The sequence below is a fragment of the Cucumis melo genome, chromosome 8 (genome assembly GCF_025177605.1).
Source record: "Cucumis melo cultivar AY chromosome 8, USDA_Cmelo_AY_1.0, whole genome shotgun sequence".
NCBI classification, from domain to species: Eukaryota; Viridiplantae; Streptophyta; class Magnoliopsida; order Cucurbitales; family Cucurbitaceae; genus Cucumis; species Cucumis melo.
Window position 1 is genome coordinate 19,786,730 of NC_066864.1, and position 72,089 is coordinate 19,858,818.

General features: G+C 33.7%; 2 protein-coding genes across 2 annotated transcripts; one reads left to right on the top strand and one right to left on the bottom strand.

Annotated features, from left to right (window-relative positions):
• Positions 1-389: 389 nt before the first annotated feature.
• On the bottom strand, positions 390-41,599 carry LOC103486130 (rRNA biogenesis protein RRP5). The gene is made up of 40 exons (XM_008443986.3): positions 41,255-41,599; positions 40,722-40,927; positions 40,198-40,338; positions 39,920-40,093; positions 39,524-39,623; positions 37,833-37,951; positions 37,495-37,617; positions 36,843-36,914; positions 35,764-35,856; positions 34,222-34,335; positions 34,018-34,140; positions 33,218-33,403; positions 32,714-32,788; positions 24,251-24,387; positions 20,890-21,024; positions 20,165-20,310; positions 19,989-20,054; positions 17,743-17,849; positions 17,556-17,636; positions 17,396-17,470; positions 17,200-17,301; positions 16,073-16,229; positions 15,488-15,636; positions 15,142-15,225; positions 14,912-15,012; positions 14,351-14,504; positions 14,076-14,150; positions 13,858-14,005; positions 12,583-13,228; positions 11,527-11,584; positions 9,278-9,423; positions 9,017-9,200; positions 7,131-7,229; positions 6,374-6,759; positions 6,128-6,298; positions 1,870-1,966; positions 1,602-1,757; positions 1,258-1,488; positions 1,088-1,171; positions 390-825 (listed from the first exon to the last, which is right to left on the bottom strand). Exons 1-40 carry the CDS (start codon positions 41,400-41,402, stop codon positions 718-720), a joined length of 5,757 nt encoding a protein of 1,918 aa, XP_008442208.2. The 5' UTR covers positions 41,403-41,599; the 3' UTR covers positions 390-717.
• A 23,883-nt stretch (positions 41,600-65,482) lies between these two features.
• Positions 65,483-68,370, top strand: LOC127150525 (uncharacterized). The gene is made up of 4 exons (XM_051088395.1): positions 65,483-66,007; positions 66,082-66,189; positions 67,723-67,797; positions 67,996-68,370. The coding sequence occupies exons 1-4, from the start codon at positions 65,874-65,876 to the stop codon at positions 68,228-68,230; spliced, it is 552 nt and encodes a 183-aa protein (XP_050944352.1). The 5' UTR covers positions 65,483-65,873; the 3' UTR covers positions 68,231-68,370.
• Positions 68,371-72,089: the final 3,719 nt, after the last annotated feature.

Genomic DNA, 72,089 nt, shown 5'->3' on the forward strand with positions numbered 1-72,089 from the left:
TTCTGTTATCCATTTTTGGGAATGCCCCTTGGCAATGTCCTCAAGGTTCAATAGTTTTCTTTAACATCGTGTTTGGAAAGTCATCAAGAGCAAAATCCCTAGATAAAAGTTGAGAAGATTTCTAATAACTTTTTAAGTAATATAACTACTCTTTGAAGGACGCTAGTTCTGAGTGAATCACTTAAAAACATTTTCCAAACTCAAAGACTAAAGCCTCCAAACTTAAAAAATGTGTACGAGGACAAACAACATATGCCATATTTCAAATACGTCTAATAATATTGACCAATTATCCATAGAAAGTTATGTTTACAACAAATTGGGGGGAAAAAGGTTGAACAAATAAGGTAAGCGAGCAAGTTAGAATATTTTTTAACCACAAACTGCAATGGGGGGTTTTCAGGCTTCTTATATCATACCACCTTAGAATAAATAAAATACATGAAATATTCACCTACAATCAAATTGTGACCTAGCTTCTTATATAATTGTCAGAGAAACTGATGATACAAAATTGAAATGAGGGAGAACAAACACCAACTTTCTCTGATCATTATCTCTCACTAAGAACTTGAAGGAAATTACTCGTACAAAGCTACAAACCTCTCCACTGTCACACCTAACAAAAATGTGGGAGGTTGTCGAGTTCTTAGTTTAATGACACTGGCTAGTAGCTCGCTCTGAAATTGTATCAACGTTCACTCTAGCTGTACTTCATTAGGCTAACGTATTCTCGACGTACTCCAATGCCTTCTGTTTCACTGATTCAATTCGTTCTTCATCACCAGCAGACTTTTCGAATTCCAAATATTTTTTAAATAAGAACTGCAAACCCAGAAGATTCAAAAGCTCAGTCAAAACAAAATATGGTTTATATCTAACATTGGTCTCTTGAAATGGTTTTACAATATTGGGCTTCTAAAATTTTCGTTTTACTCATCCTCTAAAAAGTGAATATTTTAATCAGTTGTCTTACTCAGAAACCTTTTGAAAATTCAGATACCAAAATAATTACTTTCAAAAAGAAAAAAAATTAAAAATTCAGACTGAGATAGTACATAGTAAAGGAGTAAGGCATCACACGCACCTTCATCTTCTTGGGAGCAAGAGATAAACTAGTTGCCCTTTCAAAAAGGGCACGAATCATATCTTTATCACCAAGACGAATTTCCTGAGAAGATTGGTAGATAACGATATGAGAAATTGACCCATCATTTTGAGAATATAAAAACATCATATTCAGTTAAAATAATTTACTTGATCAAGATAGATGCTCCACAAGTCAGTTCTCTTTGGATACTCTCGAAGAATTCCTTCAAACATTGACCGACCTCGATCTGCCACCCCACATTTGAATTCAAGGATAGCTGTTTGTGAGATAAATTTAATGTGCTTACGCTTTGGAAGGCAAAGAAGGGCACGGTTCACAATTGATTGAATTTCATCTTGTTTCTTCTTTAGCAAATTTTCCATCCGCCTCAACCAAACCTGAAAAGTCGTGGAAAAAACAAACAGTGCTCTTCATATTTGTCAGCAAATTTTACAATATCGGGAAACCCTGGAACATATTTAACCCTACTCTTTGATTAATAGTAAAGTACCTTGCAGGAATGCTTGAACCTCTTTATCATTTTGTCCAGGAGCTCATCAGCCAACTTATCTTGCTTCGTTCTCTCATACATACCCAGCAATGCTAAATGAACCTTCTTGGGATCATTGCACTGCAACGCTCGTTGAAAGATTTTAGTCACAGCATCCTGTAGAAAAAATAAAATAAAATACCAAAGCTTTAGTACGAGGAGACACATCAAAGTAATCAAACAATTGGGTTATCTGTCTAATGTAAAAGTTGTTAATTCTTTCTATTACCTCTTTAGGATTTCCATATTCATTTTCAAGATTGAAGTAAGCCAACCAGACATTGAGCTTTTCATTCTCTTCCCGAATATTGATTGTCCTCAAAGCCCTTCAAAAACAACCGAACAATCAGTATTAATATTTAATAATCCTGTAGACAAAAACAGCCACTAGAATCATAATAATCCGCAAGTAAAACACTAAAAAAAGACTAATATACACTTGAATGCAATTAACAAGAAATCTGCATTTGCGCATAGAGATGTCCACAGGGACGGGGCTGTCCCCATCCCTGCAAAATTCCCCACAGAGAAAATTCCTCATTTCTACTCTTTTAGTTATTAATTTCGTAAGATTTTCTTCTCAACCTTATAAAATTTTATATTACTAAATGGATCATTTTTAATACACTTTTATTATTAAAAATAAATTTATAAAATTTCCTAATAAAACATAAAATTTTATATTAAAAAATAATTCAAAAATTTAATCCTATAATTTTCTTAAATTAAAATATAAATATTAAGTTTAAACTAGGAAAAGTTAAACTTAAAAACATCCCTTCCTTTTTATATCCATGAGTGTCCAAACCAGCTTACGCACACCTCGTCTAATCTTACGAGACAAGTCAGATCCTACAACATTTGAGTGTCAAAGAAATTTGTAGGAAATTAATTCCTAGGTAGGTGGCCACCATGGATTGAACTCATGACCTCTTGGTTAGTTATTGAGACTATGTCTTCCTTTTTACCACGAGGCAAGCCCATGATGATTAAAAATGTCCCTTTACTCTTTGGACTTTCAATATATGTAAATAATTGTGTTAGAATGCTTCATCTAATCAATGCAAATTACATGCTAATCAATGTAAATAATTGGCATTTATATCACAAGAAAATTATTACAGTTATGTAATCCATAGATTAATGCTTCAACTCTTCAAGGTTTTTATGTGTTCTAAACAGATTATATTTTTACTTATTTTCTTTTCCATGCCATCTCTTCTTCTATAAATCATTTCATCTTTTTTCCATATTTCTTGTGACTCTTTATCTTATCAATTTTCTTGCTTCATAATTTATTTGTGCTTGCTAAAAAAAAAGTGACTTATCGTCTTTTTATGATTTTTCATATTCTATGTCACTTGTTTAAGGTGTTAAAGAAAAAACAAAGTTTATCAAGCAAGTATTGAAGCATCGTGATTTGTATCCTACAAATTCATATTTTCAACTCTATGTCATTCTCATCTTGCATTCAAACCTTTTCTTTCGTTCTCGTATATATATATATTTTACTCTGAACTCCTCATTACTCATTTGCTTCTTAAAAGTTTACTCCATTACCTAGCCACACCTGTTTTCTACATTTCAGTGAGATTTTGGTGACTTTCTACCTTCTAGCCAAATTGGCATCGTTCTTGTATGATTCTCATAAGAATACTATAAGGCTTGCTGAAGTTTGAGATATTTCTAGTCTTAGGAGTAAACCTATAAATTTAGTGGTGCAAACACGAGCGACCTTTCATCTTCTAGAGTAATCACGTAAGGTACTGCTGGTGAGGTCCATTTTTTTCTTTACTTTGTTTTTCTATTGTAGGATGGACAATCAAAATGATGAAGTACGATTAAGAGAGGCACAACAAAGAGTTATTGCACGAACGATTAGTAGCATGGAAACATTGACAAATCATTTGGATAGGGTAAAGATTGAAAATCAAGCAAGAGAAAGAATGTCACCTCGCACAGCTTGTGGTAATTAACCATAATGACAACCAATATGAGGGTAATGGTTTTGATGGTTTAGATGATGACCAAGTTATATTACTGGGGGAGCCAAGACGTGTTGGACATGGAGAGAGGAAGAGGTCATAGGAGAGCTTACCAAAACGTCCAGAAGAGCTCAACAAGAAGCATCTTAGGTTCATCGTAACATGGGAGCCATCAAATTTAAAATTTCAAAGTTCTTTGGAAAAACTAACCTAGAGGAGTACAGTGGGAAAAAGAGGTGGAGAATGTGTTCGCTTGCCATAATTTTAGCGACGAGCAGAAGGTTAGATTTTGTGTTGCCAAATTGAAGGATTACGCTTAAACTTGGTAAGACAAATTAATGTCTAGAAGGAGAAGAAATCTTGAAGCACCAATTAATTCATGGTATGAATTCAAAGAGTCTATGAGGAAGCGATTTGTTCAAAATCATTTCCAAGAAGACATGGTACAAAAGCTTCAAGCATTGAGGCAAGACAACAAGTCAATCAAAGACTACTACAACGAGATAGACACTTTGATGGATCACCTTGATCTTGATGAGGAAATGGATTCTCATGGCAGGGTTTTTGAATGGCCTCAACAAGTGACAAAGTTGATTTGCAGCCGTATTTTGACATAGAGGAAATGTTGCATCTTGCCATCAAAGTGCAAAAACAATTGAGTACCAAAAGAACAAAGTACAATTCTTCTAAACCTTCTTCCTTCAACTCATCATGGAAAAAGGAGAATAAAAGTGAATTTAGAAGTAAAGATAAGTTTGTGAATGGAAGTTTTAAACAAAAAGGTGAGTCTTCTATGAAAGAAAAGTCCAAATTTGAAGAGTCTAAGGAGAGAAATAGAGATATTAAGTGCTGGAAACTTCAAGGGTTAGGTCATGTCGCTAGAGATTGTACAAATAAAAGGACAACGGCCATTCAAAGTGCTAAGGTAGTAACTGAGGGAGAGGAAAGTGAAAATGAAGAGGGTAAGAAAGAAATTGTTGAAGAGGCTAGTGATGGAAGTTTCGAAGAACGAATAGTTGGAGATGTATTGGTAACTTAAAAGTGCTTTAAATGCTCAAATTAAAGAAGATCTAGTTGAGAAGCAAAACAAAACATTGTTTCATACTCAATGCCATGTGAATGGAAAGGCATGTTGTGTAATCATTGATGGTGGGAGTTGTACTAATGTTGTTAGTACATTACTTGTCAAAAGATTGGGTTTGTCAACAACACATCCTAGACCTTACAGACTACAATGGTTGAACGATGGTGGGAAAGTGCGAGTGAATAGACAATGTCTTCTGACTTTTCCAATTGGAAAATGCAATACTAGCATCTTAAGTAATGTTGCACCTATGCACGTGAGAGAATTTTGTTGGAAAGGCCATGGCAATTTGATAGAGAAGCAAGCTATTCATAATGGTTACCTTAACCACTTAAGTTCACCAAAGATGGTAGAAAAATCGTTCTTCCTTTGTCCACTAGTGAGGAGCAATGCAAGTTAGAGAAAATGAGAGTGCAAGTTGAAAAAAAATGAGAAAGGAGAAAAAAAATACTTTTGAGTGGAAAAAGCAAACGTGAAAATAATTTTCTTGATGATAATGCAAACTCTCCACAATCTAATGGATCAAACTAGATTGAAAGTCCTAATACATTCTAACACAAGAATACAAAGAAAAGCATGAAGCTTAAGAGATAACACTATGAGAAATTTCATTCAAATTCAAGTTATGTTCAAAATGTGGAAACTACAACCCTTTCTTACTAATTAAAATTGTTATATGAAAGGACACAACATTGAATTTTGTGCCCATTCAACTACTATAATAAATAAAAATATAGAACATTAAATAAGCATATAAAGTATTAAATATGTGAATAAATCTGAATTTCTAGATTCATTATGACTTTTGGGTGTTCAAATGACTTTAGAAGTTCTAAGTGTTTGCAACTCTTCAAGTTTATTGGGAAGTTGTTAGGTACTAGATATTTAGTATGATGTCGGTTAAGGGGTATAAGGGTAATTGGATAGCTAGGAAGTTACTAGTAGTTATTGTCTTAGGGTGGTTACTAGTAGTTATTGTGCAAGTATGGTTACTGGGGTGGTTACAACTTGTTATAAATAGAAGGAGGGTAAGGGGTAGGGCGGCCTTCTGTGGAGTGGTCTAGGGCTTGAGTGAGAGTACTCAAGAAGGTGGTTCCAAGTGCCTTATACTTGGGTTTATCTTGTATTTTCTTATATTTGCATTATAATAAATTCAGATCTTGTTCTTGTTAGGAAGTATCCTAACAGAAGCTTAGTTTGAAAGCAACTCATTCTATGCTTTAATTAATCAACGCCAATTATTTGCTTATCAATCTCTTCGTACATATGATGTTATAAAACAAATTCATCAAATGTATGAGCGAAATAGAAGTGACCAAAATGTCAATAGATGAAGGAAACTACTCAATGTTGATGAAAGACTACATGCTTCATTTTTCATACTCTTAACTCAAAAGTTACAGTTAGTTCAGTAGTACCTCTCAGCTATTGAACGGGCTTTCTCTGCGTCTGCCTTAAAGAAATCCATATACTTAATCCAAACAAAACTACTATTAGGAGAGCTTCGAACCAATTTTTCAAATTCATCAACAGTAGTTGGTGAACTATTCTGCAACAGTCTTTCCTCAGCGGCCCTCACTTCCTTTTCCCTAAAAAACAGGTTGAAAAATAAGAAACCAGCCCGAGTGATGAAAACACGTTTTAGACTATGAAAAGCACGTTACCTTTCTTCTTTAGCCTTTTTCTTCTCTCGTCTATCATTCTTTTCCTTAGAGTCTTTGCCACTAGTCAGCTCTTTATTTTCAGACTGCAAAGTAACCATGTCAGTTTCATCTATATCATCAAGAGTGACCTCAAGTGAGGGAACCAAAGCTCTTGATTCTGCCAGCCTAAGTGGCTGTTCTGGTTCAACATTGTTGAAGTCATCATCCATATCCTTGAACTTGGTTGAACTGCTGTCTGGATCCATTGACAATCTAGCCTCACCAATGAAACTGTCACCATCAGCCGCATCTTCATGCTCTTCTTCCATATTTGTACAAAGTTCACTTCTTTCTCCAATGTAAGACCTCTTCATTCCCAGAGCAATACGATGCCTTTTTTCATCCACCTTGAGAAAAACAATAACTATTAGAAATCATAAAACACAATAATTCATTGCAAGAGCAACAAAGATTGGAAGTGGTTATTAAAAGTTGGAAAAACATTTACGATAGAAATTAAGGCAAATTATGATCATAGTTTAAACATTACAGATAAAGTGTTGCTTCAACCATAAATGACCTATACTAACGCAAGCCCAATGAACAAAAATCACAAACTCCAATTTTGAGCCAGCAAGAACTTAGCTCAACTTACTCCGAAAAGAAAAAAAGAAAAAGAAAAAGAAAAAGAACTTCCCACCCAAAATTTCTACTAAAAGAAGACTCCAGTTTTGTAAAATGCATACTTTGATACGAAGCATACTTTGACATCATGTACCTTTAATACTTTTGCTTTCACCGTGTCCCCGGCATGGTATCTGAAGTCTAGGTTCTCAATAGAATTGTCGGAAACTTCTGATATATGACATAGGCCAACCTACAAAATGAGCATAGTTAGGTAAAAGTATACCCATTACATGACACAGCCCAACCTATAAAACGAACATAGTTAATAATATACCCATTTAATAATTCATTTGAAATCAACATTCATCAGTGCATACCTAACTAATAATGTTATAACTGTCAAGTAAGACTTTCATGACATAGATGTTGATGCCATTGAAATTGAAAAAGACATTGAGACGTAATAACCCAACTGTTTGTGCAAATGAAAATATAAGAGATGATTTGCCAATTGGCAATTGCAAATTTCCTTCTGGGAGAAAGAAAAGCACATAGGAAATGATTTGCCAATTGCAAAAATTAGAAATTAGTTTTATATTGACAATTACATAGTTTAAACAACAAAGATGAAAGAACCACCTCAGCAATTAGAGGGACGTATCAAGCGCATATTATGTTATTATAGCGAGTTTGGAGCACAGTGTTATAGTCTGGACTTTAGAGTATAGATTATTATAGTCCAAATTATATCTATCTGTAAAATAAATATTGGTTATCCTAGATTATGTCTACTTTTTGCATTATTATTTTTTGTCATAAATATATTTAGTACATGAAATGTCATCTTTGGAAAACATAACTCCAATTATACCTTCTACCCATTTATACAAATTGGTTTATTACTGGATGCACATGTTATAAAATTTTATAATATAACCTCTTCCATAGAAATGGACATGTGATTTTATTAAATCTTATTAATTACATTATTCATTTAATAAATTTAATAATACCTATATATGATATTTAGACTTTAATAGGTTTTGAAATAAAATTTCATAAATTTTTTTCACTTTAACTAATTTGAAAAATATCGTGGTTTTATCAAAATATGTTAAACTAGTATTTTAATCTTGAATAGAGTTGCTGGAAAATTATAATTTCTTTTACAAATTATATTTGAGGAATAAAAAAATCATAAAGTTTTGAATTTTTATTATTATATTCACCTAAACGATAATTCTAGGTCTTTGAGCTAGTTAAATTGACCAACGAAAAAAAATGACAAATGTTATTAAACTGAATAAGGGATTTCCACACATATACTTAATTATATATATATATATAGACACACATGCATATGTATTAATACAACAAGATGCACGTATGTGAAGTTTCTTTGATATATATACTAACAAGCACTATTCCTCCAAATGAAGGAAACATAAATCTTAAACCATGAAGGGAGAAAGATAATTTTAAAAAGATAACCTAATAACAATAATAAGTTAGGAAAATAATAATTTAGGAAAAACCTCAAAAAGAAAAAAAAATGAGATATTGTACTTTAAAAAATACTATTATAATTTAACTAAAAGTTTGTTTGGAACGACCTAGAAAAAGGATTTCTAAAAATTTATTTTTATTTAAACACCTTTGATAAAAACTTCTTAAAAAAACACAAATGAGTTCTAGAACTTTTTTTAAAAAGTATTTGTATATACAAGTTTGTTTCAAGATTGATCGACGGCGATCAGAGGCTAGAATTGGTTGTTGGAAGTTCGCCAGTGGAGTCACCGAAGGTGGTGGTCGGACATTGACCGACGACGATCACCAGAGGTGGTGTCCAAAAGTTAGTTGACGAACTTCCCAACCCTTGAAACAAATACCTCTTAGGGTTGAAGAATAGTAAGAGCACATGGGTTATTTTACATCCTAATCTTAATCCCCAAAAACAAGGAGTGACGGTTATAGCCCATTCCACTCCTAGCCCCAAACATGCTAATGTTTAGTCAACTTAAAAAAGTAAATCCTCACCACATCCGTATTATCAATGCTGATGAATAGACCAAATGATTCCACCCGCTTAATCCGTCCAGATATTATATCTCCAGCAGAAAAACTTCTTAAGTCGTTATTACTTTCTCTCAATCCACCAGTTTCAGTCACAGACTTCAGGGTGACTTCAACTCTCTTTGACAAGGGCTCGACGGATAATATCCTGTATTATGGCTTCTTAGTTTTCTCTCAAAGACTAAAACCATAAGAACATGAAACAATAATAGAAACTTGTTTTACCTTCCACGAACAAGTTTCCCTGTGGGGAACTCTTTTTCAGGATTATCAATATATCCATCGGATAGATTAGACAGGAGAATTTTTGCCTCCAAGCCCCGTGATAGCAAAATGAAGCATCCTTTGGGCGATACATTTTTCACATAACCCTATCAAATCATGCACAGAACAGGAAGCTTAGGCAATATTCCACAAGTATAAAGGAAATTACTGTCTCAAAACTTATTCAGGATCCAATGTTGTATTTTAAGAAATCATTTTCTCTATATCATATTATCATCTTTCAGCAAAGGCTCCATATTTATATGCTTTATAAACACCCAAAAACCCAAAAAAAAAAAAGTAAAAAAAGGACAAGAACAGCTAAGCCAAGTATTTTTAATATAATCAAAATCATTGAAGGAAATATAGATGACACAGTAACAACAGCTAAAGTGAGAAGGGGGATGAAAAAAAGATAAAAAAACGCACATAGACAAGATGGCCAAACTTCCAGCCCAAGACTCCAACTAATAGTAATATTTAAACTATAAATGAGTAACAATAAATATTTATAATAGATTGTCATAGTGAATGTAGTAGTTAGCCACTACCTTGATTGGTCCAAATTTTGTAATTATTTTTCTTTTACAAGTAATCTTGTAATCAATTATTGAGAATGGCTACACCACGTACCTTGTACGAGGAAAACAATATTAGAAAAAAGAACCCACTATAAACCGAATCAAATGCCACTTCAGAACTCAGAAACAAAAGAGGGCCCCCTACGAACTCTAAATACTTACAAGAAAAAAAAAACAGAGGTAAGAAATGTCTAGGTAAATTTGAGAGGATAAAGGTACTGATGTATTACAATACATTCAACTAAGGTCTTCTTAGATAGAAGACAGGCCTATTAAAAATAAGGAAAGAGAACAACAATAATATGATAGAACCCAAACATACTGAAAGATAAGCAATAACTAAATTACAAAATAAAGCAAGTGTTAGAAGTACTTGGATCTTCCCTTTCTTGGAAGGAAACTAGTTGTCGCTGTCCATGTAAATGACACTATCCTTGCAAGAAACAATGAAATTGACACAAAAGACTAAAAAAAATACTCTTTATTATATGATATCATGGCCTAATGCACAGAAACATGAACTCTTCTCCTCATACTCTGAACAAAATTCCTCTCCTTCATATTGATAAGGCCTCCTTTTAAAAGGGAAAAGTGGGCACTCTAACCATGAACCTATATAGCATTCTTTAAGTAGTATGGCTTGAGCGAAACTATTAGAAAAGAATGCTAAACCCAGCCTATAAAATTTAATCGGTAAAGTTCAAAAATTAATTGTTTTAGTATTTACCATAATTGCGTTGTAAACATTCACCCTCGTTTTCTCCCTTTTTGGCTGGTAAGAAATCAACTCTAATTATTATCATTGAATCCCCCTGATTTTTAGCAATAACCCTGATGTTTCTTTAAAGTTCTTTAACATTTCTTTAGCTAATTCTTGAATATCTTGAGTTATCATTCTTGTATTTTAGATTAGTTACTCTTAGTTAATTCTTGTATCGTGAGTTAGTTCTAAAATAAACTAACTCAAATCCTAAAAATTTAGTTCTAAAATAATTAACTTCAACAACTTTGGAAAGTTTTAGGCTTTCCCTCTCATTAATAAAATACATAAGCATTATTCAGTAAAATTTCCTAAAGTTTCTGCATTACTGCATCAGAAACCCAATCTACTCCGTCTAAAATTCACCTTGACTCAACACCCTCTTTTACTCCAATAACCGTGACAGCATGTTAATCCATGTATTCAAAGTAATCATCTATCAACTAAATAATTGAACATAAAACGACCATGAGGAATGACATGGCTATTTTTCTCCTGTTTGGACTAAAATTTACATTTTGAAATCTTAATACCAATTAGAACACTCTAAAAGTTCGAACCAACTGCAGATTTATGCTCAAAACCAAAACTATATCAATACAATAACTCAATATCACTTGCTAAATCCTAAATCTACAACATAATAGACATTATCCATTCTGAAAGAAAGTCTAGTACAACTCCAGAAGAAGAAAGATAAAAACCACAGCACGTGGGGGAGTAATGTTTAATCCCATCTTTAATAAAATATAGGGAAAACATATTCCCAAGTCAAAAACAACCCAATGAACAAAAGAAGTACAGGTGTATGAAATATAAGAAGAAGCCAACTTGATGTTGAAAGTTGAGCATAATTATAATAACTATACCTGGACCTCCATATGAGAATGAATATCTTCTATCTTCACTCGTCCAGAAGCAATGTTTCTGGGCAAAAAAAAGGTTTATGATATATGGAGTAAGGGAACAAAGAATGTTAATTGCTGACTGATAAGAGCAGTTCAAGTTTAACAGCATAAACCAAACTAAATCTTGTATGATTTTAAAGCAACTAAATAGATGTATAAAAATAGTACAAAAAAGCTAGCTTGCCACATACATGAATAGAAATTATCAGAGTCAAAAAAGAAAACATTCTGTGACCATATTCATGGTATAACTATGTCTTTACATAAACAAGAGAGTTTTGGATTGAATTGGTATTCCCACCCAATAGCCCATGTGTCAAAAAATGAATCGTGGAACCAAGGTACTTTGGTTAACAAACTACCTCAATAAGGTAAGAAATCCAAAAGAATATCATGTTCTATGCCCTCTGGTGATGGTATTAAATATGAATCCACGTAATAAACAAAATGGAAAACATAACAAAATAGCACATATATCAAAATAAATGCAACAGTTTATTTTGCATGCTTCGATTTCTGTTTTCCAACTACCTAAGTATTTCAGACGATAAAACATCCTAAGACAATAAATGCCATGACCAATGACAGTGATGGATGACCCTAAAAATGATGAACAAACAACCAAATAAACAACACATAGGTAGGTATTAAATTATTAATTCAAGAAATCTTTGAGCTTTCTTGTATACATAGATACATACATGTACGTATGTGAGTGTATACATATATATATATATATATATATATATATATATATATATATATATATATATCCAAGTTACAACCGTTTCCAGCATTTCATCATGATGCAATAAGATGGAAGCCAAAAGAGAAAACAATTGAACAAGCTATCCAGTATAATTTTGTTGTCAACACAAAAGAAATCCCTTGAAATTGATTAAGAAGAGTTAAATAAATAAACGCAAATTAGCAGATCTGTTTATCAAAAATATACTTCAGGAAGATATCCAATATAATTTTGTTGCCAGCACAAAAGAATACTAAACCAGGACTTACTCATGGTTGTTGCATTCAACATTTTTCTGACATAGGATGCCAGCTGAAGACCGCAGTGACAAATCAATGTGTGTTGTACCTTTGACTGCATGGGTAATTTCTATAACCTTGCACTTGACAAATTGTCCTTCTTTATATCCACACAATGGATCAGGCACCAAATGATCTGTAAGTTCTGTATAGTGAACCCTGCCAAACAAATGGGGACCAATTTGCACGAGCAGTCCACCAACGCCTGGAAGTATTTTTGATATTCTTCCCCCAACAATATCTCCTTCATTTAAATGACATATAATTTTCTTGCAAACATCAGTTGGCAAATTACTAATTTTCAAATTTTCTTGGTCACTTTTTCCAGACGGGATGGCAGATAAATGATGCAAAACCAACCGTAAGATTTTTTTCTCGCCAATAATGTTAGATATGTATCCAGAAACAGCCCTTCCAACATAGAAGCGCTTGGAGAACTCCTGAAGCTCAATAGGCTCTGAAGAACTATCGAGAATAAATAGTTGGGCAGTCACTTGCCGAGTAACAGCTAACCATGCCCAGTCACCATTTACATTGCTTACATAAGCAGTGACACGTTGTCCAATTGAAAACCCCAAATCTTCATTTACAATCTCACCTCCCACGCCACTGAAATCTGGTTTTAGACCATACATTAGACACTACACTGACAATTTTACTCAAGTATACTAGTTATATGATAGTAACTAAACCAGCCAATATATCACTATTCATCAACAAAAATTGACAAAAACAAAACAACAAAAACAAAAAACACATAAAATCATAACCATAAAAGTACCCAAGCTTGGCCACAAAATCAAACCCCTCCCCATTAGTAAATTCATAGCCTAAACAACCAATTGGAAGGCATTTCTATAATGCAGGCCTTGGGTGGTGTAAATATTTTTATTCCTCGTTCACAAATCATAGAATAAATATTCAATATTTCTTTTTGTAATCCAGATATTGGTGTTCACCCTTTTTTGAATATGAAATATCCGTTTCTTAACAATTTAAAATAAATAAAGCAATAAGATGCCCGTGTAGCTAAAGAAATATCTAACACAATCAGCAGGTCCAGTCAACAAAAATAACATCGCATACACAAGAAATGCACCAACTATTTGAATTTAGGGTTCTATTGGATGAAATTAAAAGTTTATGGTTGAAACCGACTCCATGCCTTGAAGTAAAGTTCAAAAACATCAATCAATACCAAAAGAATTTTATCAAAGAAATATATTATAGACTTATTTGCTTTACCTTTAAGAACTTCAGGTTTTACAGACAACTCCCATAGATAGCCCTTCCCTTTATTAGCTGAATGATCAACAACCCTTGCAACTACGGTTTGCCCAACCCTAAAGTTACTAAATGGAGCTTCTGAAGCTTCATCAGGCGTATTGCTAACCTGCACAAAACTGGTCAAGCTTGTTGAACATGATAATCGGACTGGTTGCAAGATAAATTTGTAAATTTACCTCTGTCACATGAATTCGACCACGTAATCCAACTCCAAATTTCAATCTCATTTCAAGGGGTTGAACATCAATGATCTGGAAGCCATTGCATCAAATAAGAATTCTATATACAATTTCCATGGTAGCAACAAATGTAAAACAAAAAACGTGATCTCGATGCAAGCGTTCCTAATAAGAGAAATGAGAATGAGGTCCTAATGGCTCAACTACTAAGAGAACTGAGAATGAAGTCCTAAAAGCTCAACCAACATAAAGACTCGAGGAAAAACACCTACCTCTGCATGAACCAGAGATCCCACTTCACATGAAGAGTTCTTCCTAGACCGTTTTGAACCAGGTGTAACAATGGTTTCACTTATTGACTTCAGAAGCAGTAGCAGTCTCCCAAAAGTTGAAGGACATGGAAGAGCCACAACCGTGGCAACGACGCTGCTTTGATTTCATGCACAAACCACTTGTAAAATTAGAAAGATACAAGTCCAAGGGTAAAGAAAGCCAAAAAAATAAATCTGAAAGAAGTAAACAAGCCAAGCAGCAGAGTAAAACCCGAATGCCAGGAAAAGCACCAGGTTACCTAGTATATGCCTTGTCATGCAAATAATGAATATTTTAGCTAGCCCCGTAATAGCACAGCCCCAATAACTAGACCATAATAAAACTTAGTGCCAGGAAAAAGAAACCGGTGTCCCACAGACTCCTAACACCCCAAACTAAGGAAAATATGACAAAAAAAATGTCTGCAGTTTCAAGGAAGGATGAAGATGAAAAGCAGAAAACAGGGAGCCTTTTGCTTGTTCATTTTTTTTGGCACTGATAGGTAAGATGCTGTTTTTCACCTTTGTCCAACTGTAAATTGCTTCTGATGGATCCTTTGGGTATTGTAATCATACATTGATGCATAACCAATAGCATAACCAAACTCTGGCAGTGAAAGGACCTATAATGAAGTAAAATAGAAATCAGAAAAGGATTGAAATGTGAAACAACACACAAATATAATATCCTCCTCTTTTTTCACAAAAAAAAGAGAAGTAAAGAAGACTAAACAATAACATCAAAAACATACCAGATAGTTCTCCTTCACAGCTTCCACTACAGTATGCACAGCCTGATTCATCTCTAAGTGCGTCAATGCCTCTGCCATCCTTTTCTGTTGCCAAAGTACATATAGATGTATAAATCAATAAATCATAACGTCAGATCTGAGAGAGATATTATCATCTCTGATGATGATAACAGTATCAACGACAGGAAGATAATTAAAATTTGAACAGCTCAAAAACACCAAATAAATATCGGTTAAAATCAAAACAAGGTGTGTCTAGATTATCTCACTTATCAGAAGCAGAATAGAAACGGCATACATACATACACATAGAGAGAGAGAGAGAGAACTGAATATTAGACTTCACCTTCCTATTAGTTTGTCGGCTAGAACTTTTTCCCATCCATTTACCAACTAATTCAGGTTTTAAGGATAAATCAACAAGCCGTTCAGTTTTAGAGACATCAAGAACGGCAGCCTGAATGGTAGAACCCGTTTCCACTGTGGACCCACTCACTGCACAGATTATATCACATGGTTACAAGCAGTTTTCTATTGAAATCAGTTGGATAATAAAAATAGGTTAAAATATCATTTTGATCCCTATGCTTTAGAGTTTGGTCAATCTTAGTCTCTGTACTTTTAAATGTTCAATTTTAGTCCCTAGATTTTCAATAAATCTTAAATTTAGTCCCTTCAACTAGTTTATTGTAGTTTCTTTCATCACATTTTATTTTGTATTAGAATTTTCACTATAAATTTTAAAATATATTCACAAACTGTTTCTTTTCATAAAATTTATTACAATTATTTAATCTATTTCAATAAATATTAATGTTGAGGGACTCAATTTAAGATTTACTTAAAGTACAAGGACTAAAACTGAACACATTTTCAAAGTATAGGAACCAAAATGGTATTTTAACCATAAAAATAATACGATAGAACTTACATCCATGTAGTGCAATAAAACCAAAAACGTCATGGTATTTTTCAAAGCTAATAGTAACTCCAATATCCTTGACCTCTTGAACTTCTCCCTCAACCACACTACCAATTGCAAATCCTTCTGCCCAGTTTGATTCATCCAATGATTGGAGCTTTGCAATCTGTACAGAATCATGTCAATTCAAAGCATTCAAAGTATAATCAAAATTAGCTGATATACATAGTAAGATTAGAGAATATGTGGTCTGAAAGGTCTTGAAAGATCAACTTCATGTGACTAGTTCACTTTTTTTCTTTTTCTTGTTTGAAAGATAACCCAGCTTTCATCAAGAAAGAAGGAAAGAACACAAGAACAAGACCAAAAAATAAAAAGCCAAGTTTCCATAGGGGGATCCAATCAAACAATAAAAAATAATAAAACCTACCAAGTAATTACAAAAATATTTAACCACCAAGAAATATGAAACCTAACAAGGGACCAAACATCCACCAACGTCCTCTTAACCCTCTAAACAGTAATATTTCTCACACTCAAAGACCCTACAAAACAACATCCCACCCACAGCGACAAAAAAAAGACAAACAGAAAGTCCGTAAAAGAGTAAATAAAGAAGGAATTTCTCAATCATGGAGCCACTATCCCCCAGGCATGGAAGGTGAAAACCGCCTCAAAGAGAAACCTCAAAAAATCATGTAATTTGTTTGCAGTTTAAGACAAGTAAAAAAGGAAGCAGGGAACTCTTTTTATTTAAAAAGAATCTACAAGTTCTTTACACCAAAAACAAAATAAAAATATTATAGCCATAGAGAAAAATTGAATCCTTTAAAATCAATATGAAGAAACAATATCATTTTTAAGAAAACCATGAAAATATTGATAAAAAGTAAAGAATATCTAAGAAATTAAAAGTTAGCAAGACATATGTGCATATCCACCCCTTCTAACCTATTAATAACCAATTCTAATTTTTTACTTTTCTTGGAATATTTCACGGCATCAACATTTCAAAGATATTTATTTTGACACTACCAAAAGTTTGACCCTTCAACTTTTCTATCAATATTAACATTTTACTCTTACAATAGATGATAGTAATTTGTCAACATATGCCCCACCCACCAAATCTGTACCTTCTCTTCTGTAGAAAAGAATTCCTGAATAAAGGAAGCATCGGTTGAAAAGCAAGTAGACTGCTTCAAAGAAAGTGTGATTCTACCTGTTTCACCACTAACCTGAATTATCAAAATACAATTACATATCAGTTCAGAACCAAATATCCTTCTACTTTAAAACTGTGCATACTCTTCCTAAAAACAGGTCACTGACATCAACTATTTTACTGCGAACAGATTGTCCAATGTAATATGCTTCACGTAGATCCAATTTTTGGTCTTCCATAGCCTGAAGCATAAGAATGCATAGATGAGATTCGGAATTAATACAATTCTAATAATACAGAAAAAGATCTTCTGAAGAAACCTGTTACCTTATTTCGTGGAGAAAAGCCAGTTAAACGTCCTAGGAAGCGAACAAAACAACCTACTTCTATTATATTACAAATGAATCCCTGGAAGAGAAATCAGATTGACGGAATGAATTGAGGTACAGAGCAAGAGAAATCACATTAAGACACATTGATGTTTGACCTATACTTGCATATAACGGCCACTTACATGGATAATAGAATCTGGATGTACATGGCTCGAATCAGATGGAAGCATATGAGCCAATTTGATTAGAGATTGTTTTGCAGAGAGGATTAAACTTTCACCTTCAATATCTGAAAATAGTGGGAGAAGAATTACCAAAGCATAACATCAAAATCATGAATGAATTTACAGACGAAGTAGTGCCACAGAAAGAAAAGTTAGGTGTTATACGGAAAGCACAAAAGAAAACAAAAAAACAATGGTACAGTCCTAACAATATTTCAAAAAGTTCCAGATACTCGTAAAATCATAGGCAGCAACAAGTGCTGTCCACCTTTTCACAAAATAAAGCAAAACAGAACCAACTTAATTGAGCATTTCAAATCCCCCAACAACTTTACCGATAAACTCAATTCTTTTTTTAATACAATAAATGTATTATAAATTATATAATATTACAAAATAATAATTATATAAATATTGTAGGTTAAATTGTAAATTTGGTCTCTATAGTTTAAAAAGATAGAATTTAGTCCCTATGGTTTATATTTAGAATTTAGTCCCTTTGGTTTATATTTAGAACTTAGTCCCTTTGGTTTGATAAAATCATAGAAAATGTCATGTTTGTAGAGACTATTTAGGAAGGTTTTTCAAACCATAAAGACCATATATGAGGTCCTATTCTATAGAGACTAAATTCTTACTTTCTCCAAACCATAAGGACTAGATTTGCAATTTAACCATTTTTATAAAATATAGACTATATTCATAGATAAATTAATAATAGCTTATCGTCAACTAAATCTTAATGAATAAGTAAGTCTAATTTTATGATTTATAAATATATAGTATCAAACACGATTCAACATTTTTCTGATTTATAAATATCTATCAAACAAAATTTAACATTTTCTTAAATTAGAATACAATTTCTAAATTTGTCACCAAACACACATCTGAAAACATAAAATACAACTTTGTTTTCATTGAATCCCTTGTTTAAAAAAATTCTATTTTCAAATTATCTACCAAACAAACCCTAAATTATTGATAGTTACAATGCATGCATTTATATGCACGGTGAAAATCAAGTTAAATTACAAATCTACTCCTTATGGTTTGAAGCAAGTTAGAATTTAGTCCCCCTAGTTTTCAAAGTTAGAACTTATTCCTTATGATTGGATAAAATCTCATAAATAGCCCGTTAGTTTGATAAAATCCTCATATATAGTCCATACCATAGGAACCGTTTACGAGAGTCTTATCAAAACCATAAACGAGTAATTTATAGCTGTCTCCAAAATATATAGTCCAAATTTGCAATTTAACCCCGAGAATAATATGCTAACAAGCACAAAAATGAACACGTGACACATACATCAATTCCTAAAAAAGTGGAATGCGACAACAGGAGACACAACAGTTCCTTTATTTAAAATATTTGTATTTTGCCAAATTTTAAATATTTAATTAATTTAAGACTTCAAAGTAGATTTGGTATCTAAATTTTATAGTTAAACAAGTGATGGCGAGAGATTTTGAACTTTTAACCTTTAGGTCGAGGGAAAGCATATGTGTTAACTAGTTGACTTATGCCTAGATCGGCACTTGGAATCATAGAAACTTTTGTTCGGATAGCATTTTCACGACCGATCACAAAGTAAAAGACCACCTCACATTTCCAATCACAAAAAAACAATAATAATAATAATAAATTAAAATAGAACTAATAGATTTTTCCAACTAATCCTAATCCAATCACCAACTACTACTAATCATGTCACTTTTCCATGAGGCAACTGGTCAACTAACTTCATCAACTACTTACATCATTTCTTAAAAGCTAAGAAACTAAAAATGTCTCCTTTGAAAGTTCAAGGACCAAATAGGCACCTAAAAACCCCTACTTCAAACCTCAAACTAGAAACATAGTTGCCTGTAATCATAATAATTATTGAAATGAACAACATAATAGTAATTATAGTTAGAAACTCAAATTTTTAAATTATATAGACGGTTGTTTATAGTTTTGATTCTAGAGTTTCTAATTCTATAATTTATATATTCTGCCGATATCAATATTTAAAACCTTGCCTATCTGTAACTACCCAATACCAAATACATTACCATAGGTCCATAACTAACCAACTACAAATAACCTAGTGCTTTCAATACTTCCCTAGTAATATTCTTAAGAGAAGATATTGAATTTTTCAAAATAAGAAACTTTAAACTTGAATTTGCAAAATAATGTGAAATAATAAAGTTACCTAGTACAAGGAGTTGATCAAATTGATATCCAGGCTTCAACACGGCCTTCATCAAAGAAGCGTGCGCTGCAAGTAAGTGTCACTAATTAGAAAAATAAAAATAAGTAAATATAACATATATACATCCACAAGAAAGGGAAAATGCACATTCATGTATGTTAAAGGTAAATATATACCCTGATGATCTGACAGATGTTCTGTGGATATTCTTCCCCTTGAATAACCGGTTCTATTTATATACAATGTTACATGGGTCTCAGTTATTTCATCAACCACACCCGTTACAATACAACCCAAGTCAACCTTTGTGTCTTCAGAAACCCTGTAATTGAGTTCTCCAATGATAATGACACTGGTCAGAACTTATATTGCATGTAGTTACCAATTCTTCATTTCTTATTTCTAAAAAAGAAAAATAAAATCATAAGAAATGTTAATTTTTTCCTTTCTCAAAATAGCCAAGGACCGGAGTCGATCCATTTTGCTTTTCCCATTTCATAGTAATTCCTACAAACAAATCAGTTATTTTTCATCCCTTTTTAAAGGATACACAACTTTTCATCACGAAAATGGAAAGAGAGTAATGCTCTAAATACTTAGTAATCAAACAAAATAGAGGAAATAAATAACCTCAGGACCCAGTAAGGACCTTGCCTATCTGAGATGGGTACTTCACTAACCTACTTCTATTTTCTGACAAGAAACCAAAACTTCGTAGAAACGAGCATTCCAACTGACACCGTAAACAGTACATAATCACAAGAATTAACAAAAGAATTACTCATTCATTTACCCTACTTGGATACTTCTAGAATTTCAGAAGGCATATTTATAATATTAGTTCCACACGTAGAAATGAAATGATCACACTTATCTGAGTATGAGGTAAATAGAATCAAACCTTGCAGGCTTCATTACAAAACTAAGGCTAATTCGCTTGGAGGAGGGAGTAGAGCTTGTTATTCTACATTTGATAACTTGCCCAATATGATACGTTGAACTTGGATCAGAACCAGGTTCTATTCCCAGCTCAAATCTGAACAATAACAGGAAAATTAGCTTTACAGTAACAGGCAAATAATAATTAACTTCCACAAATAGCATAGTCAAACTAGCAGTATACATGAATTTGCTACACAAGAATGCAGCAAAATCAACAGCATAAGCAACCGTCACTCCTCACTATAAATTCATGCAATTTCATTGAAAATGAAGTTAATAAAAAAAAAAAAAAGAAAAAAAAAGAGCAGATACAAACCTAACGTGAAAACAACAATAATCATACACCTAGGATTTTGAGTCGGTTGAGATAAAGAATAGGATTGACATATAATTTCTGCCTCAAGGCAAATGAAAATTTGGAACAAAGAAGACAAGTAGAGTAAAAGTCAAAATAGCCATATCTGAAATCAAAATATTTATTTTCTTTTTTCTAGAACAATTTTCATTTGAGAAAAAATCAAGAAATACAAAGCCGTACAAAAAATCAGGCCCACAAAAGGGAGCACCCTAGAAGAAGAATCCCCAATCTAATAAAACAAGGCTAAAGAATAATTACTAAAAGAACTTGTCACATATGCCCAAAGAGATGTGTTAAAATTAACCAAGAACCAAACAATGAAACGTTCCCTCTCCACCCCTAAAAAAATCCTTCTATTTCTCTCAACCCAAGACGGCCCACAACAACGTGCACACACCAACCTTCCAAAAAACCCCAATCTACCTCTAGGTGGGGATGGAAGAACTCCTCAATCTAAACACTAAAGTCCCTCGCTATGTAGCCCCAAAGAAAAGTTGTGGGCTTGAAATATTTGAAAGGCCCAACAAGTGGAAATTAATTTTAATTGGAGAGGAAACAACAATGCAAGAGCTTGAACACAAAACCTCCATTGACCACCTGCTCTAATACCATCTTAAGTCACCAATTCACCCAAAAGCTTAAACTAGTGGTTGAAGTCAAATTTAATCATATATCACTAACCGTTTCAAACCAATTGCATAAAGACAAGTGCAATTCCAGAATAAGTGATCCAAGTATTTCCCACCCCAAACAAAGAATACAGCAAAAGGCCAAACACCATGGACATCTTCCTTAAAAGCCTATATGAGGTATTAACTCAAATAAAAAACTTCACCTTTGGCTTTGGGACTTTCACCTTCCAACTTGTCATTTCTCTAAAGGGAGACTCTAGTGAGTATCGAGAAAAAGATTACAAGAAATCCATCATAGGGGTTACGACTCTGACAACGAAAATCCTTTCTCCCTTGCCTAGCCACAACATCCTCCAACAAACAAAGGAGGGACCACAACCTCGTATAAAATATAAATATTAATACACATACACCTCCATGTAATCTAAAATATTATTACTGCATAATATATTTTTAAGATGGATAACTGCTTATTTACTTATACACGTCGGCCAAAAAAGAGTACCCTTTCTCTTAGGTCTAAACTCAAACTCTGTCATCAAAGATATGAGTTGAGACATGTGGTATTTTTCGTATCAAACAATAGACGATACAACCCAAATAAGAGAGTTATTGAGACTACTCATATAGGGAAAATGATATAAACGGAAACATAACTCTGTTTGTCCTCTTTGTTTGAAGGCCAACGAGACTCTACTCCATCTCCTTTTTCTATGCCCATTCTCTTTCTTCTGCTGGAATAGAATCTTCTCCATTTTCATTATTGCTTGGGTTTTTATGGCACCCTTTGTTCCTCGGTTCTTCAACTTCTGAAGGGTCCACTGCTTCCCTAAGAATCGTAGACTAATATGGTTAAATTTATCAAAAGTTCTCTCTGAACTGTGGTTTGGGAGAAACCAGAGGATTTTTCACGATAAGGAAAAACCTAGTCCAGAAATTCTTCTCTCTGCAGAGTGAAACATGGCAGCTTGGAGTTTCTTGAACAAGGATTCTGGGGCTTACACCATTCAAGATATTTGCATCAATTGGGCAATTTTCTTCTCCCAACCAACCCTTTAATCTTTGTTTTGACAAGCCTTTTTGGAGCTTCTTTTCTATTCTGTTTTTGGATTTCTCAGCAGCTGTTTTGTTTGGCACAGCTATTTCGTCACTGGTGTTGTTATTGTATTGCCTCTAATTTTCGCATTTTCTCTCTCTCGACCCTATGTAGTTGTGCTGGACTCAATTGTGTATTATCTAGCACATCGTCTGTTTTGGTCAGTGTTATAATTGGGATATGAAGTTTTTGTGATAAGGGGGTGTCAACCTAGTTGAGATGCCCGGGTGCACCTTCTGATCCCCTTGCTTTTTGTTCTTTAGGTTGTTTTATTACGCTCAATGTATACATCTCTTGTACTTTGAGTTTATATTTAATAAAGAAGTTTGTCTTCGTTGCAAAAATAACAGCCAACAGGCGAGTGGTGGAGAGAACCCCTCGCCAAACAACTAATACAATAGACTAAGAATCATGGAGAGTTCTTGAAGTCGAAGTATTATTCAAGTTGACGGAAAATGATAACAATGCCCCTTTAAATAGGCCTAGAAGGGAAAGGCTTGTTCACACCTAACTAGCCATTCCTAACCTCTTTTTTGTTTTTTCTTTTTTTTTTATATCAATAGTGTCCGGAGCAGTATTGAGATTGTCTCCTTTTTTACCACTAGGTCAAACCCATATGGTTAACATAATACTAATCTCTTTAGATAAACCCCAAGAGTAAGGGCATGTTCACACCTATTCTAAAACAAAATTAGGAATTGAAGTATTTAATAAACGGAAAATAATAGAATACCAATACAAATTATAAGAAATACAATCAGCCTAAATACTTAGGAATTACCCAAAAGGCCCCTACATGACACCCACTTATCCTCTCAAAAATATGCTTCCTTCCCATCACAATTAATCAGGTAAGAAAGAAAGAGAGCTCATTGGGCATATCTATCCACCAAGTTTTGTGAGTGCTTTTAATCCCACCAGACACCACTCAAAAGGATGACTCAAACTTGATCATAATAATCCTATACCAAAGGGTTCTAGGCTCTAGGAGTAACACCAAAGTAATTTAGCCAACATGATTTTGTTATGAGCCCTTAAATTCTCTACTTCTAACCCAACAAGGTCTACTGGCTTCCCTATCATATTCCAACTCACAATGTGTGAAAAATGAAGTGACAGTGCTTGGTACTACTACAATATTCAAAGAGTACATTATGGAGATACAATATGCAAATCTTGAAAACAGGAAAATTATACTTAGGTCAAACACATAAGATGGTAAGTTCCAACTTGCCTAGGAGCAAAACCTTGAACCCCATTGTAAAACCTGACAAAGCAACCATGTTTTTCAATCTTCGTTATCCAGCCATGGGTCACTAACCCTGCAGTAGCATCAGCATATGAACTAAGAACCTCCAATTTTGATTTTACCTGTAAATTGGCATGTATCAGAATAACCAAGTAGATACTAGTTATGAGTATCTTGAAGGAAAAAGCAGGGTTTTAATGCACGTGCAAGAAAGCAGCTCACGATACTCTTCAATTGCTACAACTACAACCATCAAACTTAAGAAGTTTACATATTGTTCTTTTTCATATTTCTATTGGAGGAAAATTTAAACTAAGAATTCTTTTATAGAATCAACAACTTTTATTGAGAAAAATTAAACAGAGAATAGACAGATGGTTCACAATGCATGATGGCCAAAACATGGAAAAAAGTGTGGAAAGAGAGAAGTCCCTTTAACATGTAAAATAATGAAGCCTACACATTGGAGCCCCCTAAGAATACTAAAAGCAATCCTTGTTCAATATTGAAGGATGAGACAAAAAGTCGGGGCATTTAATGACTGAAAACAAACTAGTTGTTCCGTACTAAAACTGTAAACGAGTAAATAAGAAGCTAATTGATAAGCTATAAGCTGTAATTGATTAATAAAGAGGAACTGTTAGACCCCCAATTATGCACACGCACCAGAGAAGGGGAAAACCAGGAAAGTTGGGGAATGTAGGCACAGAAAGAGTGGTTACGTGAAGTGGGGACCATCCATGGGGGGTTATGAGGGGTTTTGGGAATCATTTGGAGGTGTGAAGAATTTGGGAGCTTCTTGAAGCTTTGGGAGAAGGAGGCGCTCTCAAATCAGCCCTTATCTTGTCACTGGTTCTTTGTTCTTTATTTTCTTCTTCTAATTGCGTTGTTTGGGATTTGTCCTAGAGACTATGTAGTATCCTTTGGAATTGTACCTAGTGAATATCAGTCCGGCAAGTGATTTTTTTTTTTTTTTTTTTTTGAAACGGAGACATACTACTTTATTATTAATAAACAACTCAAAGTACAAGAGATATTCAGTTCAGCGAATGTTTATCCATGTTCTTGTCTTGTTGGGTATTGTTTTCCGAGTGCAGTGACAATGATACCTAACAAATTGGCATCAGAGACATTCTTCATCCAGGGACAAACGATGACATTGAAAGAAACAGAAGATAAGGTGGAAGCCCATGATCAGGATATTGCGAGTCAAAAGGATATGGTTTTTCCAAAGTTACCTTGAGTAGAGATAAGGATGGGACACTGGTAAACGGAGGATCCCAGAGGAAGGAGAAGTATACTGAAGCTGAGGAAGGTGAATCCTCTCAAGTGATACGGGGGAACACAGGAGTAAGTATAAGACTTGAGATACCCATTTTCAAGGGAGATCATCCAGATTTGAGGCTGTATAGGGCGGAACATAATTTTGATATTCACGAGTTAACATAAGAGAAGAAACTCAAGGCTGTTTTGGTGAGGTTTATATGGAAGTCATCAATTGGTATCATTGGACCAATAATCGGAATCCAATTAGATATTGAAGGAACTGAAGAAACACAAGTTTGATCATTATCGCACTATAAAGGAAGGAAATCGGACCAGGCAATTCTTGGCCATAAAGCAAGAAGGATCCTACAAGGAATATCGGAAGTGGTTTGAAAGATACCTTGCCTCGTTGCCAAAGATCCGAAGGAGTGTACATAAGCTAGGTTGGAGGAAAAATATGGACCAACCAAAGTAACCGAGTTGGCAAAAATCAAACTCAATCGATTCAATATGCAAGGGTCAAACCAACCCAAAAATTTCGGGTTGGCCGAGTTGGGTTGGCATGGTGAAAACAATCGCTTACCAAGTCAACACGATAGTTTAGCATGGTTAACAAGATCGTTTAGATTTAAAGCTATTTTCCCATCATTTAAAAAGAACTACATGATCGTGTAAATATGATCTAAACGATGGCTTAACTATCAACATGATCGTTTACATTTGAAGCCCTTTTCACATTGTTTAAAAAGAACTACATGATTGTGTGAATATAATCTAAACGATCCCTTACTAGTCAGCACGATCGTTTAGATTTGAAGCCCTTTTTCCATCGTTTGATCGTGAGGATATGATCTAAACGATCGCTTACCTAGTCAACACAATCATTTAGCATGGCAACACAATCGTTTACATTTGAAGCCGATGGGACCAATGAGTAAATGACAGGTTTTGTATATATATATATGTGATTGACAACAACATTGATTAGTCACTTCGCTTTTGAAGTTCAAAAAGGAACTCAGTCTCGTAACAAGACTATCGTGACTTCACCCACGTAACTTCGAGAGAAGGAATGCCTCCTCCCAAAGGGCATCCAAAAAAGGTCACTTTCATGGCGGATAGAGAAAATCCTCTTGGTCAAGTGGTGGAAAGGAGAAATTACGCAGTTTCCCAAGATGATCTTTTTGATGCCGTGTAAGCAAAGGAAAGGAGAGTGGGAAGAGCCCCTCTCCTTTCAATAGAGTGGCTTCGCTCCTCTCCTTCTGTTTTGAGTCGAGTTCAATGAGCTTCTCAAATTCTTTGATCCTTTCAGTCAAGCGCATTTCTTTAAGAAAAAGAAGAGAAAACAAGTATATATATATATACACACACTATATGCATAACCGAGTTGGGTTGGGTCAACCCTACCATTATTTGCACAACCAGGGACCCAACTCAACTTTTTTTTCTCCAATTTTCTAATCCTACCGAACCCTTACGGTTTGGGTTGGGTAATTCAGGTTAATCGAGTTACCGATTTTTTCGAACACCTCTTGATCTTTGACGCAGTTTGAAAGGGTACATTTATAAATGAATTGGCACCAAAATTAAAGGTTAAAATGGAGAGTAAACATCCGATCGTTTTGGAGCCAGCCATGAGGGAAGTTCAAGCCCTTGATGAAAATTCCTAGGCATTAATGGAGATTGAGGAAGCCAGCGGCATGTACTTTTCGAGGAAGGAGGTGAAATTGAAAGAGCTGGGAAAACCGGGTCATGAGCAGTACGATCGACCCAATACCCTGCGCATCCAAGTACTTGATATATTGGGGGCACGAAAAAGGGACATTCATACCTAACAGAAACATCTATATAACAAACAAACAATTTTATTAATGAACAGACTTGTTTCCTCTTTAAAAACAAAAAACAATAGAAATGAATGTGATCAGTTGGATAGGAAGTTCTCTTTTTTGTAATTACATTCATGTCACTGAAATGATTTGTTTGCTAAAAAAGTCTTCGTTGTAATTTAACACAGGACTTGGAGAATGACTCTCCTCCCTTCCCTCCGTTCGTCCCTGACCATACTTCGACTCCCTTTTTCTCCTCCAGCATTTGTCATCCTTCTTTTCGGTAAGTTCTCTAAAGCCGGAATCTTCTCGTTCATCCCTATTTCAGCAGCAATCTGGTTTTGGTGAAAATGGAAGTAGAAAGATGCAAAGTAGTGAATGCCCCTTACTATATTTTGGTTCGACAAAGATTACTTCCATATAGAAGACATGGAAGCTCGGAAGATCTTGTCATTATTAGACACTCAATTTAAATGGCTCTTGAAGGAAATTTCTGAATTCTTGCGTAGCCCCAAGAATGGTTTTCTTCTTCAAAATGGTTTTGATGATTTTGGAAGTACAAGGCTCTTAAAATTTAGGACAAAAGTACGTTGGGTATGAGGGGTGTAGCTTAAAAGAGGAACAAAAATTTTATCCTTCATCCATATATGTCCGGGTGTCTCTCGACAAGGTTGGAAATCCTTTCACAAAATGCTGGAAATATTCTTGACGAAGCACGATTATTCAAGTTGGTACAGAAATCATCTCCAGACCTCCTTGCAACCCCCTTTTGAGTCATTAAGAGCAAGTTATGCTAAAAAGGTGATGCTTAACGGACCCCATGTTCAAGAATCGTGAAAACGGAGCATTTCTTCCCCTGTTCTGACTTCAAAATTTCAGATTGCAACTCGGCACTAGATCATTAAAAATCCAGAAGTTTTAAAAGACTTCGATAATCTATAGGTAATTTCAAGATTATTTGCATTTGATGATTGGAAGGAAATTAGAAAAACCTTGAAAGATCTTTTTCAATCAAAGATAATTATTAATCCATTGTTTGCAGAGAATGCTTTGATTAAATTGGACGAAGGGTCTCTAGAAGAGTTTGTTGGAAGAGAAGAGGTATAGCAAGTAATGGGTCCTTTTCATTTAAAGTTTGAGAAATGGAGTAAAAGTAAACATAGCAAACCATATGTTATTGAAGGCTATGGAGGATAGATTAAAATAAAAAACCTCCCTCTTGATTATTGGAGCAACCAGACGTTCAAAGTTAGGATATCATTTTGGAGGTCTAGAAAATATTGCTTCTGAAACGTTCAACCTTCTAAATGTTTCTGAAGCAAATATTCAAGTAAAAAGAAATTAATCTCAACATGTTTAGTTCTATCATGTTGAATTGGTTGTTAGCAATACTAATAGCGGCTTTACAAAAAAGTTTCATTGGTGTCTCACAATTCTGATGAAGATCAAATAGGAATTTCTGGAGCCAAATTTCCTCACAAATTCCCAAACTCATAGCTCAATATTCGACCTCAGCACTACTCCTGACCATAACACTTTGTTTCTTACTCCTCCAAGTTACAAGATTTCCTCATACAAAGGTACAATAACCAGAGGTAGACTTCTTATCAACAATAGATCCTGGTCAATCTAAGTCGGTATACGTCTCAATAGTTTTCCTGTCTTTCTGAACATCAATCCTTCACTAGGAGTTGTTTTTAAGTATCTCAATATTCTGTTTACAGCCTCCAATGTGTTCTTCATAGGGAGCATGCATGAACTGACTCACAGTACTCAGAGCAAAGAAAATATTTGGTCGAGTATGGAACAAACCAATCAACTTACCCACGAGGCGTTAATATCGTTCTTTATCAACTAAAACTTTATCATCTGAATTTCCAAGTTTTACGGTTGAATTTAATGGAAGTATCCGCAGGACACCCCAGCATACCTGTCTCGGTCAGCAAATCAATGGTATACTTCCACAGAGATTCGGAGATACCTTATTTAGATCTAGCTACCTCCATTCCAAGGAAATATTTCAGATTTCCCAAGTTTTTGATTTCAAACTCATAACTCATCCTCTATTTCAATTGGATGATTTCAACGTGGTCGTCCCCAGATAGACGATGTCATCAACATAAACAATCAATACTGCAACCTTTCCAGCCTAAGAGACCTTTGTAAACAAAGTAAGGTCGGAATGCCCCTAACTATACCCTAGGAACTTGACAAAGGTAGTAAACCTATCAAACCATGTTATAGGTCACTGTTTCAAACCATACAAAAAATTTGAAGTTTACACACCTAATGACCGAACTGAGCTTCAAACCCTAGGGGAGGTCTATTGTAGACTTTCTCCTCTACCTCTAGGTCTCTATTCACGAATGCATTCTTGACATCTAGCTGATAAAGAGGTCAGTCTTTGTTCACAGAAAGATAACAGGACTCTAACAGTATTTAGTTTGGCAACTGGGGAAAAGTTTCTGAATAATCAACACCATAAATCTGAGTAAACCCTGCAACTAACCTCGTCTTGTGTTTGTCAAAGGTTCCATCCACCGTGTATTTGAGAGTGAATACATATTTGCATCCCACAGTTTTATGTTCCCTATGTAGAGCATAAATCTCCCAAGTCTTGTTCTTCTCAAGGGCCCACATCTCTTCCATGACAGCATTTTTCCACTCAGGACATTCTAAAACAATGTGGATATTTTTTGGTATCACGATAGAGTCAAAACTGGCTGTGAAGGCTCTAAACTGAGGAGATAGGTTCTCATAAAAAACATAATTAGCAATAGAGTGCTTAGTGCAAGACTTGATACCCCTTCCTTAGCGCAATAAGCGAATCAAGAGACGGATTATACTTACTGATATTTTCTAAACGATCCTCCCTAATTTTATTTATAGTAACTCTTGCACTGACCTTATTTTCATCATTACTGCCCTTTCCATCCAGGATGACCTTAGTATCAATATTACCCTGTTCACATATATTTTCAGGAAGTCTCTTGAACTAGTCATTTTCACTTATTTTACTGTCAATATGTGAGTCAATAGAATCAATCATACCTTGATCTCGTGAAAGTTCAAAATCTTGGATTAGATCCAGCTGATTAGCAGGAGATCCAACTTCCTTTCTAAGTTTCCTCCTATAGTAGGTTTTCCAAGGAACTTGGTTCATAGGTAGGACTATGTATTGAGGATCTAGGCTTGGTATGGTAATGACAGTATGACTAGTAGACTCTAAAGGTATCACACAGTTAAAGTTAGACTCTTCACTCTCACTCTCACTCTTCCCCTAAAGAAGGCCAACAAGAAAGAAAGAACTATTCTCAATAAAGGTAAAATCCATGGAGACAAAGTACTTAGGAGCAGACGGATGAAAGCATTTATAGTCTCGTTGATGCAGAGGGTAACCACCAAAAACACATGCCTAAGCACTTTGTCGACCATGTAACTTCCAACACTATTCTTCGGTATCCCATTATCTTTTGCAATGCTCACAGATAGGAATTGGTTTTCCATAGCGCTTGTGGGCTTCGAACTAAAAGCAGAAGAGTCTATAGCTGGAGTTGTCGAAATGCTCATAGCCCTTGTGTGGTCTTCCTCAAAACGGATTTCAAAACAAACTTCCATCAAGGAAAGAATCAGTCTCTAGCCTAGTATATGCCATCGATCTACATCAAACTTAGAATTAAGACCAATAAGAAAGTCATAAATCCTGTCAATCTCTTCAATTCTAGGGTATTGTAAATCATCATTGGGACTGCTCCAGACTAGTTCTCTGCATAGGTTCATTTTCTGCTAGATAAGAGAAAGCTTATTAAAAACAGATGTGAAATACATGGTTTTGCTTGCATGCATGAACATGCTTCCTTAGCATGTATAGGCAAGAGACATTTTGCGTTCGAAGTATAGTGTTAATGTCTAAATCATGGCCCATATATCTTTGGTTGTTGCAGCATACGGTAATGGCTTGTCAATCTAGGGTTCCATAATGTTGATCAATATGGATCTAAGAAGAGAGTCCTCTGCCTTCCGGTGGAGGACGAGGTATATCCCCTGTCAGGAAACCAAATTTATGTCATCCTTCAAGGACCAATTTCACAAATTGAGACCTTGCGAAATAGTTATAGAAATTCAACTTTTTCCCTAAAAAATGATATCTGGTAGATTGTACCACTGTATTAGCCACAGAAGAAGAGGATAAAGTGGGGAACGAAGTTACCGAACACTCTGAGTACATCGATACAGGAGTGTTGGATATTGTCCCTAAGGTAGCCACAATTGCTGCAATCTATTGCTGAAGTCCTTCCAATTACTGCTGAGTTATTCTCGTAGAGGAAGCTTGCACATTAGGGTTGGAATGTGCAAGATTCAATAACTTCAAATGTTGAGTAAATTAGAGGATTCTTAACCTCGAAACAATATCTAAGGTCAATAGGTGGCAAGGCATACAGATTTGACGGTGTGGTCGGTCAGAATTAGGTGACAGAACCCGAATCGAGGCGTAGAGAGCAATATAGGCTGCAGATGAAGAAGAGGGTTGCACAAATGGGATGGTTGAAACTATCTAAAGAGGATGGACCGACGCATGTAGCTCCGACGACGGCACGTGCGGCGAAGCGTGGAGGTCCAACAGCATAGGGGGTTTTGGTAGCACAGACAACAGTGGAATCGACGGAGCTACCTTGGCTGTGTTTTCCTATGTAGTCTAAATACGGCAGGACCATTCATCCTTGGCTGTGCGGATCCAAGCATCGACGACAGCGCTAAAACCGGCGGTTGTCTCCTCTGTTTGATTTCCATCACTAGTTGTGTCGTCTGGGGTTTGGTCAATATCCCGCTCTGAAACCATATTGAAAGTAGAGACAAAGAACACAAGATTTACGTAGAAACTCGAGTACCGGAAGAAAAACCACAATATTTTGTTCTTATTATTTTCTGATAAAAGTACAATAGGTACAGGAGGGGAATAAATAGAAAAAATACAAAGAGATAAAAAAGAAAAAAATATTTAAGGTAAATCCCCCAATGGTCTAAGCTCACTAATCCTAACAGTATGTTCAAGGCGAGCGCCTGGTTGCCTTGAACGTATGCTCAAGGCAACTAAAAGGCATAAAACGTGAGTGTCTTACTAAAGGTGCTCGCCTTGGGTACTTGCAAGGCGTTAAGGCCTTGCCTCGCCCCACCTCGGGCAAGCACACGACTGCACCTTAACAACACAGTATGAAATAAAAAATAAATAAATAAATAAATAAATAACTGAAATGTCATATCTGAAACTCCTGCCAAACTAATAAATAACGAAAAGAACAACTATATTTATCTGATTCAAGGACATATTAAGATAAAGATAAGAGGAACATACAAGTGTCTTCTTGTGTGTAACAGTTATTCTCTTGGACTTGCAACCAAGCACACGGAAAATTAATTCAGCTCCAACCTACATATTGGAATGGGAGCAGAATCTGAGTTTCAAAACCAGGAAGCATTTCATGGAATCATAGGACAACAACAATCGAGATAGCTTCCTATGCAATACAGAACCTTGTCTGCCACATTGACTATCAGAGAAAATAACAGACTTAACACCCTCAATTCTGAAATTTCCATGAGCTATCCTTTTAATAATAAGAAATTACTGCTATTTGCGCCAATTGGATGACTCCTTGTTATCTCGTTTGGCTTGGGACTTCACTGTAAATTCAAACAATCTCCAAAGCAATTTCTAGCCCTATATAAATATAAAACTGAATAACAGATCCCCAGATGATTCCATTTACCCTATACTGATCTTGAAAAGTTATTCTATCTCTCTTTGCCATAGGTAAAAAAATAGATTTTATGGAATGGAACAATGCAAAATAATGACCTTGAATTTTTTTCGAGGCTTAGCAATTTCAAACTCAGACATGTGACTAAGGGGACACAGAGCTTTAAGACCACCAGGAAATTGCACAATAGCACCAAAATCATCGACAACTATAACTTTAGCACGTATCAACGTCCCAGGCTTCACATCTGAGTAGGAAAACACTGGACCTTCAAAGGCACTGGCCTGTTAACATTTAGAACATGTTCTATTATTAAATGAACTCATATCAAACAGGAGCATCAATTTGTAATTCAACCAACAGTGAACTAAGCAAAGAAAAAAAAAGGAATGAAAGAGGAAGAAATAATAGAATGTCTTAGGGCCTGTTTGGTAGGCAATCTGAAAACAAACTTTTGAAAAAAGGGATTCAAAGAAAACGGAATTGTATTACATATTTTTGTTACATGTTTTTAGATATTCGTTTGGTAGATGAACTAAATTTCAGCTTAAACAATTCTTCAAATGAAAATATATGTATAAACTATAAAACTAATTAAAGTTACTCAATAGTCAGTACTAGGTTGAATATAAACTATGACTAATTAATTCATAAACTTGTTTTATGTTCAAAATAATTGAGTTTATAACATGAAATAGTATATTTGTTATTGTTTTTATGTTTTTAATATAATTCGGCACAATAAAAAATTAGGATACATTAAAAAAATTATAGAAGAAATTGGTTTCAAAATTTGCACAGATTGGACCACAAAATCTGGCAATCTGACAGCCTAGTGATTAATGAAAACCATATTAGTGATGCTTCATTTTTCATAAAGTTAATCAGGGAACACAACCTTCAAAGTCCCAATTGCAAATCCTTCCAAATGTCTAAAGCCAAGTATACGAACACGAACACGACTCCCCTCTTTAAACTTCTTTCCGATCTTTTTCACGACCTCTTCAGCCATATCCGATACCTGCGGTCAATATAAATTATATATTGATTAACTAGAAGGCAATAATAGTTATACACAACAAAACCAACTATAGAAACTCACACTAACAAATGTTGGAGTTGACTCCGGAGAAGAAGCTACTTCAAGAAGCAAGCCGGAACCTCTATCAACCCTAACAACTTTTGCAGAATCATAGATATCACCAATTCTCACATGCTACATTGAAAATGAGAAAAAATGAACTCACAAATTTCAGTAGTAAGTAAGAAACTGTGAATTTATATGGTCTAGACAACGCACCTAGAAGTATAAGAACATATATAAAGAAATATGGAAACATTTTGCATGGTTCAAGGTATCGACCACCCAACCTTATACACACATGGCAAAGTGCACAAGGAGAGTAAAGAAACTTTCAAGACAGATCGATGCCGTATGTTTGAATCATGTTAATGATTTTAACAATACTACAATTAAAATTATTTACGGCCAAATCAACAGTGAAGGAACAAAATCATAATTGAACTCTGGGAACTCCTGACAACTGCCAAAAATAACGGCCATATAAACTTGTTGACTAACTCAATTAATCTCCGTAGTGTCTAACTGCAAGTTTCTACAATCTGCACCACTTGGAGAAAAATAAGTCTTTGTTTAATAAAAACAACCAATTTCATTGAGAAAAAATAAGTCAGATCCTAGTTTTTATAGTTTCTGCTATATAATAGGATTTCTACCAAGTTAAATCACCAATGGACTCAAAAGTTAAGCTAATAGGTGAAGGAAATTTTAATATTATATCATTTAACCCTCCCTGCACTTGTGAACTTGAAATATTTAGAGGGCTCAACAAGTGAAAACCAATGTTAGAGGGATTTAAACATGTGATCTCTAGAACTACCTATTTTGGTACCATCTTAAATCATCGATTAACCCAAAAGCTTAAGCCAATGGGTAAAGGTAAATTTAATATTATACCATCTAATACTTCTTTCTTTTTTTTGTGAGAAACAAATAAATAAATATAGAAACAAAAGAATGTGAACAGAGCCTCTAATCCATGTTGATCAACATTCAACGAAAGATAAACAACAGAAAATTCTTTAGTACAATAGACACAATTGTGTACATAGATATTAAAATATATTAGAATGCTTAGACACTAGTTCATTGAAAATGTTGAGTTTTTATTCTAGAAAACTAAAAAAAAAAGAAATCGCGAAGTGAATGAAAAGAAAGATTCAAAAGCGAAGTTACAACATTTCACCTAACTTGAACATCAAAAGAACAACCATGCCAGAAGTTCCAAGAGAGTATAACATCAAGAATGAGGGGAAAATTTGACAAATAACACATTGAATATGAAATTTTTTATGAGAATATACAATGGAACATCACGTTTGTTGGATCTTTAAATTCCCTAGATAATAATATCCTAGATTTTAATATGTAAAAACTTGTGAAACAAACAAATATATTAAATGTATGTCTAAAAACTCATGGCAAAACTCCTTAAACAAATAGACCCTTAGAAATAAACACCCAATAAGAGGCATAAAGCATAACCAAAATTTTAACATCAGTCAACTTCTAGCTCTTACTAATTCACTTATTGATTTTCCAGACATTTTTATAATAACTTACTGGAGGTGCAGCCTTGTTACGAACGAGATGTGGAATCAATGTCAACCCCACAGCTCTAGTTGAAGGATCGATAAATAATATCCGAGCATTCATCTATACAAGAAAAATATATATGTATATATTCATCAATATACGAAAAAAATCAAGAAATAGAACTCAAAGGAAAAACCCTTTTTTAAACAGAAACACAAATTACATAAATGTAATGGAGGAAATAACTAATTTCAACTCAGGAAACAAAAGCATACCATCAATTAGAAATGTGCTTCGAACAGCAGCACATAAGAAAAGACCATTAATGAAGTGGCAGAGGTAATAATATAATCATCAAAGAAAGTATACACACGAAAAAAATATTGAATGAACCAGAAGAGAAAAAAATCCTCCTAAGATATTTATGAAGCCTGTGGCGTGTTAGGACAGGAATGGTCATTTTTGGAGAGATTTTTAACATCTCTTTTCATCCAAAATCCCCCTGATTACCAACTATAGTTACGAAATTATATTAAACATCAAGACTAATGCTCATAGTTACCATCAGGTCAATCAGCCAGACACCAAGACACTGCAACAGAATGTTTTGTATTATTATATAGATCGGATTATATTTTAGAAAGCTGACTCATATAGTTTGACTGCCATCCTGACCATTAGCTTCAATCAGTATACTACTGTTTTATTTTAACCACCTAACCTATAGTAAGCTATTGCTTGGTAAAACACCAAAAGGCAAAGTAATTAATTAAACATTTGGTACAAGACAATTCAGAAACATAATACTATTCAAAACCGTTCTCTAGTCACCTATAAAGCACAGAAGACCTAGTGCTCTCCTATTTCTTGAAAACTAGGCTGGCACTTGACAAACAAATGAATGTTTGGTCAGAAGCACCGTGTAATATATTACATCCCAATTAGACTTTATAATTTTTAAGGAGGAGTTTAACCAGTACAAACATGGATGACTCATGACTTGCATACTTTAAAAATTGGTTTCTAGAGAAAATATATAGCCTGCAGTGCCTTCAAATTGTTGTACTGAACCTACAACAACAAATTAGACAAAATCCAAGATATACCTTCATGTTCTGGTTGTAAGAATCTTTCCAATTTGAAGAATGAAAACTATTTTGCAAGTGAAACATATCAACCTGAAAAAAAAAAAAAAAAGAAAGCAAATGACAACAAAAGCATGTCAAACAAAGCAAAAGAATAATAGTCTTTTTTAAGTTCACAATTATAGAGTGGGGATTTAACATTCAACCTTAGAAAGACGTGGGTGCCTTTACCAATAAACTATACTCAAGTTGCCAAATAATGGTTGAGTTAGGATCATAAATGTTTTTCGTTTGTTTTCTTGTGTAAGATATCAAGATTTCAAAGAGATAAACAAAGGAATATGTAAGGGCACACAAAAGATAAGCCCCAACAAAAAAGAGTACGATCCTAACTACGGAAAATGACTCCAATCCCAGAGAACAAGTCAAGCTCATGGTTAGAAAAAAGGTCTAGTTGCCTTTTCGCCTACAATAAGACATTGAACCTAGTCACCCCCAAATTTCATCACCCAATATGTCGATCCCTCTAAAAACTCTATCATTTCTCTCCATTCATGTCCCACAAAAATTTTATATCATCCCTAAAGGAGGAATCGAAAGAACCTGCTACAACAGGATCCTAAAAGTATCGACATGTTTAAACGTGGTAAAAGGTAGATGAATAAAAACTCACAGTTCCATTAAAATAAGTGAGAAAGGATAGCAAGATCCCATTTTCAAGGGTTGATTGTACTCGTGCGCTAACCATCATGCCAGGGATGAGAAGGTCAATTGAAATACCTTTCAGATCCTTCGCCTGTAACATTTATGAATTAAAATCATAATAATGATGAGCCATAACACTTGATGGAAGGGGAACACCCCTAGAAAAAGAATATGAGAAAAGAAAGTATCACATCAAATGAAGGACACGGATTTTTTTTTTTTTTTTGTGAAAATTGAAAACTAAAGACACATGGATTTTTTTTCTTTTTTTTTTTAAATTGAAAACTAAGGACACATGAATATTACCACACTGCTGGACACAATATCTTGATCAGAACTAAAATAAACCACTTTGCGAGTTTTGTCAATGCTTCTAACAACACATTGAAGAAGTTGTCCAACATGCACTTCATTCCCAGATTGATCTGCAAAATCCAAAACAATGGATGAGAAGCAAAATACAACGACAATTTATAAAAAGTACCTGTGCTGACTGCTGATAATAGTCAAAAATACATATGACAAATGCAATGCAAAACATGATACTTTAACTATGTGATATGCGAAACTTTCATTATTCACTCTTAAGCTATTAGACTTACAATTTTAATCTCAAACTTCTTTTTCTTAAATAGTGGTCAAGATTTGAATCAGAAAGGTAATGCTCTCTCCTCCCTCCTCCTCCTTCCTCACCCCTCTCCGATTAGTCTTCTTTCAACCCCAACCAGACACTTTCCATCATTTAGTTCATCCTGCTCCTATTCTTAGTTCAAATGGAATTTTGCAGTTGTATTCATAATACAGATTTTTGTAAATGGCATGAAGAGAATGGGTTTTTCTTCAAGGACATGTCTCATAAGCAGAAGATGTCCATTCTTTATCGTCTTTACAACTTACTGATGAGCCTTCTACAGAGGATTATTTTGGCAAAGCTTACAACTTTTTATTTCAAGGCGAGGTGGATCAGCAGAGTACACAAACTCAGGAGATGAGTAATTTTGCTATTTCTCCTTCGCAAATTTCATCCAAGTTCTCTTCCAGCTGCAGTTGGGGGAAATCTCTTCGTCCTCTCCTCAAACAAACTTTGTTATTTGAAGCTACTGCTATCTTTTTGGACCTTCATTCCGTTTTTGTAATAGTCGGCTAAATCACTTGGATTATCGTCTAGCAATTAAGAATTCTCTGGCTAATGCATTTTAGACGTTATGGATGGGTTGGCTTTCATATGAGTTCCAAACTCAGAAAATTGAAATCAGTCCTTAAATCTTGGTTTGCTTAAAGAATAATGGAGAAGGCTGGAAAAGATTATTTTATCTAAGCTGGAACTTTTTCATGCTAAAGCTGAAGCTGACACATTATCTTCACTTAACTTGATATCAGTATTGTATTGCAAATAAAGGAGAGATTTTGAATCTGTGTACTTCAAAAGAAAGCAACCTGATTAAAAATTTAGGCTTGACTGGTCGAGATCTCCAGATGAAAATGCCAGCTATATTCTTAGGTTTTTTGGAAACTAAGAAAAGGATGAGCTTGATGACTGAATTGTTTTCCAGCAATGGTGATGTTATCCACGTGCCTTTGCTAGTGTTTTTATTTCTAGGATAGGACTTAGCCCTTTTCTTTTGCTTGCTTCCTTGCTTATATTATAACCCCTACTACCTTGTGAACTGGAGAACCCATTTTCTCACACCGGGTACATGTTTTATCACAAAAATTATTATCATCTTATCATTCACACTCTAGAGAACCTAGAAGATGGCGATGTAGTAGGAGCTAACCACATTGTAGATGGTTGGAATCATGAACGTATGAGATAGAGTTATGTACTTGTGTTAGAACCCATATATTTATATAACGTAATTAAGTATTTTCCATAAAACTATAGGGAGATCAGTATTACTATAATAATGAACAAATCACTTTTGAGGCATCATCTTACCAACAAAAGGACTCTTTTTCTTCAAACACACACACACACATACACAAGGACTTCTTACCAGATTGCTTGGTCTTTGGCAAAAACCCAGTGAAGGAAGTCAAACCAAAATGAAGGATGTAGCCATGATCTTCAATGCTTTTCACATATGATGTCAGAACCTGAAAGATGATTCATTTATATGTACCAATAACAAAATCATATTCACTAAAGGATTAAAACTTGAAGAAAAGTCCAGCAATTGAATGATTCAATATCATTAATGGATGTCATAGAATAGAAAACGAGAAGGATGAGATCTATCCAATATCAATGAACATGATATGGTTTAGACCATAATTGATTTGTGAAGCTCTAAAATACATAACACATGGCATGTAACCAATATTGTCATGCTAAAAAATTAGAAAATACAAATACTGCAAAAGCGAGTAAAAGGATCAAAAAATTTACATACCATTCCTTCTTGAAGAAGATCCAATGTGAAATCTTTGTACAATATAGACAAGCGTAAAGAAAGCCAAATCTTTCTCTTCCCCGATTCTTTCTTGTCATCATCAACTTGTAGCACAACACATGGAACCAGTTGCCCAACATGGAACATGACAGGAAGTAAATCATGCTCTGTATCCTAGTTAGAAAAAGTTTGAATGGCTGAGTATTCAGTCCAACACCATAACATACAATAACATTTTGATGCAATACGACTCCTCAACAAATGTGTGCAAATCCTACCTCAATTTCATTTTGCAAAATTGGATCAAAAGCATCAGCAGCGGACACTAATCCGCGTAGGCCCCCTGGTAGACTAATAACAAGATCCTTCTTATTAACTTCGGCAACAACTCCCCAAAATTTCATTCTTGGATTTATATTCTGAAAATAAAGAATCAAGAATGAACATTAAACATGCACCAATGGAGATTAAAATTACTGCTTCGCCGATTGCTCTCACTCATTCGTTCTAAACTAGCAATAGAAGGAATGACTTTCAAAATATTATTGAGGTTAATGAACATTCTTCTCTTTGAAGTTTGAACAAAAAGAGATAATATCAACTACAAAAATGCATATAGACAAGAGTTATTAAAAACTATAAGTTAGTGGTTCTATAATTAAAGGAAAAAACAAATAAGTATAAAAGCAATAATAAACAAAAGTACCCAGCTCACAAATTATAACTTATGATAATCTGGGGTGCATAAAGACTTTACCCCTCCTTCGATATATATAGCTAACTGAACTGTTAAAGGCCATACCTTTAAAGTAATTTTATTTGCATATTTAGGAAGGTTTCCCACCACACCATTGTTCAACAAGGATTCCAAATCATCCCCATTTGACGGATGCTTTCTTCTCTTCTTTCCCCTTTTTTTTGTCATCTGCAGATCATCATTCTGAAACTCCTTATCTCCTTGGGCACGTACTTTTTCCCCTTTGTTTTGGCTTATATAACCTCCTCCCCCTATAAATGGAAGTAACTTAGTGAGATACATTTTTTTTAGATAAGAAACTTAGTGAGAGACAGTAGAAAAGTACTAAACATAAAACCCGTTAGATTTAAGGGCCTAAATATCATTATGAACAAGTCACATACTTTGTACTCGTTGGATTTTCTTCAAATTGCAATCCTGGTTGAACACAACCAAACGGACAATTCATATTCATTTTAGTTAACTTCCAAACTCAATCATGCTTCCAATAGAACCCCAATGGCATGAGAATGGACAGTTCATATTCACACAAAGCAACTTTCTAAAAGATCAAACAGAAGGACAGAGTCGGAGCCCACCTCTAGGGAAGTCAGGAACGTCATCTTCAATCTGCAGCGATACCGTTTCGGGTTTAGCTGTTTCACTCGTTTTCTTCTTCGACTTGAATGGCTTTTTGGAATGCTTGTTCTTTGAGCCATCCTGTGATTTTCTTGAAGGCGGTGCCATCTTCACAACACAAGAAGAAAGCGGCGGTCGTAGTCAACCGGAGAGAAACGACGGCGTGGCCGACGATACTGAGCCGCCAAAAAGGAGGGGGAGACGGCGTGAAGAAGAAAAGAAGGTGGGAAGTGAGAGAGCCAGCGGAAGATGAAAGGGTTTAGGGGAGGTTTCCTCTTAACTTTTCTTTTTTTTTTCCTCTCTCTTTTTTCCTTAGCAAAGGTATGCTGAGTGTTTTTATTCAAAAATAATAATAAATAAATAATTGCCTAATTCAATTTTAGATTTTGGACATATACCAAAATTTTTTACAATAACCTTAATTTTGTATCAAACAATTTTAAATGAAAATTATTATGTCTGTTTGGCAACTAACATGTAATTGAGCTGAGGAGGTAAAAAAAAAGGGGAAAATTGCCAAAATAGGTTAAATGACTTTTGGGATAACTTTTCAAAATGAAGAGTTTTAGGACAATTTAAGTGTGAATGGACAAAAATGCCCTTCATTAAATTTCTCTTTCTCTTTTCCTTTCTCTCTTCTACGTTCGTTTTTCCTTCTCTCCACGATCGATTTCCCTTCTCTTTCGTGTAGAGTTCCCTTTCCCTTCTCTTTCGCGTAAAACACCTGAAGCTACTCCGGTCATTCGTCGCTTGCCCTTCGTAGGTCGTCCAGTGCATTTCGTCGCTCCTCTTCGAACCATTCAATCAACTTCGAGCGTTTTCTCTTATTTCTGTGAGTTTCATCTCCAACCTATTTTCAATTTATTTGTTGTAAATGTTTGGTTGGGGTATATGTTGCTAGTTTCATCCGTAAATGTATGATTTTTGGAATGGACTTATTTGCTGTAAATTAGTTTAGTCAAAGTTTGGTTGAGGTTCTTAGAAAGTTGAATGGGTAGTGAAAAATGAATTGAACTAGAGGATTTAGTTGGATCAAATAGAGGATGAGTAAGCAATAGGAATAGAAGGAATAGAGGTTTTTTTTTTTTATCTCGCACGTATCTCGCACGCATTTCGCACGTTTCAAACTTTCACTATTTATTTCAAAATGAAATTGGTACACCTCCTAATCCATTTAGAGCGATTATTTGCATGTTTAGTAAGTCTCTTAGGCCCTCATGCTTTATCTCGCATGCATCTCGCACGTATCTCGCACGCATCTCGCATGTTCCAAACTTTCACTATTTATTTCAAAATGAAATTGGTACACCTCCTAATCCATTTAGAGCGATTCTTTGCATGTTTAGTAAGTCTCTTACGCCCTCATGCTTTATCTCGCACACATCTCGCACGTTCCAAACTTTCACTATTTATTTTAAAATCAAATTGGTACACCTCCTAATCCATTTAAAGTTATTTTTTGCATGTTTATTAAGTCTTTTAGGTCATCATGCTTTATCTCGCACGTATCTCGCACGTTCCAAACTTTCACTATTTATTTCAAAATCAAATTGGTACACTTCCTAATCTATTTAGAGTTATTCTTTGCATGTTTAGTAAGTCTCTTAGGCCCTCATGCTTTATCTCGCACACATCTCGCAGTTATTTTTGCTATTTCTTTGCATATCGCAAACATCTCGCACACATCTCGTAGGTTTTTAAGTTCAAATCAATTTTTGCAGCAACTAAAAAACTTAAGGTAGTTTAAGGATGGCACATGTTTGGATTTTAGTGCATTACAGTGGTGCATGGGATGAGGGACGAAGAAAATATGAAGGATGAGCGTTAAAAGGCATTGTTGTCAGTAAAGAAATAACACATAAAGATTTACAGGATGAATTATATGACCTTGCAAAAGTTGACCCTACAAAGTTCGACATAAAGATAAGATAAAAGGGGAAAATCCATTGGAGGTCCCCCTATACCTAGCATTTAAGCCTACAAGAAATCAAACCAAGAAAGTGTTAAACAAAGATTACAATTTAGTATCTGAGAGCAACCAAGTTCAAAATTTAAACCGCCATCCTCCAATTGGAATGGATACATTGCATGACAATGATGTTGATATTTGTGAAGTTTAGGTTGGCTTGTGTGATAACATGATAGAGACCAATTCGGCTATATGGGAATCATATGAGTCATATCATTCAAAAGATGATACTTTTACATAGAAGTCAGTTGAGATGAACAATGAATTGTTTGACATCCCATAACAAAGAGATGCTCCTACAAAAGATTGCAAAGGAAAAGGTAAAGTTGACTATAGTTCCTATAGTCGGAAGTTGAAGACAAAAGGAAGTGGTTGGTCCGAAGAAAGCTCTACAAGCGAGGAGTTGGATGTAGGATAAATATTTTTTTGCAAGAGAGATTTGTCAATGAGATTAAGTGTGTTGGCAATGAAAAAAAATTCTGTTTGTAGTAAAAAAGTCTACAAAAGAGGTTCTTTTTGTTAGATGCATCGATAACAAGTGTGGTTGGAGATTGTGAGCGGTGAGACTGAAGGATTCAAATATATTCAAGATTAAAAAGTATGTCAAAGTTCATTCATGTTCTCTTGAGTTTTTTAATCGTGACCATAGGCAAGCAAAATCTTAGGTTGTTGGAGAATTAATAAAGTCCAAATTCAAGGGAGTCGGTCGTCTATACAAACCACGTGAGATCATAGAAGACATGAGGCAAGACTATGGCATAAGTATGAGTTATGAAAAAGCATGGTGTGCCAGAGAAAATGCATATGAACGAGTGTGAGGGTCTCCTGAAGAGTCATATAATCTTTTACGTAGATATGGTGAAGCACTCAAACTTACAAATCCAGGTACAATATTTCATATGGAACTCGAAGATGATCATTTCTTTAAATATCTTTTTATGGTTGTTGGTCCATGTGTCAGATGATTCTTAAATTGCATTAGACCGGTCATAGTCGTTGATGGAACATTTCTTAAGAACAAATATCGGGGTCAGTTGATAGTGGTCGTTTGCTTAGATGGTAACAATCAGATTTATCCTCTAGCCTTTAGAGTAGTTGATAGAGAAACAGATGACTCAATACAGTGGTTCTTAGAAAAATTGAAAGGTGCAATAGGGGAGGTGCCTAATCTAGGCTTCGTGACAGATCGAAAAACAATCAGTTTTCCCCTCTGCATTCCATGGTCTTTGTGTCCAACATTTGACTCAAAATTTGTATGATAAATATAAGAATGACACGATTGCTACTTTGTTTTACAATGCATCGAGAACATATCGTGAATCAACGTTTCTAGAAGCGTGGAGACATCTTCTTACATTTTCTAATGGTTCAGGAAAATATTTAAATGATGTTGGAATAGCACGGTGGTATCGTTCACTGCCTAGGAAGACGATATAACATGATGACAACAAATATAGCAGAGTCCATGATATCTATATTGAAAGAACCTAGAGATTTGCTTATTGCTTCATTCCTTGAACATGTTCAAGCTTTGCTACAACGTTGGTTTTGGGAGCGTCGAGAAAAAGGCATTAAAGTGACGTCTACATTAACCAAATGGGCAGAGTTAGTTATTCAAAAGAAACAAGAACGAGCTTTGACAATGAAGGTCAACCCAATTGTCTGTTACCAATTTCATGTCAAAGATTTATATAAGGAGGAGGTCATAAATCTTCAGACTCAAGAATGCACTTGCAAGGAGTTTCAAGCTGAGCAACTACCATGCTCACATGTCATTGTTGCAGCACGAGATCACAATATAAATGTTTATAGTTTATGTGCTAATTATTACACTAATAATGTTTGTTGGCTGCATATGCGGAGGCCGTCTACCCAGTTGGGAATCAGTCATATTAGAAGACAAGCGAAGACTACGTACATATGATTGTTTTACCTCCGAAAGTAGTCAAAAGAGTTTGTCGATCGAAGAAAAAGAGGATTCCAAGTGTTGGTGAAGCTCCGAAATTGCATAAGTATGGTCGGTGTAAACAAATAGGTCACAACAGATTAACGTGTACGAATCCAATTTCATATACCGTGAAGTCGAGCATACAAGATTAGAAATTTGTCTACCAATGTACTAATTATTACACTAATTAATGAATATTTGTTAATGATGTGTCCCGACATTCTTACTTTATGTGCTTCCCGATAGATGAAGAAGATGAAAAATAACAACTGGCTTATTCATTTAGGAACACAAAAAACTGGTTTCACAATCGTTTAAAAATAGCTAAACAATTGTTTAAAAATAACTAAACGATCATTTAAAAACAACCAAACGATCGTGTAAAAACAACCAAACAATCATTTGAAAACAACTAAACGATCGGTTAAAAAAAACTAAACGATCGTTTAACGTAACTAAACGATCGTTTAAAATAGCGAAACGATCGTTTAATTTTATTAAATAATCGTTTTTATATTTCATACGACTGTTCGTTTAGTTTTTAATTCTTTAATTTATATATTTTTTAATTATTTTCTACACAGCTGCTTTCATGATCGTTGTTCGAAATCACCAACGGCTGTGTTGAAATAGTATTCCAAATCTTTTTCTGCTCATATATTTAAGTGTGCTGTTGTGTCTGTCCATTCAGCTTTTTTATTGTCTGGTGTCACCAAATGAGTATCAAAAATATGTTGCCAAACAATGCAAGATGTCAACTCCGTGATTGGCTGCATCAACATAAAAGAACGTTGGTTGGCTATTGCAGCTGATATGAGAAAATGCAAGATCTACGTGTTCGATTCAATGCCAAATTATGTTGAGTAGAAACTTGTTGATCAAGCTCTTCAAATGCTTGCACGATGCATCGACTCACTCGCAATTCGAGTGAACCTCCATTCGGAATGATTGACATATAGCCCTTGGTCAGTATGCAGATCGAAGACCATATTACAGAAAGAGCGTTCACTGGATTGTGGCATTTTCTGTTCTAAATTTATTAAATGCGTTATAACTGAAGCTGACCTTGGTTGTCTAACTGTGCCAAACATGAAACTGTTTCGACAACAGTATGGACTGGAACTTTGGGCGAATAAATACTTTGGTAAATAGATATATATTTGGTTCTTGTACTTTTGACTTAATATTTGTATTCGTTTAGATACATATCACAAAACATTCATGTAGAGAAATACTCATCGCGCAAATATCTTTAAGCGATCGTTTAGTAAAGTCTAAACGATCTTCTTAATAAACATAAAAATTATTAAGCGATCGTTTATAGAAACCACACTAATATCTAAAAGAATATTAAGTGATTTCCTAAACATTTAGATGAAGAATATTAAGCGACCGTTTATATGTATCACACTAATGTAAAAGATCGTGCACATATCTTTAAGCGATTGTTTAGTAAAGTCTAAACGATCTTCTTAAAATCATAAAAATTATTAAGCGATTGTTTATAGAAACCACACTAATATCTAAAAGAATATTAAGTGATTTCCTAAACGTTTAGGTGAAGAATATTAAGCGATCGTTTATATGTATCACAATAATGTAAAAGATCGTGCACATATCTTTAAGCGATTGTTTAGTAAAGTCTAAATGATCTTCTTAAAATCATAAAAAATATTAAGCGATCGTTTACCTACAAGTAGTTTTGCAACATAGAGAATAATTAATACTTGTGATTTATGTACATATTTCGCAACATACATGATATATAACTACTAATTGAAATGCCAATTGTGATATACATAATACTTGTGATTTATGTACATATTTCAATACATAGGAGTGTTGGTCCATAATTGAAATGCCAATTGTTTTCTGAAGTACATGTTTTCTTGACATAATGTATCTAAATCAACACCAGCAGCTATATACTCAAAATACTTAATGGTGAATACACCACGATCACTATTATTTCGTTGTAGTGGAATAGAGTCGACAATGACAACTGGCCAAGGTTCCTTGTATGTCGATGATCCACCTCTCCTAGCAAAGAATCCAGTACTACCTAACAAATTTGGCACCAACTCTCAAATGGGCAGTAATATGTTTCTCATCTCTTTGGCAGTTGTAAGTGACGGAAGCGAATCCCATACCTTGACTTGACAACTTACCAAATCCAAGCAAAATAGAACCCAATGGTTGACATGGACATTGAATGGAGAGTAATCGTAATCAACACTTGCCCAAGGATCTTGGAAGTCCTCTTTTGACCCGACAACATAGTCAACCAACCTATACTCTTCCTTCCAATCAAACGGGTGATTCTCTTTAATACATTCTTTGTATTGGGGCCACTTCGCAACTAAAATGCACTGCAAAGAAAAACATACAAATTCAAATATCAAACCGAAAGACAAATATCAAACGCAAATACATACATAAAGTAATGTGACGATTCCAAACCATAAAGATTGTGTCTGCAGTTGTGAAGTTTTAAGCAGAATGTATCCCGACTGCATTATTCTTAAAGTGAATGAAAAGAAAAAGTGCATCCAAATGCTAATAGAAATAAAAGTAAGCACTAAATGTATAGAACCATAACATTAAAAAAAATTATAATGACATAAATAATAAGATAATCCCTTACCTCATCCGCCAACCACCGACGACACATAAACAAGTCTCTGAAAAATATCTTCAATTTTTTCCCATTAAAGGTTTCACGTACCTCATCATCTGTACGCTTGTTTGTAATCCAAGCTCGAAGTCTATCTAAATCGACGTCAAGTATTTTGTGCATGGGATCATAAACAATTGGTTCACACTGAGAGGTAGTGGTGGTTGATGTCATAGACCGCTTAGGTAGAGTTGTGAATAGGGTTGATAGGTAAACACTTGCACGCTTCCTACGGGCGGGCCGAACATGTGGTCGTTCAGTGGGAAATGGTTATATCTCTATGACGTCTGAATCAAAATGAGTACGAAGTTCTTTCCCACTGTCCTCAATTTCAACCTCATCGTCAACGACATCTATTGGCTCCTTTAAACCAATCTCAACTTTCTTCTCCAACACGTTGATTGACTTCTCTAACTCAATATTAAATCTCAACCAAGGAGGTGTACCAACGTGTGAACATCTTCGTCGCCCTATGGAAGCTCATAATGCATTAGTGTGGATAATGATAGAAGTTAAACATCAATATTAGCAAGAACATGGAACCAAACCTTCTTTTTAAGTTCAATGTGTTTCGCCCCATTACTTGTGTCATCATCCTTTGGCATCCTCAACCAATTAGAGGTACCGCCTGTGTCAACATCTTCGGTCTTAGCATTATCCACTTCTTCACTTTCTAGTGTATGATCTACTAAGCCTTCAAAGCCTTTATGGTCTCCTTCATCACCTTATGGAACCTCAAAATGAATTAGTGTGGATAACAATAGAAAGTAAACATCAAGATTAGCGAGAACATGCAACTTAACGTATGAGTAATTACCAAATATGAAACAACCAACATCAATACAATTAACAGTTTGATTCCTAACCTTTCTTTAAAGTCCAATGTGCTTCAATATGGTTGACATCATGCCCTTCAATTCGTCAATATCTGATTTTATACTAGTAAGTTGCCCTTCAACAACCGCTACTCGATCTTGGAGATTCCAAATAGCCTTTTTCATCTTAGACTTCAACTTCTGTTTCTTACTCTTTTTGAAGTCACCTTCATCATTAACAACTTCTCTTCCTCTTTTTGAACCATCATTCTTCGACTGAACAATGGTAGATGGGCAGAGGTTTTCAAAAAGTTCACTTGAAGCAATTTTCAACTGCTCCTCTTGAGGTGTCATCTCAATGACCACCTTAATTATCAACTACAAAGAGAAAAGACAAATGTATTTAGGACAAAGAAATAAGCACAAAATCATGCGATCCTTAAGTTAGTTACTATTGCTTGCTACTTACCATTGGCGAGTCAAACACCTGGCTTATAGTTTGGGACTTTGGTGATTGTTGGCACACCCACCTCAGCATTCGTGGTATGACATCATCGTTTACTTTATCTACACCACATCCAATGATGGTTGGTATAGACTCATATGCCCAAACCTATTCCACATTTGACAAACAAGTTTAGGAAGTGTCACAAGATATATATACATATATAAAAAAGTGCTTTCACAATCGTTTAAATATAACTAAACGATCGTTTAAAAACAACTAAACGATCGTTTAACATAACTAAACGATCGTTTAATTTCAAATGTATGCATAAGTTTTGAAGTAAGAAGTAAGAAGTCACATACCTGTAATGCATGCGAAAATCCATTAATAGTATATTTTTTTTGTCTGTGTTGATTTCTTCTTTCCCTTGGCATATTGCTTGTCCAAGACTCTTTTCAAGGCACTTAGCATGCGTCCAAAAAACAATCCTGCCCCAATCATAATTATTAAATGTATTCCAATCATCAGCAATCTTGAAAAAACCAATGTCGACTTTGGTTTGCCTATCTTTTCCTAACAAAGATAGCTCTATAAAGTAGACTAAAGTTAATTTCACAATATCATCGTCATCACCCTCGTATTCCAAAAATATATCCTCTAAGTCGCTTCCATAAATACACTCATTCTCTTTGAAAAACTTCTCCAATAAACTACTATTCCCAACCAACAGAATAAACTCCTCTTTAGGACCCCATAGACCCGTTATGATGTTAAACTCTCTCCTACCGAAAGTACAAACAACGCCCCTAGTAAGAAACTTATATAATCCTTTCCTTCATCTTCCACCTCCCTTAACAATAAGTAGTGGATGAGTGGCCCATTAAAGACAATATTTAGGTCCAAAAAGTGCCCAACCTTTGTTTTCCTAAATAAGGTTAATTGATCGGGTTTGAGTTTGGCCTTAATATTATGTGTTGTCTTTTCTAAATGAGACAAACAACTTACTAGGGCATAAAAATGATGGGAAGGATTAATCTTGTACAAGGGTCCGTCGGTCGATGTCGATGTCATAATTGAAGCCTGAACAAAAAGGAACAAATTCAGAGTTAAAGAAGGGATTCAAAGAAAAAGGAGCAAAATGCCAACTATATTTAACTTCAATTCATTTCACTACCCATTTAACTTTCTAAGAACCTAAACCAAACTTTGACTAAATTAATTTCTAGCAAATAAGTCGATTCCAAAAAAGCCTAAACCAGACGGATGAAACTCACAACAAATACCTAAACCAAACATTTACAGCAAATAAATTGAAAATGGGTTGAGATAAACCTCACTACAATAAAAGAAAACGCTCAAAGTTGATTGAATGGTTGGAAAAGGAGAAGCGACGAAATGCACTGGAGGATCGACGAACAGTTGGAGTATCTTCGAAGAGCAAAGCGAGAAATTTCAAAAGCCAACAAAAGGAGATTCTTTTTTTACTTCGCGAAAGAGAAGGGAAAGCGAATGTTGGAAGAGGGATAGGAAAAGAGAGAGAGAAATTTAATGAAGGGCATTTTTGTCCATTTACACCTAAATTGTCCTAAAACTCTTCATTTTGAAAAGTTATCCCAAAAGTCATTTAACCTTCCTTTTTTAACCTATTTTTGGCAATTTTCCAAAAAAAAAAAAAGCACCCATCATTGAAATGCACCAACAATTTAAGAGGTTTATCATTTTTATTCACGTCAACTTTTCTAATTAATATATAATAATTAACAACTCAAATAAACTCCCTAAAATAACTATAAACAAACACCTTCTTACTATTTTATTCAGAAATATGATAGACTTTCAAAAGTCTAATTTTTTTCCCTTTCATTTTGAATATCATTATTTTCTTTACCTAAAAAAATGAGTAAATAAAAAATATTTTTTTTTTGTGAAAACGAGGCACAATCGAAATACGTAAATCAAGAAAATTAGACTTTTGAGGTTTATTATTTCTCACCTTGTTATTCGCTTCAACTTTTCTAATTAATATATAATAATTAACAACTCAGCTAAACTCCCCAAAATAACTGTAACCAAACACCTTCTTACTATTTTATTCAGAAATATGATAGACTTTCAAAAGTCTAATTTTTTTTCCTTTGGTTTTGAATATCATTATTTTTTTTACCTAAAAAATGAGTAAATAAAAATTTTTTTTGTCGTGAAAACGAGGCACAATCAGAATAAAATATAATATTAAAATTATAATGTAATAAATAAATAAATAAGAAAATTAGGAAAATCTTAAAATTATTGAATTTCTTCAGTTGCACTAATTTCTTTGGATATCTCTCCAATGTGTGTGTTTTTTACCTAGGACAAAACTTGACACCTTTGGGTTCACCGAAGATCAAATGTGTTCCTATGGGATCACTAGATTACATGTGTTTGATAACACGCCGATTTAGAGGTACTTCTTTACGGGACCCTAATGGGAAGTTAACAGATACCAAGTGGGACTAGTAGTGGGTCTCTTACTGAGTATATGTTTATACTGACCATTTTCTATGTTTAGTATTTCATGTAAAGGTAAGGGTAGAGGAAAGCTGGGGAGCGACAAAAAGGGTCCGTGACATGTCATATGGAGACTCAGTTTTGCTTTCGCGTCTATGTACCAGAGTTTTAGTATTTTGTTTTTAATGAAAATTTAGTTTTCAAGAAAGTGTCTTTTGTTATTTATCCTTTGAATAATGACTTCAACTTAGTATTGAGTTGAGTTGTTACAGTTGGTATCAGAGCAGAACCTCTTCCAGTAAAATGTGGTTTGGTGACGAACTAAGCGAAAGCTGGTAGGTATGTAACGCCCCGAGTTTAGGATGGGGACATGAATGTACCGATATCACATCTGAATGAGAGGGATTTTGTAATGACATAGACCCTTAGATTGTGTTAAGGTCATTACTAAAAAAAATGAATAACAAATTTCACTTTCTTTGAAGAGACAGACAACTAAAATTCTTATAAAATCAAGATCTTCATAAAAATATAAGATTATCAAACCAATAAAAAAATAATTTGAAGACGTGACCTGCGGGTTCTAGCAATATGACAAAATCTTAAGTAAAATAGTTAAAATTTAGAATAAAATAAAAAAACATAAGAAAAATAAGTGCAGAAGCTGAAATATTAAGCATAGAAAAGAGTGAGTATATACTCAGTAAGGGACCTACTACTAGTCCCGCAGTCCCGCTAGGTGATCTGTTAACTTTTCATTAGAAACATAAACGTAACATCGTGTGTCTCACAAAGCAAACCTGAGTGAGTGAGACCGTACGAATACTTCTAATCGTGCGAGCGTTCCTATGGAAACACCCCTAGTCGTGCGAGTGATCGCAGGTACACACTCCATAAACATATATGTAATACGTAGGTACACCCCTAATCGTGCGAGTGACCCCGTATACATAATATAACTGTCCCCTAACCGTGCATGTGATCCGTAGGTACACCCCTAAATCGTGCGAGTGATCTCGTAGGAACACCCTTAGTCGTGCGAGTAACCCCATAGATAAGATCACAATACAGGTGAGGTAAGAACTTAACATACAAGGTTAACAGACACACCATAACCCAAAAGCATGTGACATCGTCATAAACATCATAACATAATATGAATATTAATCGTAACGTCCTTAAGCATGTGATTAATATATCATGTATCATAAAAATCATATACAATACAGTCATCATTAACAACATAACATCAGTCATCACCATCAACTTAACATCAATCATTATCTATAGCATTGCATTATGCATCTTAGCTACCCTCAATGTATAGTCATAATACATGTTGTCTCTTAAATTCAGTTCAAAGGGCTAGTAGTAGAATCTCTTACCTCGAGATTTGTTAAACGTATATTCCCTATCTAGCATAATTGAAGCTTTCCAAAAGACAAATCCCAAAGTTGAGGTTGAAACCTTATTGGGAGAATTCCACAAACTATTTTTCCAAAATGTTATCCAAATGAACCTTTAAGGGAAAAATCCAATTTAAAAATCCAAATTAAATTAATTAGAGTCCAAAATTTCCACTTAATGGGTATTACCCAAAACCCATCAAAACTTACGAAAATAGGTCCAAATAGGTGGGAAAACGACAAAAATCTAGACTGGTGGCTCAGAAACGACTTGGCGGCTCAACAAGGGGAAATGTGGCTCACACGTGCGGCTCGACTGAAAGGATGGCTGACAGCTCACGAAGGGATGGCCCGAGTCGAATTTAGCTAAGGCAAAATGCTCGGCTCAGGCGAACGGCTAAGGAAGACGCGACTCACACACACGACTCGACTCGGACAACCCGACTGGAAGTGGCTCGGGTATACGACGACGAAACAACGAATGAATGGACGGCTCATCGACGACATGGCGTCGTTTGCGACGGTGAGACAGAAACGATCGGCTGACGAAGAAGCAACGACGTCGACGCACGAAACCAAACCATGACGAATGGAGAAACTCGACGAAAACAACGTGACGGTGAGCAATGATGCGGTAGAAGCTTCAACAGTGATGGCGAATGGAGGAGGACGCTTATGGGCAGGGCGTGGTGGAGGGTTTGATGCCCGATCGACAATGACCTTCTTGCGATGGAGAGTTTCAGGCAACCACGACAACACCTGTTTCGTGCGAAGCTTCACGGCGGCCGACTATAGAGAAGGAAAATGCGAGTGACGGCCGTGGCGGCAGTCGACCAGAGAGGGCTGACGACAAGGGTTAGGGTTTTGTGATGGGTTTTTAAGGGTGAAGAAGATGAATGAATAGTAGACCACGAAAAACAAGGCTTTTATAAATAAAAATAATAATAATATTTTTTTATCTCTCTCACTCCCTTTTTCCTTATTTTTATCCTAAAATAAATCTCACACCTTCACTCTTCATTTAAAACTCATCAAATCTCTTTTTCAAAACAAATCTTCTCTCTCTTCAATTAAATATCCATCTAATCAACTATCTATTTCTTATCATGATTATCTTTTACTAAATAATAATTATATTTTCTATTATATAATTATTATTTTAAATTTCTTTTTCTCTCTCCAAAAATATCTTTCTCCAAAATATTGCTCTTCAAATAATTCCATTTTTATCTTTTTTCAGTAATACACTATCCTTCGTAAAATAATTATATCTTAACAAATATAATTATTCTTTTTATTTTCCATAATATTTATATGTATATATATCCATATACATAAAATTTCCGAATCTCTACAAAATCCACTCTCCAGCTTAATTAAATAAGCTCCCAAAATTATTTAATTAAACTTCAATTTCTGTGGAAGAACTAATTAGTCTTTAAAATAACGTCCATTACTTTGAACCTAATTAAACAAAACTAAGGTAATTAATTCAAAAAAATTATCTTAATTTTTCAGGGCATTACAGATTCTGAGAACATGAAATTGGGACATGAAAGTAAGGTTAAGAAAGATTTAAAAGAACTAAAAGTTACTACCTATACCAACAAGATGCACCTTCCTTTTTGATGGCTCGATCATAGGAACTCAAAAGTTAAGCGTGCTTAGCTTGGGGCAATTATATGTTGGGTGACTTCTTGGAAATTTTTCTAGGATGCATGTGAGTGAGGACAAAACAAGCTGAAACATTGCCAGGTCGCTCGTCAAAACCTTACTAGAAAAAACCTAATGGAAAAAAAATCATAGTGAAGGAAAAATAATATACATTCTAATGTTGTGCACCAATTTTTCAAAAGTTGTTGTAGATAGTGATCTGCTTGATAACCAACTATGTTAAAATTTGTAGAATATGATATTGTACTGACTTTTGCTTCCAGCATTGTCATGTGTGCGTAGTTGCTCTATTTGCTAGACATATAACTTCATTGTTCATTTCTAAGTTATTTAGCATAATAAAATTATTCATGCTTCTTCATTAAACAAAATAATTATAATCAAGAAAAAAAGCTTAGAATATATATAAAAATGAGAGATAAAAAAAAACAACATTAATTATTAATTCATAAATAAAGCGCTTGCTATTTTATCAAATATGATAATTTCTTCAGGAGATTCAAAACTTTACCACATCCAAATTTGTCATACTAGATGGGCCAAATATATTATCAGTGTTATATGCAAAATCTGCTTCCACATTTTTCTCTTTTTCTTGTAGGCATTTTCTTTTATGATCATCATTTCATGGGGTCCTTTTGAGATTTGGATAATTATAACGACCAACCACGGAAGATAATTACTTCTTATTTTACTGTGGTTATAACAATCGTCAAATTCACAACATTCATTTCAGGGAATGTGATCGTTCCAGTTGGTCAAGATTGATTATTTTCATTCACCGCTACTAAAATTTACAACATTCACTTCAGGGAAATGTTGTTTATTTAGTCGACTGATGTTTATGATTTTTCAATCAATAACTTGTCATCTCATTCAACCACGAGAAGAAATTAAGATAAAGACATAATATTCTTCAAAATATTTTTTTTTGATATTGCTACTGCAGTGCATATTTGAAATATAGATTAATTGCTTTTTTATGATCATATTCTTAATGACATTTTAGTATATCAAACTCTCATGATAAATAATTATTACCATTAGTATCAAATAATAAAAAATTAATATGTATCAAACATGCAAAATAATATTTATTTTATTAATTATAAGGAGTATGGGAAAATCGACATGTCGTTAGGACAACTGGAGGAGACGACCTACCTTCGATGGAGGAGACGACTAAAGCTCGTGCTGATAATATGTTGTGAAAACGAGGCACAACCAGAATAAGAAAATCGAGAAAATATAATATTAAAATAATATAATAAAAAAATAAAGCAATAAGAAAATTAGGAAAATCTTAAAATTATTGAATTTCTCCACTTGTTCCAATTTCTCTAGATTTCTGTTCAATGTGTGTGTTTTTTACAAATCCACCTAATGCCACTATTTATAAGCACTTGTTCCAATTTCTCTAGATTTCTGTTCAATGTGTATCACGTCAAGTATAGTTGAGATTGTACTTGATGGTTTTTTAGCGTCAAGTATAGTGCAGATTTTACCTGACGTTTATTCCGCGTCAAGTATAGTTGACATTTACTTGACGTGGAAATAACGTCAAGTATAGTTAAAATTTTTATTTGATACTTTGAAAATTAATATTTTAAAAATGTCAAATATAAAAATATTAAATATAAAAATATTTTTTATTTCTCTCATTCCATTAAATAAACTTATTAAAATAAATAAAATTACTAAAATAAAGTTATTACAGTGTTATTAAAATAAACTTATTAAAACAAACTTATTAAAATAAATTTTCCAAAAGAAGCTTATTAAAAATTAATTTAGTAGAAGAAATGTATTAAAATAAATTTAGTAAAAAGAAATTTATTAAAATAATAAAAAATTTATTAAAAAAACTTTATTAAAAATTTCCCTCCAAAAAACTTTTCATTTTCCCCCTTTCTCTCCCAAAACCCTCCAATCTCTCTATCTCCATATCCTTTACCTTACCCGGCCGGTGACCCAACCTTCTGCCCAAGACGCCGACGCTGCAAAGACCCACTCGACACGTCGCGAAGACCCACGCCACACCGCGAAGACCCACGCCACGCCGCGACGACCCCATGCCGGACGACCCATTCTGAAAAGTTTATTTTGTTGATGGATATGTTTTATTGAAACAAATGTACCTAATGCAAGAATCAGAAAATGAAAAATTTGTATATTTAATATATATTAATAAACAGTACTATACACAACGTTTAAATATATGTCAAGTTTACGATATTCTTTTACATGCAAAAATGTCAAGTATATGTTTACTTGACACGTAAAAGGCGTCAACTATACAACATTACTTGACACATAAAAGGTGAACTTTGATAGATTACTTGACGTTAATACAGTGTCAAGTAAACGTATACTTGATGGTTTTTTAGTGTCAAGTAAACGTATACTTGACGGTGTTTTAGTGTCAAGTAAACGTATACTTGACGGTGTTTAAGTGTCAAGTATACTTATACTTGACAGTTTTGTAGTGTCAAGTATACGTATACTTGACGGTTTTTTAGTGTCAAGTAATCAGACTATACTTGACAGTCGATTACTTAACGCTTTTAAAAACGTCAAGTAAACATTTACTTGACACTGTCTTAACGTCAAGTAATCCAATTTTTGTAGTAGTGAAAACTATAGGTATTTTTGTAATAAGCTACTTTTTCTAACATACATACTATTTTTTTATGGTGATAGTTTTTGTTTGCTTTTTTGTTCAACTAGGAAGGAAATAAGTATGAATTAGTTTTAATATTTAAGTTTATGAATATAATTATATAACTAATAACCTATTAATGTTACTAATAATTATATTTAAAAAAGGAAGAAAATTTAGAGAAAAGGAAAGAAATTGAGAGAAGTTACCTAATTGGTGGTTCAATTTTAGCTATTTATATAAATTGGTTATTTAATGTATGTGATATCTTTCTTCTAGAACTAAAAGAGAATTACTTAAAAGTAGTGCCTACCTCACTTCTTCAAGAACTTGAGAAAATAAAAGGTTGAAATGAGGTTACTAATTAATAACCAAAAAAAAAAAAAATCGATAGTGCTACAAACAAAATTTCTACAAAAATGAAAGGAAAAAAAAAATAGAGTGAGTTAAAAGAACTAAATTACAAAATTAAAAAGAAAAAAAAAAGGAAAAGAAGAAGAAAATTGATTATATTAGCTGTTGGAGAAAATTAGATTTCAAATCCTATTATTTTTTATTTTAGATTAAAAACAAATGTATCTACAAATTATAAAATAATTGAAAATATCATTCAAATATAGTATGATGAACAAGAATACTTAAAAAATATAACAAAATTTTAGATTATATTAATGAAATATTTACAAAATATAATAAAATTTTAGATTATATTAGTTAGTAACACGTGCATTGCATGTGAAATTTGTCATTTTATTTTAGTATATAAAAATAGTGAGATTTGTATAAATAATATAATATGAATTTGTATTCAAATATTATAAAATCTCATATTGTATAATTAAGATAGTTGTGTGATCTCATATTATTTGAACATATATAATTTTTATGAACGTGAAAGTAACTATACACAATATAATATGACACTAAACTTTCCCCATATGCATTCGATAGCTAACTATTAGATGACTTTATTATTTAAATAGTTCAAAAAATATATATAAAAACTAAACTAATCTAATGTGGTTAATTTAGAAAGGTGTAAATTAAAATCATGTACTATATTTCACGTCTCAAGGAGAAATAATTTCATCATAACAAACTTTCAGCAATAACCAAATTGAAATTTTGATGTGACAATCAAAACTCATTTCAAAGCTTAATAAACATTAGAATTTCATTTTCGATATCTTCATAACTCTTCCAGGTTTACCATTTTTTACAACCTCATAAGATACATTTTTTCAAATTTGGCACTATTAAACTGTTCATAATTTGTCATAATCGATCATTCTTTGATCCTAAACCCTTATTCACTACTCTATATACAAACAAAGAAATTTTAAAGGGTGAGTTGAGAGGAAAAAGAAACAAATTACGAAAAAAATGTGTTTATATGAAAAGAAATGTTGACTCACGTATTATAGCTAGAAGTTGTATTAAAAAATGTTATAGTAAGAGACTTAAAAGATTACAAAATATTCTATTATTGATGTAGGATCATTATATAAAATAACTTAAAAATATCTATGGAAACCAAAATGATGATACTTTAGTTTGACAACATTTGTCAAAACATATATACATATCTTATTAATGCAAAAATATTGCTCCGTATTCTTGAAAAAAAATTGAGAGAATGGATTGAGCAAAAAAAAAAAAAAAAACAAACAAACAAATTAACAAAAACAATAAATAAATTAAGAAAAATGAATTAAAATTTTGAAAAAAGTAGTAGAGAATAACCCTTTATATAGTTGGAGTTGGAGAGGTGCATAACTCTTGAAATTTCATTATTAAATATAATTAAATGTAAAGTCATTAATTATTTAATTAATATTTATAAATTAAAATCAATTTTTCTTTTTTGTATTTTAGTATTTGATCTTCTAACCTTTTTGCTTTTTTAGTAACCATACACTACTTATTTAAAATATTATTTTTATTAATTTAAATGTGCAAAACTCTTGAAATTATGTTATTAGATATAATTATATATAAAATCATTAATTATTTAATTAATATTTAAAAATTCAAATAAAAAAATTGTATGCATTCTAGTATTTCATCTTCTAACCTTTTACTTCTTTTTTATTAAATAATTAATAGTTAGTTTTCTTAAATAATGGAAGAGAAATTGTACTAATTAATTATAAATACAATTAAATGAAATGAAAAAGTCAATTACAATCAAACCAAAGTTGTAACTAAGTAAATTCAATTTTCTAAAAGGCCAAAATGAAAGAGAAATTTTTTTGTTCCTATAGCCAGTTTTATATACCGTGTAGATTAATGATAAACATTGACATATATATTGATAGACTTCCATATGTTTCTATTAATACATAGAAAAAATATATAATTTGATAATATTATATTATATATTGTGTCTGTACTATCAACTTCTAGATGAGAGTCGGAAGTTTACCACTCAAAAGAGTGCCAAAGTTAGTTTGATTTTTTTTTATAAAAAATCAAAGAAAATTTTAATCATTTCATAAGTTTTTAATATAACAAAATTATCATTGCTCATTTGTAAATTAAAAAGAAATTGAAGTTAAATGAATGAGGTTAAAATTGTGAAAATATACCGTATGATTCATTGAAAATAATATATAGTAAACATTCAGTTTAATCATAAACATTTGACATGAAAAGTTTTATGATTATGAAGGGAAAAGATAAAGAACCTCATCTTTGTTTAATAACAGACCATTGGATGATATTATTATTCATGATCGATGGAGTTCAATTATTTCAAATTAAGAGAATTAAATTTGTGTTTCAGTTTTTTTCTTCCTTTCTCTCTCCCAACTAATTAACTATTAACGGTTAATTATAAAAATTATTTGGAGTAAAATTGACATCAAAGTAATATTCACAAACAAAATTTACTACGTGTTGCTCGAGTTTTCTATTTTGATTTTTGTTTTAATGGATTGGCTTGTACGTGTCACTCGATGTTCCAATGTCGTAGCCTCAAACATTCTTATATTTATATTTCATTATCATCGTGCTTGAGAGAATAATATTTTTCAATCAACACAATGAGTTTTACATAGTGAATTAAATTTTTAGAATGGGAAGATAATTCATATGCAATAAATTCTTTATTTATTATTGGTGTGAATTGAAGTGCCTAATTAACGTAGTTAGTGGATGGTCTTGTAATGATAAAAAAATCAATGAAGATCAACTTCTAAAAGAATGAATGGAATTCAAGGAAGCTAATAGGTTTTTTGAATAAAAAAGAATAAAGTGTACTTAATTTTTAATCTATAATCTATAATATATAAAAAGGCAGGATGCAGAACAAAAACATTTTTGGACATGTTTACCCTTTTGTTTTTAAAACAATTACATAGACATCAAAAATGAAACTAAGTAATTTTTTAAAAAACATTTTTGGACGCATTTAACCTTTCGTTTCTAAAATAATTACATATATGTCATTAAAAATGAAACCAAGGAATTTTTTCTTTCCAAAAATTTAATATTTGTAACTGATAAATTAATTTCTGATGGATAGTTATGACGAAGGTTACAATTCACTTTTGATGTTGTTATTATAATGCTGAAACAGAAAACCATCAAAATTCTACAATAAGTAATATAAATACACAAAACAATAATCAATTTGTTGTAGATTTAAGCCCATGAAAGTGAAATGAGAGAAATTGAAAATTAAAATCAAGGGAGAAGAAAGGAGGTGGTCACTACAATACTTCGATGTATGTGTGTTTTTCCACCGATCCAAAACTCACTCTCTTTCTATGATTATATTTGGAAACTGAGGTTACATTTTTCTCTTCTTTCTGATCTAAGTTGAACAACCTCAGCTAGGCAAAGAGTTATCAATAATGTTGTCCATTAACAACTAAGGATAATTGTAACGCCCCAACAATTTAGAATTTAATTTATTATCTTAATTGTAGTTATTGAAATTTTGGATGTTTTGAATTAAGTGATTTATTAACATTTGATTTTTAGACATCAAGAAAATATTCTAATGGTGATATTTATTTGGGAAAAAGATTGAGGTGATTGGGTGATTTTGATTTTTTTAGTGAAGATTGTTGGGTCTAAATAAGAAAGAGATTAAGTGAATTTAATTGATTAAATTAGGGAAAGAGAAAAGAAGAATAATATTCAGCATATTATTATTATTTTTCTTTTTAAAAAGGACCATTGAGACCCGTGCAAACCATCATCCCCTTCTTTGAGAAAGAAAAAAGAAAAAAAAAGGGAAGAAACCCTAGCCGCCGCCACTCCGCCGCAGCCCTTCGCCCGTCGTCTCCAACCAAGCGTCACTCGTGAAACTTCGCCGCCTCCGTCGCACAGCCGAACCGCGTCACCTACCCAGCCGCCCGCGACCCGAGCGAAACGTCGTTGGCCCGCGCCTCTCAAACCATTCTCCACGGATTGAAACCCGACCCACCCAACCGACCGCTCTCGAGCGAAATGCTCATCGGATCAGCGTCTCCTCCGCCTGCGAGCAGTTGTCAAGCGGCCGCGTTCGGTCTCCGCCATCACCCGAACCCGAAAACTCGACCCGTGCGTTCGAGACTCCAACACCGCGTGAAGTCGACCCGATCCGTGCCTCTTCTCCGCGACCTGTGTCGCACCCATCCGTGTCGAGCCGCACCTGCACCGCTAGCCGAGCCGCACGCCTGCGTGAGCCGCGTGCGCCCCTTTCGAGCTGCGCCTTCTGCCGCAAGCCGCGCCGCATCCCAGCCCAGCCGTTTCACCTCCAGCAGAGCCGCCAATCGATTTTATCCTCTCCAGCCGAGTCAGCTGAGCCGCCAAGCTCCTTTTTGCCCTATTTTGACCCATTTTTGGTAAACCTCGATAGGTTTGATTTTGGTTTTAATCTATCTAGCTAAGGTTATTTTGACCCTAACTAAGTTGATTGTCGGATTAAATTAACTATAGTTAATTGGAAGCCGAGCTGGGAGTTTGTCCAACTAAGTCCAAACCGAGTTCGGTCTTGATCTTGGGTAAGTCACTTCAAGTGGATTTTTGGACCTAAATTCTTTGAGTGTTAAATTATTAAATTGTGGTTTCCTAACCATTTAGGACTTTCGCTGCTTGGGGAGCGTGTTTTTATTGCTAGAACTTGTTGAGCAACCTCCACGTAAGAGATTATACTACTAGACCTACGAGTAGAATTAAGAGATCGCATACATTCTTAGTCATGCACATTGATGACTAGACTGCATAACGGCATGACAATTAATGAGGATATGATATGACATAATGATATGATTTGACATGATGATATGATTTGACATGATGATATGATGTGACATGATGACATGATGATGCTATGTTACGTGTATGCTATGGTTAGGGTGCATGTTAGCTTATCCTATTAGAGTCGTACTTGGATGGGTGTCATTCGGGATCACCACCTATTTAGGACTGTGTAGTCCAACGAGACTGCCAGTATGACATTGATATAGACATGATTCGAGTGATTCGATGGGATCCTCGCAGCCCGATTGTCTTAGTGTTTCCTCCGGGTACGCTACAGACCAGTTTGTCCTAGGTGTTCCTTTCGGTCACCGAAGACCAGATTTTGTTCCTATGGGATCACATGTTGCACATGTTCGGGAACGTGCCAGTTCTTGGGTACCATTTTCAGGACTATAATAGGAAGTTAACAGACACCTAGTGGGACTAGTAGTGGGTCCCTTACTGAGTATTTTATACTCACTCTTTCCATTTCATTTTTTTTTCAGGCAGAGGTAGAGGTAAGGGCAAGGGCAAGCTGGCGAACGACCAGAAGTGACTGTGGCGAGCCATAGGGATCTTATGCTTCCACTTCATGTCGTAGTTCAGGCTTTAACGCTTCATTTTAGTCTATTCTTTATTCGTTGTTTTATTTCTTTAAAATTAGATAGGGCCCGAGTTAGGATGTTATTTTTCACTTATCTCTAATTGCAGTTGTTTAAGCTTTTAAATATATTTTTTTTGCGGTTTTGTTTCATTCTATCCAAACTTTACAAATTTCATTTGTCTTTTAAAATTTGTAATGGTTTCGACTTAGTATAAGGAGTTGAGTCGTTACAATAATAATATATTCATTTATAGATGTGATGATCTGTTATTTTACCATTCGAATTTTTGTCAAATTATGAATGCAATTTGTTAAATTAACTATTTTTCCTAATTTATGTCATCAATAGGGATGTTTTGAAATTTAAGTTGGTTAGGTATTCAAATCAATAAAACTAAGCTTAGGTATTTAGCAAAAAAAAAAATTAAGTTATATTATTTTCTTTAAATAAGGATTCTTATTTATCGATCTTTTTATTTTTATTAATTATTAATTGTTAACTATTAATTTATTTGTAAAAATATCCTTCAAATTAGGTAAATGTATAATTATTATGTTAACAATTAATGCAATTGTTGTTTACAGCCTGTATATTAAAAATCTCTAACGGTTTCAATCCCATATCATAATTTCTATCGAAATTGTAAGATATTTCTAGTAAAATTCTACTTGTTAACAAGGTAAGAAACATTCAAAATCTAATTAACCAATAAGCTATGATTTAAGTATGCATATTACACTTAACTTCTCTTTTTCTTTCTTACACTTTTTTATTTCGTTTAATTTTTTTTGAGGTATGGGATATGAAATTGTGTTGATGCTTAGTTTTTCTCTTATAATACATTATTCTCACCTCTCAATCAAAAGAATAATATCACATGACAACATTTTCTTTCAATTTAATTTAATTTTTATGAGATTGTTGTAACTCAATAATTTCCCTTATATATATTATATTTTTTCACAAAAATAAAAATACAACTACATAATTTAATTTTTTTTTCTTTTGGTCCAAAATTGTATTGACCCATGGAGAAAAGAAAACCGATTCACTAATTTCACCTATATATGAGATGGTGTAGGTGAATAGAGATACTAATGATCTACGTGATTTTGAATGATATATAATCCGTGAATAATTCTCAAATTAATAAAATAGTTGAAGGTGAAAAAAGTTTGAGAATAAAAGTAGGTGAACAAACATGATTTTGCAAACATATACACAACCCACAATTTTAAAAAAAATCATTGGATAATTTAGTTTTGGTGTTAATTCTTTATTTTATATACACATATATACACACACATAACAAACCATTATTTTTCATAAAAATCACCAAACTCTTGGTATAGTTAATTAATTAAAATTAATAATAAAAGTATCACCGTCTTTTAAAAAGTGTTCATTTCATTGTATCAAAATAGCAAAAATGAAAAAAAGAATCATTAAGTCTAACTTTTTCACGCTTAGGCATTCATATTAGTTTTTGGTATTCTGTAAACATATCATGTTACAAATATATTGTAATACCCCAAAAATTTTTAAAACTTATTATGGGTATTACATTAAGTGAAATTGGAAGTTATAGAATTTATTTGGTGTTAGATTAATTAAAATTAGAAGTTAAGGAATTTATTTGGTGTAATGTGTTGGATATATATACATGCGTATGTATATTAATAAAAGATTTTGGATTTTAGTAGAAATTGTTATTAATTATGAGATGAGAGTCTAGTATTCCAAGTTGTTTGAAGATTAGAACTTTCGAGGAGAAAGCTTCTTAAATGAGGAAAGATTATAATGCCCAAAATTAAGATAATTTGGAGTTAATTATCTTAGTTTTGTTTAATTAGATTTAATTATAAAGAATAAAAAGAAGAAGAAATACGGCGGAAAGAAATCACAAACCAGAAAAGAAGAAATACGATGGAAAGATTTAACGACGTAAAAAACAATTGAAAAATAAGAAAGATGATGGAAAGAAATCCAGAGAAAGGCAAACCTGAAATATTTAAAAAATGACTAACTTCATGGGTTTTGCGGTAAATAATTTGGTGTTTTGTTACATTTATTTAAGTTTCCCTATAATGTATTACTTAATGATATAATTTTGAAATCTTATTAAAAATATATATAAGGTATTATTTAAGTATATAATTCTAAAAGGTTAGACTGCTTATTAATAGGATTCCATAAAAAATCTTATTCTACCCGTTTTTGCTATATTTCCAAACACTATCTCCAAAATTTGCAATTGGCAGGAGAAAATTACAAAATTGTGCTTACAAATTGTGTTTAGATTGGGCAACTCCTACGACCTCAACCTATAATGAAGCTGAGTCCACTTACTTACTTAGGGTCGCCCACCTAAACTTTGGCTCAACTATGTATCCTTAAGAAATCGAAGCCTCACCCCTCCCCTCCACACTTTTAATTTTCTATTCCCTAACCCATTAAATCTATTCTCTCTCCCAAGTCTCGGCGGTCGCCGTGTCGCCGTCGCCGTCACCATCGCTGCCGTTCCACTTCTCTCTCTCTCTTCTGTTCTCCCATCTCCTTCTCAATCCTCTATCTCGACTCTTCTCCACAGAGATTTTTTTTGTTCGAACCACACCGAGACCTTCTTCAGCTGCGAAGTTTCCTGAGGTGAAACAGAAGGATGAGGAAGCTAAAGTTTCACGAGCAGAAGCTTTTGAAGAAGGTTAACTTCTTGGAATGGAAGAGAGAAGGAGGTCACAGAGAAGCCCAAGTAATGCATCGCTATCACATTACTGGACGGGATGATTACAAGAAGTAACCCCCTTTCTTATATCTTCTATTTTCTTCCCTTTTCTTTCTTATATCGCTTTTAATTTGATTTCATTTAGGTATTCGAGCTTGTGCCGTGGTGTTCAGAAGCTGGTCACAATGCTGAAGAAGATGAACGAGAAAGACCCTTTTCGATTGGAATTGACCGAGAAGCTCCTCGAAAAGCTGTGAGTTTTTCCTCCTTCTCGGTTTAGTTTCTGAGAAACTAAATTTCCTACAATACATTAAGCAAGTTTCTTGCGTGTTTGTGTATAATTCCTTTTCATTTTATTGTCCAATTTTGTTGTTTTCTATTTAATTCCAACGATGCTTTGAAATCTTCTACTCCTGGTTTAAACGATTGGCTTTTATGTTTCCTATGGATCTTGCGATCATTGTTCACAATTTTAGTGATGAGAAAAAACTTGTAGGCATTGTATTATCCCATTTTGATCCCTGCTGACTTCTCCTCGTTCTAACAATACAAAAAGTTAACTTATGACTTTCAGAAATTGCATTACGTTTACTATCAGAAGTGAAAATGTTTTACAAATATAAAAATGGTTGCTAGGCCTAAGACTGCGTTACTTGAACATTGCGTGCCATAAAACAACTCATCTGTCTATTTTAGTTGGCTTAAAGTATCCATCTTGTATAATTAAATGGTCCACATTTTTGGTGTTTGCTAATTTTTTGGGAAAACATGAACAAATTGCTGATCATGTTTCTCTTATTCCCAACGCTCTTAATTCTTCTGTGGGAGTTTCTAGAATGAAAGGTCTTTTTCTTGGTTCCTGTGCGAAGAAGAGAGCTCGTTTGGATCGACTTTTCAACTGTTTGTAAATACTTTTTTTGCGGTTATAAACACTTATTCAAACACCTAGAAAGTCAAATCCAAACACACCCTTAAACACTAGTTTTCAATTTTACGTTTGCACCTACCAATTAAAGAAAATATCAAGGGTTTTGTTTGGATACCACCTAACAAGAAAATACTCAAGAACACTAAAATATAGAATTATATGGAAAATATATTGAAAATGTGCTCTAATATCATAAGAACAAGTGACGAGCTAGCCTCTAACCTTTCGAGAGGGCCTTCTCCATAATTCCCAACTAAGGAAATCCCATAAAGTTCTTCACCCCACATCTCAACCCACTACCTCTATTTATACTAAGCCCGAACAAGCTTACTATCTAATTACTAATATCTCCCTTCTAATAACCATACTAATATTCTACTAATAATGCTATTATCTCTTAGAGGTCTTACAGTTCCTGTGGACTAATCAATACTTTCTCTCTCTCTCTCTAAACTTTCAATACTTTTTTTTTCTATCTAATGCTTAAGCCATTTTAAACCCAAAGTCTTTTGGCTCAATGTTTCTAGAATTTTTTTTTGTTTCAAGTTGTCTAAGGTTCTGAGCTAATAGAGGGACAAGAAACTATCAATATTTATTATGGGCGATGGGTCCAAGGCTTTTTGCTTTTCTTTTCTTTGTTTTTTTTAGATTATTCGAGTCAGAGCGAATAATGATATGTTAATCTGAATAAGCTGAGATGAAGATTAATCAGTCAGTTATATGTAACCGTTTCTATTATCTTTTGGGGCTGTACTTGTAAACACTTTTTTTAGCACTTAAAAACTCAATCCAAATAAGTCTCTATCTATCATGCTCTCACCTTTTCTCTTCTACTTCTCTCATGAAAACAATATGCAGGTACAATATGGGTGTGATACCAACCCGACAGAGCTTGAATTTATGTGATCGCCTGTCAGTGTCATCCTTTTGCAGGTAATGGAACAGTTTGCAGAAAAGAATTCATTTCTACTTTGTACTGTTTCATGCTTTCTACTGTTGATAGCTTAATATTAACAATACTTTTAACTCTCAAAGTAGCAAAGTCCAATTGCCCTGGCAGTTGTCAACACTTCTTTTACTTTTGCTGCTTATCCTTTTTACCTCAAGACTGTTTTCCCTTTCTGTTTTCAGACGGAGGCTATCGACAGTGTTGGTACGTTTGAAGTTTGCCGAGCATTTGAGGGAAGCAGTTACATACATTGAACAAGGGCACATTAGAGTTGGTCCGGAGACAGTAACTGATCCTGCATTTCTAGTTACGAGAAATATGGAGGACTTCATAACATGGGTTGATTCATCAAAGATAAAGAGAAAGGTTCTACAATACAATGATCAGTTGGATGATTACGATGCTATTAACTGTTGAGATACTGTCCACGTTTTGTTTCTTTTTCATTATTTCATCTTTGTATGAATCTTTTCTCTGGTACTCTTATCGAAATGGCTATTTAAGGTAGCGTAAGTTTTGCCCTTTCTTTTCTAATCAATATATATAATTTTGCATCATATTTTGTAACAAGCTTGATATCTTAGCTTCATTGATGCCTCGTGGTTGGGGTTGATTCTAGATTATGTGTTCTTTTCTTTTTTCTTCTGGAAACTATCATCTTTTATTTAGTGTGATGGGATTGATATTTTAAGTGTTTAAATAAGTGTTTATTAGTGCTTTACTCAATCCATACTTCTCTTAGTCTACTTTTAGATTTTGTCTCTAGTTTGTTTGTATGTCAGTGAGAGGGATGGGAAAAATATTTGGATTTTTATGTTGGTGATAAATGGTTTCTAATGTTGATGCTGAAACTAATTATTGTTGATTATGGAAAATATTGAATGGTAAGCTCAACTTTTTGTCAATCAAATTGTTGTCAAGCATAACATTAATTTTCTTTTTTCTATTTGGCAAGTTTGACTCAACATTTGCTCTCTTAATATTTAAGGGTTAAATCTACGTGCCCTCTATTATATTTTAAGCACCCATATGACAAATGTCAATTTTTATATTAGAAAGGAAATTTAAAATCAATGAGTCCATGCATTTAAGGATCGTCACGGGGTTGGTCAGTAATTAGGATTATTGAAAATCGGATCGGGGTGCTGTTATTGTTTTATGTGGGTGGATTGTAAGATTGGAATTGGGCTCAGTTTGATTATTTTTATCTTTAACTATTATTCATACTAATTTTAAAGGGTTGATAAGAACAATAGCAAAATTAGAGGTTTATTTTGGATAAATGACAATTTTATTTTTTTGACAAAATAGCAGTGCCTTAAATGCCCCTATCTAATCGACAAATGTGGTTTCTAAATATACTTGTAATAGAGTCCACAAATACCCAATAATTAATACAAACTATGCATTCACACTTGAATATTCTAATTTCCTCCAAAAAAAAAAAAACATTTTTTGCAATGTACTAATCTTCTGCATGCAACCACTTCATATGCCATTCATTATTAAACTAAAATTTATCAAACTATTCTCCTCCGAAAATGAAATTTGAAAACGAATTGAAAGGAAATTGAACTTTTATTGTGGCTCTGATACCAATTGCTCAATGCTAACTGCAAAGAGAATTAGGATCGATAGATTACAAGAAGGAAGCAGTCAGAATATTAGGAGCTTAGGGTTTTAGAGCTCGATAATATTTCGCGATGTCCTTTGCATTAGAACTTGGAAGTCTATTTATAGACCCCGAATTTGAAACATAATTGAAATTTGAAAAATTAAAAGATAAAATCGAATCAGACAGGACGAACCCCTTATCTGATAAGATTTTAAAAAGATAAGATCAAATTAGACATGACATGACCCCTTATCTGATAAGATTCTCCTTTTGAAAGCTATATTAATTTATACAAATGAAAAAATAAATGATGGATAAGAATCCATCTTCGTACAACAACAATGTGGAAATTTTCTTCCACATAATAAACAACTATAATTTCATAACTTTAATAATTAAACATTTTCACTAACTACCATATTTATTATACATATTAATTATTATCATTATTATTATCTTTAAGTAAGTGAGAAGATATATCATATTAAGACTTTGTCGGCCATTGTTCCATATAAAATGAAGCTTTTTCTATATTTGTTGTCCTTTCTTGCAAGTATCCATTAATTGTATTCCCTACGACGGATTACTGACTGACCAACGGACTCACCGCACTTCATTTTTGCGACTTACGACCGGGACCATCAAACGTAGTCGAACACTTCATGAAATACATAATTTCATTTTAGCTCATGGACTTGGTCTTTATTGGCGCTTGTTGTCTTCAATTTTTTCCTGGATTTCTAGATTACAGAACAATATTTACAGAGTAAACTAGAATATTTACAAAAGTTTACTCATTAAGTACACTAGGGATGAGAATTTATATTTTCGTTTTTTTTTTGCTAATGTAGATATAATATATACAAAAAATAATTATAGTAATTTTGAATAGAAATCTTCTTTCAGAAGACTCTATATTGAACTTATTTTTCTTTTGAAACATGTTTTTTGATTCGGAGTTGAGTTCACATAGGCCGTGAGTTGAGAAATGGATCATCTAGATCATATTCTGGATCTACTTGTTCTTCGTCTTCCTGTATGGAAGAAGATGATGACTCAGAAGAAGAAAAAAATTTACTGTTGTTGATAATAATCTCTGGAAATCTGCATCAGTTGTGGCTTGTGCAAGTACGACAAGGAGTTTTGATTTGTCATTTAAGAACTCGTCATTCTTTCTTTGATCAATGTCTTGTAGAAATCTGTTCTCTGTGAACCATTCCTTTATGTGTTTGATGGTGGCATGCTGAAAATTGTATTTTTCCCACCATTTGATTTTTAGATTTTTAACCAACGTTTTGTATTGAAGATACGATGGTGTGTTGTAGCTCCAACAAAATGTCCATGGAATTTGAAAGTAGAGACAAAATCTCATTGAATTATGAAAAGAATTCTTTTGAATTGTTATTGAGAAATAGAAATATGATTCTTGAATTGGAGTTGGTAGAATGTCGTTTGTAAGACCAAAATTAGTCCACCATTGAATAAACCACAATGGAAAATTAATTTTTAAGGCGTTTTGACAAAAGGAAATAAACCATGAGTGGTTTCTATTTGAAAACCAAAATACTCTATACCAAGCTTTGATATAATCTTGGTATGAGAAGGATTGAGGAACAAAAGGTTTAGAAAGGGATTTTTCTGTAAAAATTCCTTGATTTCAATGAGTTGGATTGATTGCTTTAAAAATTTTAAATATTGAATAAACAATTTTTGAAGGATCGTTTTTTTCTGGAACATGAGTTATTTCTACAGACTTTGTGTCTACTAAAATAAACTTATAGAATTTTCTTGTTTTTCTAAGGTCTTTAGGAAGAAAATTAAAATCCTCTGGAAAGATTTTTGAAACTGTCTCTTCTAAAGTGAGAATTTGATATTCGGGTTCTATGATAGGATCATCAACAACGATAGACTTTTGAAAATAAGATTTGATTTTGGGTTTTGGCATAAACCGTTTATTGGGGGTGACAGCCTGAGAATAAGTTGTAGGAGGAGTAGAAGACTCATTATTGGATGAAGGAGAGGCAGGAGGCCTCATTTGAACGAATCCGCTAGAAGGACGGATAAGATTGGCCGATGGCCTAGGTGGAGTTGATGACTCCGTGGGAGACCCAATCTGTATGTCGGACGATCTTGATTTGGATCGGGTTACTGTGGTAAACCTTAAATCCATTGCATATTGATCTGCACTCATAGGTGAGGGTGTAGAATTAGAAGAAGAAGATGGGGATTGCCCTTTGAAGAGGTAGGTTTTGTTCTTCCTCTAGCACTTTTTTTTTCTGAACTCATTTTTCTTTCGAGAGAGAGTTCTTAGAAAGGAGAGAAATTTTTGGAGTTAGAAACTCCCTTGATAGATAATTAGCTAAAGGGTTTTGTTCTCCTTTTATGGGGCACAACTTCAAAATCAAAGCAAGACAGTATGACTCGCCATCTGGCAAAAATTTGTTTTGAGACAAGATTTTTTACATCTTTTTCTAATACAAATTTCGAGGCTCTCGAATTAGTTTTGATAATGAATTTTTTATTAATTAATTCACCTTGAAATTTTTAAACACAAAGAACTATTGCAAGTAATTCCTTTTTTAATGTTTGAGTTATTTTTTTGTGTGTCTTTCCAAATTCTTGAATGAAATCAGATTATTGATTCGGTCTTATCTAGACACT

What these genes read in the sequence shown, in the direction of transcription:
- LOC103486130 (XM_008443986.3), bottom strand. Translation starts at nt 41,402, where the DNA reads ATGGCACCGCCTTCAAGAAAATCACAGGATGGCTCAAAGAACAAGCAT. An exon ending in CTTACAACCAGAACATGAAG is followed by an intron (nt 35,857 to 36,842) that starts GTATATCTTGGA and finishes TTTCTTGTATAG; the next exon opens with ATGAATGCTCGGATATTATT. An exon ending in GTAACAAGGCTGCACCTCCA is followed by an intron (nt 34,336 to 35,763) that starts GTAAGTTATTAT and finishes TTTTCAATGTAG; the next exon opens with CATGTGAGAATTGGTGATAT.
- LOC127150525 (XM_051088395.1), top strand. Translation starts at nt 65,874, where the DNA reads ATGAGGAAGCTAAAGTTTCACGAGCAGAAGCTTTTGAAGAAGGTTAAC. An exon ending in GGACGGGATGATTACAAGAA is followed by an intron (nt 66,008 to 66,081) that starts GTAACCCCCTTT and finishes GATTTCATTTAG; the next exon opens with GTATTCGAGCTTGTGCCGTG. An exon ending in TCAGTGTCATCCTTTTGCAG is followed by an intron (nt 67,798 to 67,995) that starts GTAATGGAACAG and finishes TTCTGTTTTCAG; the next exon opens with ACGGAGGCTATCGACAGTGT.